At 39.5% G+C, this 60,196-nt stretch overlaps 1 protein-coding gene across 4 annotated transcripts; it reads right to left on the bottom strand.

The window, feature by feature from the left end:
- Positions 1-29,533: 29,533 nt before the first annotated feature.
- Positions 29,534-56,178, bottom strand: LOC308318941 (polycomb protein SCMH1). Of its 4 annotated transcripts, none has more exons than XM_080768675.1 (17): positions 56,105-56,178; positions 54,982-55,133; positions 53,284-53,350; positions 52,877-52,957; positions 51,472-51,542; positions 50,139-50,373; positions 47,850-47,938; positions 46,719-46,965; positions 41,137-41,381; positions 38,540-38,773; positions 38,138-38,264; positions 35,324-35,524; positions 34,795-34,965; positions 34,402-34,527; positions 32,377-32,505; positions 31,186-31,319; positions 29,534-30,529 (listed from the first exon to the last, which is right to left on the bottom strand). In XM_080768675.1, the coding sequence occupies exons 3-17, from the start codon at positions 53,306-53,308 to the stop codon at positions 30,410-30,412; spliced, it is 2,235 nt and encodes a 744-aa protein (XP_080624801.1). In that variant the 5' UTR covers positions 53,309-53,350; positions 54,982-55,133; positions 56,105-56,178; the 3' UTR covers positions 29,534-30,409. The 4 variants fall into 4 exon arrangements, with proteins under 4 accessions (XP_080624801.1, XP_080624803.1, XP_080624802.1 ...); XM_080768677.1 differs by having other exon boundaries at positions 46,719-46,962; XM_080768676.1 differs by lacking the exon at positions 56,105-56,178 and adding an exon at positions 55,651-55,963.
- Between the last annotated feature and the right edge of the window lie 4,018 nt (positions 56,179-60,196).

The following is a 60,196-nucleotide window of genomic DNA, read 5'->3' as shown; positions in this document are numbered from 1 at the left end:
TCGTACGGCATACTATAGTGAGCCGTTTTTCATCATTTTTGAGGATTTGAAAAAAATGACGAAATGACAAAAACGATGGGTTATAGCCCATGTTTTTGAAATTTTGAAAAAAAAAGTTAGCCTCGTTTCCCATCATTTTGGACCATGGGCTATAGCCCATATCGTACGGCATACTATAGCGCGCCGTTTTTCATCATTTTTGAAGATTTAAAAAAAATGACGAAATGACAAAAACGATGGGTTATAGCCCATGTTTTTTGAAATTTTGAAAAAAAAAGTTAGCCTCGTTTCTCATCATTTTGGACCATGGGCTATAGCCCATATCGTACGGCATACTATAGCGCGCCGTTTTTCATCATTTTTGAGGATTTAAAAAAAATGACGAAATGACAAAAACGATGGGTTATAGCCCATGTTTTTTAAATTTTGAAAAAAAAAGTTAGCCTCGTTTCCCATCATTTTGGACCATGGGCTATAGCCCATATCGTACGGCATACTATAGCGCGCCGTTTTTCATCATTTTTGAAGATTTGAAACAAATTACGAAATGACAAAAACGATGGGTTATAGCCCATGTTTTTTGAAAATTTGAAAAAAAAAGTTAGCCTCGTTTCTCATCATTTTGGACCATGGGCTATAGCCCATATCGTACGGCATACTATAGCGCGCCGTTTTTCATCATTTTTGAGGATTTGAAAAAAATGACGAAATGACAAAAACAATGGGTTATAGCCCATGTTTTTTGAAATTTTGAAAAACAAAGTTAGCCTCGTTTCCCATCATTTTGGACCATGGGCTATAGCCCATATCGTACGGCATACTATAGCGCGCCGTTTTTCATCATTTTTGAAGATTTGAAAAAAATTACGAAATGACAAAAACGATGGGTTATAGCCCATGTTTTTTGAAAATTAAAAAAAAAAAGTTAGCCTCGTTTCTCATCATTTTGGACCATGGGCTATAGCCCATATCGTACGGCATACTATAGCGCGCCATTTTTCATCATTTTTGAAGATTTGAAAAAAATGACGAAATGACAAAAACGATGGGTTATAGCCCATGTTTTTTGAAATTTTGAAAAAAAAAGTTAGCCTCGTTTCTCATCATTTTGGACCATGGGCTATAGCCCATATCGTACGCCATACTATAGCGTGCCGTTTTTCATCATTTTTGAGGATTTAAAAAAAATGACAAAATGACAAAAACGATGGGTTATAGCCCATGTTTTTTAAATTTTGAAAAAAAAAGTTAGCCTCGTTTCCCATCATTTTGGACCATGGGCTATAGCCCATATCGTACGGCATACTATAGCGCGCCGTTTTTCATCATTTTTGAGGATTTAAAAAAAATGACAAAATGACAAAAACGATGGGTTATAGCCCATGTTTTTTAAATTTTGAAAAAAAAAGTTAGCCTCGTTTCCCATCATTTTGGACCATGGGCTATAGCCCATATCGTACGGCATACTATAGCGCGCCGTTTTTCATCATTTTTGAAGATTTGAAAAAAATGACGAAATGACAAAAACGATGGGTTATAGCCCATGTTTTTTGAAATTTTGAAAAAAAAAGTTAGCCTCGTTTCCCATCATTTTGGACCATGGGCTATAGCCCATATCGTACGGCATACTGTAGCGCGCCGTTTTTCATCATTTTTGAAGATTTGAAAAAAATGACGAAATGACAAAAACGATGGGTTATAGCCCATGTTTTTTGAAATTTTGAAAAAAAAAGTTAGCCTCGTTTCTCATCATTTTGGACCATGGGCTATAGCCCATATCGTACGGCATACTATAGCGCGCCGTTTTTCATCATTTTTGAAGATTTGAAAAAAATGACGAAATGACAAAAACGATGGGTTATAGCCCATGTTTTTTGAAATTTTGAAAAAAAAATTAGCCTCGTTTCTCATCATTTTGGACCATGGGCTATAGCCCATATCGTACGGCATACTATAGCGCGCCGTTTTTCATCATTTTTGAGGATTTGAAAAAAATGACGAAATGACAAAAACGATGGGTTATAGCCCATGTTTTTGAAATTTTGAAAAAAAAAGTTAGCCTCGTTTCCCATCATTTTGGACCATGGGCTATAGCCCATATCGTACGGCATACTATAGCGCGCCGTTTTTCATCATTTTTGAAGATTTAAAAAAAATGACGAAATGACAAAAACGATGGGTTATAGCCCATGTTTTTTGAAATTTTGAAAAAAAAAGTTAGCCTCGTTTCTCATCATTTTGGACCATGGGCTATAGCCCATATCGTACGGCATACTATAGCGCGCCGTTTTTCATCATTTTTGAGGATTTAAAAAAAATGACGAAATGACAAAAACGATGGGTTATAGCCCATGTTTTTTAAATTTTGAAAAAAAAAGTTAGCCTCGTTTCCCATCATTTTGGACCATGGGCTATAGCCCATATCGTACGGCATACTATAGCGCGCCGTTTTTCATCATTTTTGAAGATTTGAAACAAATTACGAAATGACAAAAACGATGGGTTATAGCCCATGTTTTTTGAAAATTTGAAAAAAAAAGTTAGCCTCGTTTCTCATCATTTTGGACCATGGGCTATAGCCCATATCGTACGGCATACTATAGCGCGCCGTTTTTCATCATTTTTGAGGATTTGAAAAAAATGACGAAATGACAAAAACGATGGGTTATAGCCCATGTTTTTTGAAATTTTGAAAAACAAAGTTAGCCTCGTTTCCCATCATTTTGGACCATGGGCTATAGCCCATATCGTACGGCATACTATAGCGCGCCGTTTTTCATCATTTTTGAAGATTTGAAAAAAATTACGAAATGACAAAAACGATGGGTTATAGCCCATGTTTTTTGAAAATTAAAAAAAAAAAGTTAACCTCGTTTCTCATCATTTTGGACCATGGGCTATAGCCCATATCGTACGGCATACTATAGCGCGCCATTTTTCATCATTTTTGAAGATTTGAAAAAAATGACGAAATGACAAAAACGATGGGTTATAGCCCATGTTTTTTGAAATTTTGAAAAAAAAAGTTAGCCTCGTTTCTCATCATTTTGGACCATGGGCTATAGCCCATATCGTACGCCATACTATAGCGTGCCGTTTTTCATCATTTTTGAGGATTTAAAAAAAATGACAAAATGACAAAAACGATGGGTTATAGCCCATGTTTTTTAAATTTTGAAAAAAAAAGTTAGCCTCGTTTCCCATCATTTTGGACCATGGGCTATAGCCCATATCGTACGGCATACTATAGCGCGCCGTTTTTCATCATTTTTGAAGATTTGAAACAAATTACGAAATGACAAAAACGATGGGTTATAGCCCATGTTTTTTGAAAATTTGAAAAAAAAAGTTAGCCTCGTTTCCCATCATTTTGGACCATGGGCTATAGCCCATATCGTACGGCATACTATAGCGCGCCGTTTTTCATCATTTTTGAAGATTTGAAAAAAATGACGAAATGACAAAAACGATGGGTTATAGCCCATGTTTTTTGAAATTTTGAAAAAAAAAGTTAGCCTCGTTTCCCATCATTTTGGACCATGGGCTATAGCCCATATCGTACGGCATACTATAGCGCGCCGTTTTTCATCATTTTTGAAGATTTGAAAAAAATGACGAAATGACAAAAACGATGGGTTATAGCCCATGTTTTTTGAAATTTTGGAAAAAAAAGTTAGCCTCGTTTCTCATCATTTTGGACCATGGGCTATAGCCCATATCGTACGGCATACTATAGCGCGCCGTTTTTCATCATTTTTGAAGATTTGAAAAAAATGACGAAATGACAAAAACGATGGGTTATAGCCCATGTTTTTTGAAATTTTGAAAAAAAAAGTTAGCCTCGTTTCTCATCATTTTGGACCATGGGCTATAGCCCATATCGTACGGCATACTATAGCGCGCCGTTTTTCATCATTTTTGAAGATTTGAAAAAAATGACGAAATGACAAAAACGATGGGTTATAGCCCATGTTTTTTGAAATTTTGAAAAAAAAAGTTAGCCTCGTTTCTCATCATTTTGGACCATGGGCTATAGCCCATATCGTACGGCATACTATAGCGCGCCGTTTTTCATCATTTTTGAGGATTTGAAAAAAATGACGAAATGACAAAAACGATGGGTTATAGCCCATGTTTTTTAAATTTTGAAAAAAAAAGTTAGCCTCGTTTCCCATCATTTTGGACCATGGGCTATAGCCCATATCGTACGGCATACTATAGCGCGCCGTTTTTCATCATTTTTGAAGATTTGAAAAAAATTACGAAATGACAAAAACGATGGGTTATAGCCCATGTTTTTAGAAAATTTGAAAAAAAAAGTTAGCCTCGTTTCTCATCATTTTGGACCATGGGCTATAGCCCATATCGTACGGCATACTATAGCACGCCGTTTTTCATCATTTTTGAGGATTTGAAAAAAATGACGAAATGACAAAAACGATGGGTTATAGCCCATGTTTTTTGAAATTTTGAAAAACAAAGTTAGCCTCGTTTCCCATCATTTTGGACCATGGGCTATAGCCCATATCGTACGGCATACTATAGCGCGCCGTTTTTCATCATTTTTGAAGATTTGAAAAAAATTACGAAATGACAAAAACGATGGGTTATAGCCCATGTTTTTTGAAAATTAAAAAAAAAAAGTTAGCCTCGTTTCTCATCATTTTGGACCATGGGCTATAGCCCATATCGTACGGCATACTATAGCGCGCCATTTTTCATCATTTTTGAAGATTTGAAAAAAATGACGAAATGACAAAAACGATGGGTTATAGCCCATGTTTTTTGAAATTTTGAAAAAAAAAGTTAGCCTCGTTTCTCATCATTTTGGACCATGGGCTATAGCCCATATCGTACGCCATACTATAGCGTGCCGTTTTTCATCATTTTTGAGGATTTAAAAAAAATGACAAAATGACAAAAACGATGGGTTATAGCCCATGTTTTTTAAATTTTGAAAAAAAAAGTTAGCCTCGTTTCCCATCATTTTGGACCATGGGCTATAGCCCATATCGTACGGCATACTATAGCGCGCCGTTTTTCATCATTTTTGAAGATTTGAAACAAATTACGAAATGACAAAAACGATGGGTTATAGCCCATGTTTTTTGAAAATTTGAAAAAAAAAGTTAGCCTCGTTTCCCATCATTTTGGACCATGGGCTATAGCCCATATCGTACGGCATACTATAGCGCGCCGTTTTTCATCATTTTTGAAGATTTGAAAAAAATGACGAAATGACAAAAACGATGGGTTATAGCCCATGTTTTTTGAAATTTTGAAAAAAAAAGTTAGCCTCGTTTCCCATCATTTTGGACCATGGGCTATAGCCCATATCGTACGGCATACTATAGCGCGCCGTTTTTCATCATTTTTGAAGATTTGAAAAAAATGACGAAATGACAAAAACGATGGGTTATAGCCCATGTTTTTTGAAATTTTGAAAAAAAAAGTTAGCCTCGTTTCTCATCATTTTGGACCATGGGCTATAGCCCATATCGTACGGCATACTATAGCGCGCCGTTTTTCATCATTTTTGAAGATTTGAAAAAAATGACGAAATGACAAAAACGATGGGTTATAGCCCATGTTTTTTGAAATTTTGAAAAAAAAAGTTAGCCTCGTTTCTCATCATTTTGGACCATGGGCTATAGCCCATATCGTACGGCATACTATAGCGCGCCGTTTTTCATCATTTTTGAAGATTTGAAAAAAATGACGAAATGACAAAAACGATGGGTTATAGCCCATGTTTTTTGAAATTTTGAAAAAAAAAGTTAGCCTCGTTTCTCATCATTTTGGACCATGGGCTATAGCCCATATCGTACGGCATACTATAGCGCGCCGTTTTTCATCATTTTTGAGGATTTGAAAAAAATGACGAAATGACAAAAACGATGGGTTATAGCCCATGTTTTTTAAATTTTGAAAAAAAAAGTTAGCCTCGTTTCCCATCATTTTGGACCATGGGCTATAGCCCATATCGTACGGCATACTATAGCGCGCCGTTTTTCATCATTTTTGAAGATTTGAAACAAATTACGAAATGACAAAAACGATGGGTTATAGCCCATGTTTTTAGAAAATTTGAAAAAAAAAGTTAGCCTCGTTTCTCATCATTTTGGACCATGGGCTATAGCCCATATCGTACGGCATACTATAGCGCGCCGTTTTTCATCATTTTTGAAGATTTGAAAAAAATGACGAAATGACAAAAACGATGGGTTATAGCCCATGTTTTTTGAAATTTTGAAAAAAAAAGTTAGCCTCGTTTCCCATCATTTTGGACCATGGGCTATAGCCCATATCGTACGGCATACTATAGCGCGCCGTTTTTCATCATTTTTGAGGATTTGAAAAAAATGACGAAATGACAAAAACGATGGGTTATAGCCCATGTTTTTTGAAATTTTGAAAAAAAAAGTTAGCCTCGTTTCCCATCATTTTGGACCATGGGCTATAACCCATATCGTACGGCATACTATAGCGCGCCGTTTTTCATCATTTTTGAAGATTTAAAAAAAATGACGAAATGACAAAAACGATGGGTTATACCATGTTTTTTGAAATTTTGAAAAAAAAAGTTAGCCTCGTTTCCCATCATTTTGGACCATGGGCTATAGCCCATATCGTACGGCATACTATAGCGCGCCGTTTTTCATCATTTTTGAAGATTTAAAAAAAATGACGAAATGACAAAAACGATGGGTTATAGCCCATGTTTTTTGAAATTTTGAAAAAAAAAGTTAGCCTCGTTTCTCATCATTTTGGACCATGGGCTATAGCCCATATCGTACGGCATACTATAGCGCGCCGTTTTTCATCATTTTTGAGGATTTAAAAAAAATGACGAAATGACAAAAACGATGGGTTATAGCCCATGTTTTTTAAATTTTGAAAAAAAAAGTTAGCCTCGTTTCCCATCATTTTGGACCATGGGCTATAGCCCATATCGTACGGCATACTATAGCGCGCCGTTTTTCATCATTTTTGAAGATTTGAAACAAATTACGAAATGACAAAAACGATGGGTTATAGCCCATGTTTTTTGAAAATTTGAAAAAAAAAGTTAGCCTCGTTTCTCATCATTTTGGACCATGGGCTATAGCCCATATCGTACGGCATACTATAGCGCGCCGTTTTTCATCATTTTTGAGGATTTAAAAAAAATGACGAAATGACAAAAACGATGGGTTATAGCCCATGTTTTTTAAATTTTGAAAAAAAAAGTTAGCCTCGTTTCCCATCATTTTGGACCATGGGCTATAGCCCATATCGTACGGCATACTATAGCGCGCCGTTTTTCATCATTTTTGAAGATTTGAAACAAATTACGAAATGACAAAAACGATGGGTTATAGCCCATGTTTTTTGAAAATTTGAAAAAAAAAGTTAGCCTCGTTTCTCATCATTTTGGACCATGGGCTATAGCCCATATCGTACGGCATACTATAGCGCGCCGTTTTTCATCATTTTTGAGGATTTGAAAAAAATGACGAAATGACAAAAACGATGGGTTATAGCCCATGTTTTTTGAAATTTTGAAAAACAAAGTTAGCCTCGTTTCCCATCATTTTGGACCATGGGCTATAGCCCATATCGTACGGCATACTATAGCGCGCCGTTTTTCATCATTTTTGAAGATTTGAAAAAAATTACGAAATGACAAAAACGATGGGTTATAGCCCATGTTTTTTGAAAATTAAAAAAAAAAAGTTAGCCTCGTTTCTCATCATTTTGGACCATGGGCTATAGCCCATATCGTACGGCATACTATAGCGCGCCATTTTTCATCATTTTTGAAGATTTGAAAAAAATGACGAAATGACAAAAACGATGGGTTATAGCCCATGTTTTTTGAAATTTTGAAAAAAAAAGTTAGCCTCGTTTCTCATCATTTTGGACCATGGGCTATAGCCCATATCGTACGCCATACTATAGCGTGCCGTTTTTCATCATTTTTGAGGATTTAAAAAAAATGACAAAATGACAAAAACGATGGGTTATAGCCCATGTTTTTTAAATTTTGAAAAAAAAAGTTAGCCTCGTTTCCCATCATTTTGGACCATGGGCTATAGCCCATATCGTACGGCATACTATAGCGCGCCGTTTTTCATCATTTTTGAAGATTTGAAACAAATTACGAAATGACAAAAACGATGGGTTATAGCCCATGTTTTTTGAAAATTTGAAAAAAAAAGTTAGCCTCGTTTCCCATCATTTTGGACCATGGGCTATAGCCCATATCGTACGGCATACTATAGCGCGCCGTTTTTCATCATTTTTGAAGATTTGAAAAAAATGACGAAATGACAAAAACGATGGGTTATAGCCCATGTTTTTTGAAATTTTGAAAAAAAAAGTTAGCCTCGTTTCCCATCATTTTGGACCATGGGCTATAGCCCATATCGTACGGCATACTATAGCGCGCCGTTTTTCATCATTTTTGAAGATTTGAAAAAAATGACGAAATGACAAAAACGATGGGTTATAGCCCATGTTTTTTGAAATTTTGAAAAAAAAAGTTAGCCTCGTTTCTCATCATTTTGGACCATGGGCTATAGCCCATATCGTACGGCATACTATAGCGCGCCGTTTTTCATCATTTTTGAAGATTTGAAAAAAATGACGAAATGACAAAAACGATGGGTTATAGCCCATGTTTTTTGAAATTTTGAAAAAAAAAGTTAGCCTCGTTTCTCATCATTTTGGACCATGGGCTATAGCCCATATCGTACGGCATACTATAGCGCGCCGTTTTTCATCATTTTTGAAGATTTGAAAAAAATGACGAAATGACAAAAACGATGGGTTATAGCCCATGTTTTTTGAAATTTTGAAAAAAAAAGTTAGCCTCGTTTCTCATCATTTTGGACCATGGGCTATAGCCCATATCGTACGGCATACTATAGCGCGCCGTTTTTCATCATTTTTGAGGATTTGAAAAAAATGACGAAATGACAAAAACGATGGGTTATAGCCCATGTTTTTTAAATTTTGAAAAAAAAAGTTAGCCTCGTTTCCCATCATTTTGGACCATGGGCTATAGCCCATATCGTACGGCATACTATAGCGCGCCGTTTTTCATCATTTTTGAAGATTTGAAAAAAATTACGAAATGACAAAAACGATGGGTTATAGCCCATGTTTTTAGAAAATTTGAAAAAAAAGTTAGCCTCGTTTCTCATCATTTTGGACCATGGGCTATAGCCCATATCGTACGGCATACTATAGCGCGCCGTTTTTCATCATTTTTGAAGATTTGAAAAAAATGACGAAATGACAAAAACGATGGGTTATAGCCCATGTTTTTTGAAATTTTGAAAAAAAAAGTTAGCCTCGTTTCCCATCATTTTGGACCATGGGCTATAGCCCATATCGTACGGCATACTATAGCGCGCCGTTTTTCATCATTTTTGAAGATTTGAAAAAAATGACGAAATGACAAAAACGATGGGTTATAGCCCATGTTTTTTGAAATTTTGAAAAAAAAAGTTAGCCTCGTTTCTCATCATTTTGGACCATGGGCTATAGCCCATATCGTACGGCATACTATAGCGCGCCGTTTTTCATCATTTTTGAAGATTTGAAAAAAATGACGAAATGACAAAAACGATGGGTTATAGCCCATGTTTTTTGAAATTTTGAAAAAAAAAGTTAGCCTCGTTTCTCATCATTTTGGACCATGGGATATAGCCCATATCGTACGGCATACTATAGCGCGCCGTTTTTCATCATTTTTGAGGATTTGAAAAAAATGACGAAATGACAAAAACGATGGGTTATAGCCCATGTTTTTTAAATTTTGAAAAAAAAAGTTTGCCTCGTTTCCCATCATTTTGGACCATGGGCTATAGCCCATATCGTACGGCATACTATAGCGCGCCGTTTTTCATCATTTTTGAAGATTTGAAAAAAATGACGAAATGACAAAAACGATGGGTTATAGCCCATGTTTTTAGAAAATTTGAAAAAAAAAGTTAGCCTCGTTTCTCATCATTTTGGACCATGGGCTATAGCCCATATCGTACGGCATACTATAGCGCGCCGTTTTTCATCATTTTTGAAGATTTGAAAAAAATGACGAAATGACAAAAACGATGGGTTATAGCCCATGTTTTTTGAAATTTTGAAAAAAAAAGTTAGCCTCGTTTCCCATCATTTTGGACCATGGGCTATAGCCCATATCGTACGGCATACTATAGCGCGCCGTTTTTCATCATTTTTGAAGATTTGAAAAAAATGACGAAATGACAAAAACGATGGGTTATAGCCCATGTTTTTTGAAATTTTGAAAAAAAAAGTTAGCCTCGTTTCTCATCATTTTGGACCATGGGCTATAGCCCATATCGTACGGCATACTATAGCGCGCCGTTTTTCATCATTTTTGAGGATTTGAAAAAAATGACGAAATGACAAAAACGATGGGTTATAGCCCATGTTTTTTGAAATTTTGAAAAACAAAGTTAGCCTCGTTTCCCATCATTTTGGACCATGGGCTATAGCCCATATCGTACGGCATACTATAGCGCGCCGTTTTTCATCATTTTTGAAGATTTGAAAAAAATTACGAAATGACAAAAACGATGGGTTATAGCCCATGTTTTTTGAAAATTAAAAAAAAAAAGTTAGCCTCGTTTCTCATCATTTTGGACCATGGGCTATAGCCCATATCGTACGGCATACTATAGCGCGCCATTTTTCATCATTTTTGAAGATTTGAAAAAAATGACGAAATGACAAAAACGATGGGTTATAGCCCATGTTTTTTGAAATTTTGAAAAAAAAAGTTAGCCTCGTTTCTCATCATTTTGGACCATGGGCTATAGCCCATATCGTACGGCATACTATAGCGCGCCGTTTTTCATCATTTTTGAAGATTTGAAAAAAATGACGAAATGACAAAAACGATGGGTTATAGCCCATGTTTTTTGAAATTTTGAAAAAAAAAGTTAGCCTCGATTCTTATCATTTTGGACCATGGGCTATAGCCCATATCGTACGGCATACTATAGCGCGCCGTTTTTCATCATTTTTGAAGATTTGAAAAAAATGACGAAATGACAAAAACGATGGGTTATAGCCCATGTTTTTTGAAATTTTGAAAAAAAAAGTTAGCCTCGTTTCTCATCATTTTGGACCATGGGCTATAGCCCATATCGTACGGCATACTATAGCGCGCCGTTTTTCATCATTTTTGAGGATTTAAAAAAAATGACGAAATGACAAAAACGATGGGTTATAGCCCATGTTTTTTAAATTTTGAAAAAAAAAGTTAGCCTCGTTTCTCATCATTTTGGACCATGGGCTATAGCCCATATCGTACGGCATACTATAGCGCGCCGTTTTTCATCATTTTTGAAGATTTGAAAAAAATGACGAAATGACAAAAACGATGGGTTATAGCCCATGTTTTTTGAAATTTTGAAAAAAAAAGTTAGCCTCGTTTCCCATCATTTTGGACCATGGGCTATAGCCCATATCGTACGGCATACTATAGCGCGCCGTTTTTCATCATTTTTGAAGATTTGAAAAAAATGACGAAATGACAAAAACGATGGGTTATAGCCCATGTTTTTTGAAATTTTGAAAAAAAAAGTTAGCCTCGTTTCTCATCATTTTGGACCATGGGCTATAGCCCATATCGTACGGCATACTATAGCGCGCCGTTTTTCATCATTTTTGAGGATTTGAAAAAAATGACGAAATGACAAAAACGATGGGTTATAGCCCATGTTTTTTGAAATTTTGAAAAACAAAGTTAGCCTCGTTTCCCATCATTTTGGACCATGGGCTATAGCCCATATCGTACGGCATACTATAGCGCGCCGTTTTTCATCATTTTTGAAGATTTGAAAAAAATTACGAAATGACAAAAACGATGGGTTATAGCCCATGTTTTTTGAAAATTAAAAAAAAAAAGTTAGCCTCGTTTCTCATCATTTTGGACCATGGGCTATAGCCCATATCGTACGGCATACTATAGCGCGCCATTTTTCATCATTTTTGAAGATTTGAAAAAAATGACGAAATGACAAAAACGATGGGTTATAGCCCATGTTTTTTGAAATTTTGAAAAAAAAAAGTTAGCCTCGTTTCTCATCATTTTGGACCATGGGCTATAGCCCATATCGTACGGCATACTATAGCGCGCCGTTTTTCATCATTTTTGAAGATTTGAAAAAAATGACGAAATGACAAAAACGATGGGTTATAGCCCATGTTTTTTGAAAATTTGAAAAAAAAAGTTAGCCTCGTTTCTTATCATTTTGGACCATGGGCTATAGCCCATATCGTACGGCATACTATAGCGCGCCGTTTTTCATCATTTTTGAAGATTTGAAAAAAATGACGAAATGACAAAAACGATGGGTTATAGCCCATGTTTTTTGAAATTTTGAAAAAAAAAGTTAGCCTCGTTTCTCATCATTTTGGACCATGGGCTATAGCCCATATCGTACGGCATACTATAGCGCGCCGTTTTTCATCATTTTTGAGGATTTAAAAAAAATGACGAAATGACAAAAACGATGGGTTATAGCCCATGTTTTTTAAATTTTGAAAAAAAAAGTTAGCCTCGTTTCCCATCATTTTGGACCATGGGCTATAGCCCATATCGTACGGCATACTATAGCGCGCCGTTTTTCATCATTTTTGAAGATTTGAAACAAATTACGAAATGACAAAAACGATGGGTTATAGCCCATGTTTTTTGAAAATTTGAAAAAAAAAAGTTAGCCTCGTTTCCCATCATTTTGGACCATGGGCTATAGCCCATATCGTACGGCATACTATAGCGCGCCGTTTTTCATCATTTTTGAAGATTTGAAAAAAATGACGAAATGACAAAAACGATGGGTTATAGCCCATGTTTTTTGAAATTTTGAAAAAAAAAGTTAGCCTCGTTTCTCATCATTTTGGACCATGGGCTATAGCCCATATCGTACGGCATACTATAGCGCGCCGTTTTTCATCATTTTTGAGGATTTGAAAAAAATGACGAAATGACAAAAACGATGGGTTATAGCCCATGTTTTTTGAAATTTTGAAAAACAAAGTTAGCCTCGTTTCCCATCATTTTGGACCATGGGCTATAGCCCATATCGTACGGCATACTATAGCGCGCCGTTTTTCATCATTTTTGAAGATTTGAAAAAAATTACGAAATGACAAAAACGATGGGTTATAGCCCATGTTTTTTGAAAATTAAAAAAAAAAAGTTAGCCTCGTTTCTCATCATTTTGGACCATGGGCTATAGCCCATATCGTACGGCATACTATAGCGCGCCATTTTTCATCATTTTTGAAGATTTGAAAAAAATGACGAAATGACAAAAACGATGGGTTATAGCCCATGTTTTTTGAAATTTTGAAAAAAAAAGTTAGCCTCGTTTCTCATCATTTTGGACCATGGGCTATAGCCCATATCGTACGGCATACTATAGCGCGCCGTTTTTCATCATTTTTGAAGATTTGAAAAAAATGACGAAATGACAAAAACGATGGGTTATAGCCCATGTTTTTTGAAATTTTGAAAAAAAAAGTTAGCCTCGTTTCTCATCATTTTGGACCATGGGCTATAGCCCATATCGTACGGCATACTATAGCGCGCCGTTTTTCATCATTTTTGAGGATTTGAAAAAAATGACGAAATGACAAAAACGATGGGTTATAGCCCATGTTTTTTAAATTTTGAAAAAAAAAGTTAGCCTCGTTTCCCATCATTTTGGACCATGGGCTATAGCCCATATCGTACGGCATACTATAGCGCGCCGTTTTTCATCATTTTTGAAGATTTGAAACAAATTACGAAATGACAAAAACGATGGGTTATAGCCCATGTTTTTTGAAAATTTGAAAAAAAAAGTTAGCCTCGTTTCCCATCATTTTGGACCATGGGCTATAGCCCATATCGTACGGCATACTATAGCGCGCCGTTTTTCATCATTTTTGAAGATTTGAAAAAAATGACGAAATGACAAAAACGATGGGTTATAGCCCATGTTTTTTGAAATTTTGAAAAAAAAAGTTAGCCTCGTTTCCCATCATTTTGGACCATGGGCTATAGCCCATATCGTACGGCATACTATAGCGCGCCGTTTTTCATCATTTTTGAAGATTTAAAAAAAATGACGAAATGAAAAAAACGATGGGTTATAGCCCATGTTTTTTGAAATTTTGAAAAAAAAAGTTAGCCTCGTTTCTCATCATTTTGGACCATGGGCTATAGCCCATATCGTACGGCATACTATAGCGCGCCGTTTTTCATCATTTTTGAAGATTTGAAAAAAATGACGAAATGACAAAAACGATGGGTTATAGCCCATGTTTTTTGAAATTTTGAAAAAAAAAGTTAGCCTCGTTTCTCATCATTTTGGACCATGGGCTATAGCCCATATCGTACGGCATACTATAGCGCGCCGTTTTTCATCATTTTTGAAGATTTGAAAAAAATGACGAAATGACAAAAACGATGGGTTATAGCCCATGTTTTTTGAAATTTTGAAAAAAAAAGTTAGCCTCGTTTCTCATCATTTTGGACCATGGGCTATAGCCCATATCTTACGGCATACTATAGCGCGCCGTTTTTCATCATTTTTGAGGATTTAAAAAAAATGACGAAATGACAAAAACGATGGGTTATAGCCCATGTTTTTTAAATTTTGAAAAAAAAAGTTAGCCTCGTTTCCCATCATTTTGGACCATGGGCTATAGCCCATATCGTACGGCATACTATAGCGCGCCGTTTTTCATCATTTTTGAAGATTTGAAACAAATTACGAAATGACAAAAACGATGGGTTATAGCCCATGTTTTTTGAAAATTTGAAAAAAAAAGTTAGCCTCGTTTCCCATCATTTTGGACCATGGGCTATAGCCCATATCGTACGGCATACTATAGCGCGCCGTTTTTCATCATTTTTGAAGATTTGAAAAAAATGACGAAATGACAAAAACGATGGGTTATAGCCCATGTTTTTTGAAATTTTGAAAAAAAAAGTTAGCCTCGTTTCTCATCATTTTGGACCATGGGCTATAGCCCATATCGTACGGCATACTATAGCGCGCCGTTTTTCATCATTTTTGAAGATTTGAAAAAAATGACGAAATGACAAAAACGATGGGTTATAGCCCATGTTTTTTGAAATTTTGAAAAAAAAAGTTAGCCTCGTTTCTCATCATTTTGGACCATGGGCTATAGCCCATATCGTACGGCATACTATAGCGCGCCGTTTTTCATCATTTTTGAGGATTTGAAAAAAATGACGAAATGACAAAAACGATGGGTTATAGCCCATGTTTTTTAAATTTTGAAAAAAAAAGTTTGCCTCGTTTCCCATCATTTTGGACCATGGGCTATAGCCCATATCGTACGGCATACTATAGCGCGCAGTTTTTCATCATTTTTGAAGATTTGAAAAAAATGACAAAATGACAAAAACGATGGGTTATAGCCCATGTTTTTTGAAAATTAAAAAAAAAAGTTAGCCTCGTTTCTCATCATTTTGGACCATGGGCTATAGCCCATATCGTACGGCATACTATAGCGCGCCGTTTTTCATCATTTTTGAAGATTTGAAAAAATGACAAAATGACAAAAACGATGGGTTATAGCCCATGTTTTTTGAAATTTTGAAAAAAAAAGTTAGCCTCGTTTCTCATCATTTTGGACCATGGGCTATAGCCCATATCGTACGGCATACTATAGCGCGCCGTTTTTCATCATTTTTGAAGATTTGAAAAAAATGACGAAATGACAAAAACGATGGGTTATAGCCCATGTTTTTTGAAATTTTGAAAAAAAAAGTTTGCCTCGTTTCTCATCATTTTGGACCATGGGCTATAGCCCATATCGTACGGCATACTATAGCGCGCCGTTTTTCATCATTTTTGAGGATTTGAAAAAAATGACGAAATGACAAAAACGATGGGTTATAGCCCATGTTTTTTGAAATTTTGAAAAAAAAAGTTAGCCTCGTTTCCCATCATTTTGGACCATGGGCTATAGCCCATATCGTACGGCATACAATAGCGCGCCGTTTTTCATCATTTTTGAAGATTTGAAAAAAATGACGAAATGACAAAAACGATGGGTTATAGCCCATGTTTTTTGAAATTTTGAAAAAAAAAGTTAGCCTCGTTTCCCATCATTTTGGACCATGGGCTATAGCCCATATCGTACGGCATACAATAGCGCGCCGTTTTTCATCATTTTTGAAGATTTGAAAAAAATGACGAAATGACAAAAACGATGGGTTATAGCCCATGTTTTTTGAAATTTTGAAAAAAAAAGTTAGCATCGTTTCTCATCATTTTGGACCATGGGCTATAGCCCATATCGTACGGCATACTATAGCGCGCCGTTTTTCATCATTTTTGAGGATTTGAAAAAAATGACGAAATGACTAAAACGATGGGTTATAGCCCATGTTTTTTAAATTTTGAAAAATAAAGTTAGCCTCGTTTCCCATCATTTTGGACCATGGGCTATAGCCCATATCGTACGGCATACTATAGCGCGCCGTTTTTCATCATTTTTGAAGATTTGAAAAAAATGACGAAATGACAAAAACGATGGGTTATAGGCTATAACCCATCGTTTTTGTCATTTCGTCATTTTTTTCAAATCTTCAAAAATGATGAAAAACGGCACGCTATAGTATGCCGTACGATATGGGCTATAGCCCATGGTCCAAAATGATGAGAAACGAGGCTAACTTTTTTTTTCAAAATTTCAAAAAACATGGGCTATAACCCATCGTTTTTGTCATTTCGTCATTTTTTTCAAATCCTCAAAAATGATGAAAAACGGCGCGCTATAGTATGCCGTACGATATGGGCTATAGCCCATGATCCAAAATGATGAGAAACGAGGCTAACTTTTTTTTTCAAAATGACAAAAACGATGGGTTATAGCCCATGTTTTTTGAAAATTAAAAAAAAAAAGTTAGCCTCGTTTCTCATCATTTTGGACCATGGGCTATAGCCCATATCGTACGGCATACTATAGCGCGCCGTTTTTCATCATTTTTGAAGATTTGAAAAAAATGACGAAATGACAAAAACGATGGGTTATAGCCCATGTTTTTTGAAATTTTGAAAAAAAAAGTTAGCCTCGTTTCTCATCATTTTGGACCATGGGCTATAGCCCATATCGTACGGCATACTATAGCGTGCCGTTTTTCATCATTTTTGAAGATTTGAAAAAAATGACGAAATGACAAAAACGATGGGTTATAGCCCATGTTTTTTGAAATTTTGGAAAAAAAAGTTAGCCTCGTTTCTCATCATTTTGGACCATGGGCTATAGCCCATATCGTACGGCATACTATAGCGCGCCGTTTTTCATCATTTTTGAAGATTTGAAAAAAATGACGAAATGACAAAAACGATGGGTTATAGCCCATGTTTTTTGAAATTTTGAAAAAAAAAGTTAGCCTCGTTTCTCATCATTTTGGACCATGGGCTATAGCCCATATCGTACGGCATACTATAGCGCGCCGTTTTTCATCATTTTTGAGGATTTGAAAAAAATGACAAAATGACAAAAACGATGGGTTATAGCCCATGTTTTTTAAATTTTGAAAAAAAAAGTTTGCCTCGTTTCCCATCATTTTGGACCATGGGCTATAGCCCATATCGTACGGCATACTATAGCGCGCCGTTTTTCATCATTTTTGAAGATTTGAAACAAATTACGAAATGACAAAAACGATGGGTTATAGCCCATGTTTTTTGAAATTTTGAAAAAAAAAGTTAGCCTCGTTTCTCATCATTTTGGACCATGGGCTATAGCCCATATCGTACGGCATACTATAGCGCGCCGTTTTTCATCATTTTTGAGGATTTGAAAAAAATGACGAAATGACAAAAACGATGGGTTATAGCCCATGTTTTTTGAAATTTTGAAAAAAAAAGTTAGCCTCGTTTCCCATCATTTTGGACCATGGGCTATAGCCCATATCGTACGGCATACTATAGCGCGCCGTTTTTCATCATTTTTGAAGATTTGAAAAAAATTACGAAATGACAAAAACGATGGGTTATAGCCCATGTTTTTTGAAAATTTAAAAAAAAAAGTTAGCCTCGTTTCTCATCATTTTGGACCATGGGCTATAGCCCATATCGTACGGCATACTATAGCGCGCCGTTTTTCATCATTTTTGAAGATTTGAAAAAAATGACGAAATGACAAAAACGATGGGTTATAGCCCATGTTTTTTTTAATTTTGAAAAAAAAAGTTAGCCTCGTTTCCCATCATTTTGGACCATGGGCTATAGCCCATATCGTACGGCATACTATAGCGCGCCGTTTTTCATCATTTTTGAAGATTTGAAAAAAATGACGAAATGACAAAAACGATGGGTTATAGCCCATGTTTTTTGAAAATTTGAAAAAAAAAGTTAGCCTCGTTTCTCATCATTTTGGACCATGGGCTATAGCCCATATCGTACGGCATACTATAGCGCGCCGTTTTTCATCATTTTTGAAGATTTGAAAAAAATGACGAAATGACAAAAACGATGGGTTATAGCCCATGTTTTTTGAAATTTTGAAAAAAAAAGTTAGCCTCGTTTCTCATCATTTTGGACCATGTGCTATAGCCCATATCGTACGGCATACTATAGTGAGCCGTTTTTCATCATTTTTGAGGATTTGAAAAAAAAGACGAAATGACAAAAACGATGGGTTATAGCCCATGTTTTTTGAAATTTTGAAGAAAAAAGTTAGCCTCGTTTCCCATCATTTTGGACCATGGGCTATAGCCCATATCGTACGGCATACTATAGCGCGCCGTTTTTCATCATTTTTGAAGATTTGAAAAAAATTACGAAATGACAAAAACGATGGGTTATAGCCCATGTTTTTTGAAAATTAAAAAAAAAAGTTAGCCTCGTTTCTCATCATTTTGGACCATGGGCTATAGCCCATATCGTACGGCATACTATAGCGCGCCGTTTTTCATCATTTTTGAAGATTTGAAAAAAATGACAAAATGACAAAAACGATGGGTTATAGCCCATGTTTTTTGAAATTTTGAAAAAAAAAGTTAGCCTCGTTTCTCATCATTTTGGACCATGGGCTATAGCCCATATCGTACGGCATACTATAGCGCGCCGTTTTTCATCATTTTTGAAGATTTGAAAAAAATGACGAAATGACAAAAACGATGGGTTATAGCCCATGTTTTTTGAAATTTTGAAAAAAAAAGTTTGCCTCGTTTCTCATCATTTTGGACCATGGGCTATAGCCCATATCGTACGGCATACTATAGCGCGCCGTTTTTCATCATTTTTGAGGATTTGAAAAAAATTACGAAATGACAAAAACGATGGGTTATAGCCCATGTTTTTTAAATTTTGAAAAAAAAAGTTTGCCTCGTTTCCCATCATTTTGGACCATGGGCTATAGCCCATATCGTACGGCATACTATAGCGCGCCGTTTTTCATCATTTTTGAAGATTTGAAAAAAATTACGAAATGACAAAAACGATGGGTTATAGCCCATGTTTTTTTTGAAATTTTGAAAAAAAAAGTTAGCCTCGTTTCTCATCATTTTGGACCATGGGCTATAGCCCATATCGTACGGCATACTTTAGCGCGCCGTTTTTCATCATTTTTGAGGATTTGAAAAAAATGACGAAATGACAAAAACGATGGGTTATAGCCCATGTTTTTTTTAATTTTGAAAAAAAAAGTTAGCCTCGTTTCCCATCATTTTGGACCATGGGCTATAGCCCATATCGTACGGCATACTATAGCGCGCCGTTTTTCATCATTTTTGAAGATTTGAAAAAAAATTACGAAATGACAAAAACGATGGGTTATAGCCCATGTTTTTTGAAAATTTGAAAAAAAAAGTTAGCCTCGTTTCTCATCATTTTGGACCATGGGCTATAGCCCATATCGTACGGCATACTATAGCGCGCCGTTTTTCATCATTTTTGAAGATTTGAAAAAAATGACGAAATGACAAAAACGATGGGTTATAGCCCATGTTTTTTGAAATTTTGAAAAAAAAAGTTAGCCTCGTTTCTCATCATTTTGGACCATGGGCTATAGCCCATATCGTACGGCATACTATAGCGCGCCGTTTTTCATCATTTTTGAGGATTTGAAAAAAATTACGAAATGACAAAAACGATGGGTTATAGCCCATGTTTTTTGAAATTTTGAAAAAAAAAGTTAGCCTCGTTTCCCATCATTTTGGACCATGGGCTATAGCCCATATCGTATGGCATACTATAGCGCGCCGTTTTTCATCATTTTTGAAGATTTGAAAAAAATTACGAAATGACAAAAACGATGGGTTATAGCCCATGTTTTTTGAAATTTTGGAAAAAAAAGTTAGCCTCGTTTCCCATCATTTTGGACCATGGGCTATAGCCCATATCGTATGGCATACTATAGCGCGCCGTTTTTCATCATTTTTGAAGATTTGAAAAAAATTACGAAATGACAAAAACGATGGGTTATAGCCCATGTTTTTTGAAATTTTGAAAAAAAAAGTTAGCCTCCTTTCTCATCATTTTGGACCATGGGCTATAGCCCATATCGTACGGCATACTATAGCGCGCCGTTTTTCATCATTTTTGAAGATTTGAAAAAAATGACGAAATGACAAAAACGATGGGTTATAGCCCATGTTTTTTGAAATTTTGAAAAAAAAAGTTAGCCTCGTTTCTCATCATTTTGGACCATGGGCTATAGCCCATATCGTACGGCATACTATAGCGCGCCGTTTTTCATCATTTTTGAGGATTTGAAAAAAATGACGAAATGACAAAAACGATGGGTTATAGCCCATGTTTTTTAAATTTTGAAAAAAAAAGTTTGCCTCGTTTCCCATCATTTTGGACCATGGGCTATAGCCCATATCGTACGGCATACTATAGCGCGCCGTTTTTCATCATTTTTGAAGATTTGAAACAAATTACGAAATGACAAAAACGATGGGTTATAGCCCATGTTTTTTGAAATTTTGAAAAAAAAAGTTAGCCTCGTTTCTCATCATTTTGGACCATGGGCTATAGCCCATATCGTACGGCATACTTTAGCGCGCCGTTTTTCATCATTTTTGAGGATTTGAAAAAAATGACGAAATGACAAAAACGATGGGTTATAGCCCATGTTTTTTTTAATTTTGAAAAAAAAAGTTAGCCTCGTTTCCCATCATTTTGGACCATGGGCTATAGCCCATATCGTACGGCATACTATAGCGCGCCGTTTTTCATCATTTTTGAAGATTTGAAAAAAATGACGAAATGACAAAAACGATGGGTTATAGCCCATGTTTTTTGAAATTTTGAAAAAAAAAGTTTGCCTCGTTTCTCATCATTTTGGACCATGGGCTATAGCCCATATCGTACGGCATACTATAGCGCGCCGTTTTTCATCATTTTTGAGGATTTGAAAAAAATTACGAAATGACAAAAACGATGGGTTATAGCCCATGTTTTTTAAATTTTGAAAAAAAAAGTTTGCCTCGTTTCCCATCATTTTGGACCATGGGCTATAGCCCATATCGTACGGCATACTATAGCGCGCCGTTTTTCATCATTTTTGAAGATTTGAAAAAAATTACGAAATGACAAAAACGATGGGTTATAGCCCATGTTTTTTTTGAAATTTTGAAAAAAAATGTTAGCCTCGTTTCTCATCATTTTGGACCATGGGCTATAGCCCATATCGTACGGCATACTATAGCGCGCCGTTTTTCATCATTTTTGAAGATTTGAAAAAAATGACGAAATGACAAAAACGATGGGTTATAGCCCATGTTTTTTGAAATTTTGAAAAAAAAAGTTAGCCTCGTTTCTCATCATTTTGGACCATGGGCTATAGCCCATATCGTACGGCATACTATAGCGCGCCGTTTTTCATCATTTTTGAGGATTTGAAAAAAATTACGAAATGACAAAAACGATGGGTTATAGCCCATGTTTTTTGAAATTTTGAAAAAAAAAGTTAGCCTCGTTTCCCATCATTTTGGACCATGGGCTATAGCCCATATCGTATGGCATACTATAGCGCGCCGTTTTTCATCATTTTTGAAGATTTGAAAAAAATTACGAAATGACAAAAACGATGGGTTATAGCCCATGTTTTTTGAAATTTTGGAAAAAAAAGTTAGCCTCGTTTCCCATCATTTTGGACCATGGGCTATAGCCCATATCGTATGGCATACTATAGCGCGCCGTTTTTCATCATTTTTGAAGATTTGAAAAAAATTACGAAATGACAAAAACGATGGGTTATAGCCCATGTTTTTTGAAATTTTGAAAAAAAAAGTTAGCCTCCTTTCTCATCATTTTGGACCATGGGCTATAGCCCATATCGTACGGCATACTATAGCGCGCCGTTTTTCATCATTTTTGAAGATTTGAAAAAAATGACGAAATGACAAAAACGATGGGTTATAGCCCATGTTTTTTGAAATTTTGAAAAAAAAAGTTAGCCTCGTTTCTCATCATTTTGGACCATGGGCTATAGCCCATATCGTACGGCATACTATAGCGCGCCGTTTTTCATCATTTTTGAGGATTTGAAAAAAATGACGAAATGACAAAAACGATGGGTTATAGCCCATGTTTTTTAAATTTTGAAAAAAAAAGTTTGCCTCGTTTCCCATCATTTTGGACCATGGGCTATAGCCCATATCGTACGGCATACTATAGCGCGCCGTTTTTCATCATTTTTGAAGATTTGAAAAAAATTACGAAATGACAAAAACGATGGGTTATAGCCCATGTTTTTTGAAATTTTGGAAAAAAAAGTTAGCCTCGTTTCCCATCATTTTGGACCATGGGCTATAGCCCATATCGTATGGCATACTATAGCGCGCCGTTTTTCATCATTTTTGAAGATTTGAAAAAAATTACGAAATGACAAAAACGATGGGTTATAGCCCATGTTTTTTGAAATTTTGAAAAAAAAAGTTAGCCTCCTTTCTCATCATTTTGGACCATGGGCTATAGCCCATATCGTACGGCATACTATAGCGCGCCGTTTTTCATCATTTTTGAAGATTTGAAAAAAATGACGAAATGACAAAAACGATGGGTTATAGCCCATGTTTTTTGAAATTTTGAAAAAAAAAGTTAGCCTCGTTTCTCATCATTTTGGACCATGGGCTATAGCCCATATCGTACGGCATACTATAGCGCGCCGTTTTTCATCATTTTTGAGGATTTGAAAAAAATGACGAAATGACAAAAACGATGGGTTATAGCCCATGTTTTTTAAATTTTGAAAAAAAAAGTTTGCCTCGTTTCCCATCATTTTGGACCATGGGCTATAGCCCATATCGTACGGCATACTATAGCGCGCCGTTTTTCATCATTTTTGAAGATTTGAAACAAATTACGAAATGACAAAAACGATGGGTTATAGCCCATGTTTTTTGAAATTTTGAAAAAAAAAGTTAGCCTCGTTTCTCATCATTTTGGACCATGGGCTATAGCCCATATCGTACGGCATACTTTAGCGCGCCGTTTTTCATCATTTTTGAGGATTTGAAAAAAATGACGAAATGACAAAAACGATGGGTTATAGCCCATGTTTTTTTTAATTTTGAAAAAAAAAGTTAGCCTCGTTTCCCATCATTTTGGACCATGGGCTATAGCCCATATCGTACGGCATACTATAGCGCGCCGTTTTTCATCATTTTTGAAGATTTGAAAAAAAATGACGAAATGACAAAAACGATGGGTTATAGCCCATGTTTTTTGAAAATTTGAAAAAAAAAGTTAGCCTCGTTTCTCATCATTTTGGACCATGGGCTATAGCCCATATCGTACGGCATACTATAGCGCGCCGTTTTTCATCATTTTTGAAGATTTGAAAAAAATGACGAAATGACAAAAACGATGGGTTATAGCCCATGTTTTTTGAAATTTTGAAAAAAAAAGTTAGCCTCGTTTCTCATCATTTTGGACCATGGGCTATAGCCCATATCGTACGGCATACTATAGCGCGCCGTTTTTCATCATTTTTGAGGATTTGAAAAAAATTACGAAATGACAAAAACGATGGGTTATAGCCCATGTTTTTTGAAATTTTGAAAAAAAAAGTTAGCCTCGTTTCTCATCATTTTGGACCATGGGCTATAGCCCATATCGTACGGCATACTATAGCGCGCCGTTTTTCATCATTTTTGAAGATTTGAAAAAAATGACGAAATGACAAAAACGATGGGTTATAGCCCATGTTTTTTGAAATTTTGAAAAAAAAAGTTTGCCTCGTTTCTCATCATTTTGGACCATGGGCTATAGCCCATATCGTACGGCATACTATAGCGCGCCGTTTTTCATCATTTTTGAGGATTTGAAAAAAATGACGAAATGACAAAAACGATGGGTTATAGCCCATGTTTTTTGAAATTTTGAAAAAAAAAGTTAGCCTCGTTTCTCATCATTTTGGACCATGGGCTATAGCCCATATCGTACGGCATACTATAGCGCGCCGTTTTTCATCATTTTTGAGGATTTGAAAAAAATGACGAAATGACAAAAACGATGGGTTATAGCCCATGTTTATTGAAATTTTGAAAAAAAAAGTTAGCCTCGTTTCCCATCATTTTGGACCATGGGCTATAGCCCATATCGTACGGCATACTATAGCGCGCCGTTTTTCATCATTTTTGAAGATTTGAAAAAAATGACGAAATGACAAAAACGATGGGTTATAGCCCATGTTTTTTGAAATTTTGAAAAAAAAAGTTAGCCTCGTTTCTCATCATTTTGGACCATGAGCTATAGCCCATATCGTACGGCATACTATAGCGCGCCGTTTTTCATCATTTTTGAAGATTTGAAAAAATGACGAAATGACAAAAACGATGAGTTATAGCCCATGTTTTTTGAAATTTTGAAAAAAAAAGTTAGCCTCGTTTCTCATCATTTTGGACCATGGGCTATAGCCCATATCGTACGGCATACTATAGCGCGCCGTTTTTCATCATTTTTGAGGATTTTAAAAAAATGACGAAATGACAAAAACGATGGGTTATAGCCCATGTTTTTTGAAATTTTGAAAAAAAAAGTTAGCCTCGTTTCTCATCATTTTGGACCATGGGCTATAGCCCATATCGTACGGCATACTATAGCGCGCCGTTTTTCATCATTTTTGAGGATTTGAAAAAAATGACGAAATGACAAAAACGATGGGTTATAGCCCATGTTTTTTGAAATTTTGAAAAAAAAAGTTAGCCTCGTTTCTCATCATTTTGGACCATGGGCTATAGCCCATATTGTACGGCATACTATAGCGCGCCGTTTTTCATCATTTTTGAAGATTTGAAAAAAATGACGAAATGACAAAAACGATGGGTTATAGCCCATGTTTTTTGAAAATTAAAAAAAAAAAAGTTAGCCTCGTTTCTCATCATTTTGGACCATGGGCTATAGCCCATATCGTACGGCATACTATAGCGCGCCGTTTTTCATCATTTTTGAAGATTTGAAAAAAATGAAAAAAGGGAAAAAAAATCCGCAATTTCCGCAATTTCCATTTCCATGTTTTTTTTAATTTTGAAAAAAAAGTTAGCCTCGTTTCTCATCATTTAAAATGCATATCTTGCTACAAGTCACTAGCATCTACTATAAGCGTAGCCTCGATCCACTAAGGACAGTCAGGACAAGTCACAAGTGACACCGCACCAGCACAAGCTAGCATCAGGACACAGTCAGTGGGCATGCATTGCGATAAGATTTAGATTTTTAGGCTTTCCTCCAATAAGGTAGGAAATTAAGCTCATTCCTGAGTGCTCGGATTCCTTCGGTATTTGCACTCGATGTGTGTAAAGTGCATGCACAGCTATATTGGTAATACATCAGCCGTACGCACAATTTGAAAAATGACCCTAAGATGGAGTTAAAGATGGAATCCAAGTACATTTCTGTAATTGAGGCTCCAGGGCTCGTCAGGGATATGGGGATCTGCTGTGCAGCCGGCAGACCTGCACCACCACACACTCACTCAACCTTCTGCCCAGAGGCATGCTGGGAATTGTGAAGTGAGTGATTCAGCGGGAAAAGTGGCAGAGGACCACTTTATTGCACTGATTATTTATTCTGCCTCCCCTATGTGTCTTTCTCTCTCTGTCTCTGTGCCCACCATGCACCACACTGGTCTACACTGTGGAACATACAGCAACACTGCTGTTGGCTACTTCTAGTACGCAGGTTGTTGTGACGTTTATCATCATGAAGTAAAAAGGTTGCGCCTGTGGCACGGATTCCAAAATGCTTGAGAAACGCCTCAGATCTAGTGCTATATTGGCTATATGACAAGTCTCAATGCCACTTAACATTGGATAAAAACAAATAATAAACTTTATTATTACGTAAAAGCATAGATTAATAATAATAATAATAAATATCCTGTAGATATGTCCAGGAGGTTGGCATCATCAGACCTGAGGGAGCAGGAGGGTAGTACATAATTGGTTGTTGAGGGCCTTGTAGATGGTGAGGAGTCGTTAATGTTGATTGTTTGTTTGACTCAGAGCAGGTCTTGAAGGACTGCTGTGATGTGGCATATAAATCGTATGGGTGCTGGTCCGCTCAGCGCTGTTGGTAAATATTGAGAGCACGGGTTTCCCATGAGATGGAAAAATACTGATTTCCCTTTATGTCAGCGGGAAACTGGTGGTTATATATACACAGCTCAATAAATGGTTTCAAGAAATCCTGCTACAGGCTTTTTTCATTCAACTTAACACTCACTCGAGAGCTCAAACCCCCCAATTGGCTGGTCTCCCTCTGTGCCAGCAATGCAAGGACGGTCCCTAATGAAATCACACTGCAGTGTTTGACCTGTAGAGGTCAATAGTTTGAAACTGAAGTGTGTATAAGTGCAGCTCACTTCATGTCCCAAGCAAGCACAACATGCAACGCAAGGAGCAGTTACTGCTATAAATAGCTCAGAGTGCATGAATGACACCTTGGCCACTATTAGACATTGCAGCAAACATAGCCCTCACTCACAGGCTCTGGCCTTGTCATACATTATGTGCTTGAGCAGGTTGTAAACACACTTTGGCCAAATTGGATGTGTGTATTGGCAAGTGCACACATGCGTGCGGGCGTGCACGCACACACACGCACGCACGCACGCACGCACACACACACGCACACAGCACAACAACACTATTATGAACTCCTCTTCACATACAAATTCCTCCATAACGGCCCCTTCAGTGGCGTTTCTGGCCATTCCGGCACCCTAGGCGAGATTACCAACCGGCGTGTCATGTCGGTATCATTTTCAGTATCATGGTCGGTATAATGGTCAGTAATGTATTCATGTCATTACTATGTCCGTATCATGCCATTATTATTGTGTATTAACTACACAGTTACTGTTGTTGTCTTAGCAGAGTGCTGCCCTGCTGGAACAGAATGATTGAGCTCCTGCTTGTAACGTTTGCAGTTGAACAGTAAATACAAACTTACCGTACTATGGCCTGGTATGCACATTCTGAAAGTGTAAAAAACACATCTCATGTGTTCAATTATAATCTGCTAGAGCTTATATTATTCTTTGACTTTATTCTATTATTATAACATTTATTCAGATTTGAATGTGATCATGTATAAACAGTGTTTCTCGATAGAGGTGAGGCAGATTTCCATATTCTGTTACCTGTAGGCTATATCACATTCTTTTTTGGGAGTCAAGGAACACTTGATCAGTGTTTAATGAGATTAAAGAAATATATCAAATAACACTCACACACATGACACTCAATTAGTATCTAATAAATCATACATAGTTTCATGTTCATGAAATCCTTATCCATTGGTTTAAACACAGTGGTAATCTATGAAGGTAAAGTGGGTTCAATTATGAAATGACCTTCTGAATAATTTGAAAATATGCTGCATGCATAAATTGCCACGTGGTTTTGAAGTTTAAATTGCAAACACCCCTTGTCTGTACATGTTCTTGTGACCTTGTGAAAAGTCACCAGTCACTAGCCCAAGTAATTATCCCAATTAAAATGTTTGCATCTAGCCAAGTACAGTCCAAATGCCTGGATGTGATTGTGATCTTGATCCACTCACTTCATCGAGGATGCACTGGGATGTGACATGTGTGATCGTGGGACAGCCAAATCCTAGAATTCGATTATTATTGTAATTGTTTTGTGTACTGGTATTGTGAAACGACTATGGTTTTCCACACACATTACAAAATGAGGCAATGGCATCACATGCCAGACTGAAGCGAAACAAATGAGGCGGCAATATTGACTTTATACAATGAACTGAACCTGACCGTAGAATGGGGTTCACGTCATTCAAGTTAAAAACCATTGAATAGCAAAAATCTGAAAAAACAAGCTTGGTCCAGACTCCAGATATGTGGCCAATTTGCTGTAGATTGCTCAATAAGGTAAAAAATGAAGCAATCCAAGCACAGTGGGTGTGGCTTATGCAAGAGAATGTGACGTCATACGATTGAAAGATCATCATTTCGTCTTATCTCTAAGTGTCTTCATGCAAACACACATACTATATATTCAGAGATGTGCATGCATTCACACAGTCATATCTGTTGCAATATCAGCAGGTCAGTGATTTCACCCCTCTCATGCGTTTTCCTGTTTTCACTTGGAGGATGTGGTTACATTTTACTGTATCACACAGGCTGCGTCCTTTCTCATTCAAGCCATTTTGAAACGGCTGCTGCAAATTGTCGCCCACGAGCCTAATAGCCCACTCGCGTAGGCCACTGACTCATTAACGGAAACATCTAATGGAAATAGGTTGAGCGGTTTGAAGAATCTCACCCGTGTGGGTCCACAACATAGAATTACTACTTGATTAAGATGCATAAAAAGAACAGTCCACCTCAGATGATATGAAAAATATGATGAGATTATGTTGCTGAGGTCAACAGATGGAGAGGGGGTGGGGGGGTGGTGGTGGTACACTCATGGCAGGGCATGTGAGTGCATCCCAAGCAGGAGGCTGAGCAAGGAGACAGGCTCAAGGACAAGTTTAACGAGGCTGCACTGCCCTCTGCTGATGAACTGCTGTACATTTAAGTTAAAAGTTAAATGTAGGCCGAGGTTGTGATAATTATATCATTGTCCGAAGGAATATTCTGCAATTACACTGATGTGAGTTGTGTATGAACATGTACTTAACTGTGTTAAGGCTGACACTACTTAACAAGGCAACGCTAATTCCATGTACAATACTGAACTGAAACTACCATTACCATGGCCTGTTTCTTTTTGTTTTTTAAGAGTTAAAGTCAATAACTTTAATTTAAAACCATTCGTTTTCAGTGGCTGGCCTGTTTTGAAACAGGTTCTAAGACCCTAGGGCCTACGGGAGTGATACTGGATGTCATTAAAGCTTCTGTTCAGCAGTCACCATCATGATGCATTCACCATGTTGACACCATGCAGCTGGAACATATTGGAGAGAGAAAAGTGCATACATTTTTCCTCCTGGTTCCACAAACCAAGCCAATTTTCAGCAGGGAGTAAAATATCTAATTAGTAAATAATGCCATGTTTAGTTATCATATATTTATTGAACATTGTTGAGTATGATACCGCTCTCATTGTATTAACTCTAATAATATAGTATAAAAAATTAAAAAAGTACAAATAACAACCAAGACGGGACAAGGCATTGTAAACAACATCCAGAACAAGATAAAAGAAACAGCTTTTATCATGGCAGTATTTTCTGAATAAATGTTTTTTTTTTCTTTCATAAAACATGAATTTCTTTTTTTACTCTGTACTTTATAGTGTCATCATTGCAAAAAAAAAAAAAAAAAAGAGACGTCAGTCAGAAACGTCCCATCATCTGGGATCAACTTAGTGTTTCTCTTTTTCCTTCTTACAGTATTCCATAGCAACGCAAAATGCTGAAAAAGATCCCCCCCCCCCCCCCCCCCCCAAAAATGCAAGTCTGTATTTTCAGAGGGTACAAAACATGAAACGTACAGAGTAAAAGTAACTTACTCAAAGCCGGGGCCAGAAAATAGCCTCTTATTAGTTTATATGACCATGTCCAACTCCTCTCTTCTGAGTCTCTAAACAGAGTGGAAAAAAAGTTGAATTAAGATGAAAGAGAGGAAGATTCTGCAAAACATCCCATGATGCCTTAGGCCAGGATTGTGCCGCAAAAAAAAGAAAAAGTAAAACATTCCTCATTGGATGAGGCCAGGACAGGGGCTTCCAAGTGGCTGGGTATGTTAACCCCATAGTACCAGACATGGTCGTCTGATGGCATCTGCTACATGTGATGGTCAGCATATATGTCCAATATGCAGTGCGTTATGTTACTGGATTTGGAAATGGTATTGAGTGGGTAGGTCGGAGGAACGTGGTGGTGGTGGGCGGGGGGACAAGTCCTTCAGGAGCAGCCAGCTGACTGCATTAAGGTCGTTTGAGTTTATCGATGTGGAAGGTAAGTTTGAGGGCAGGGCCGAGTTTCAGTCCCATGTATTTCATCATCATGTCGCTCCGCAGCAACAGCAGGGCTTTGCCGTCAATCTCCTGTAACAGAAGGCAGGGAGAAGTTTAAAAGATCGTTCAGAGCATCAATCTCTGACAATATTATGGCACTTTTCCCACAGCATGGTACCAGCTGAACCTGATTTGCCTTTTTTGGTTTTCCATTAGGCCAAATCTTTTTTGGTAACAGTATCCTCCATCAAAGTTCCAAGCGAGCTGAGCAAACATGATGTGAAAACACTGCAGAATAATTGGAAAGATCATCACAATTGTGTATTTATGTCACAATGGACTGCATGGAAGCTCCTGAATACTGTTAACACACATTTAAACTTGCTGGTACCACGCAATGGATTGTGCAAAGTAAACCTGAAAATAATGAAAGGCAGTCTATTGCTGCAGATATATCTAAGTCATTTTATCTGCAGAAGTTTCTAATCAATCAAATAAATTAAAAGATTCTCCAAAACGACAGATCTAGTTTGGGAACAAAACCTTAACACATGAGTACATGAGTCCTAGCAGCCTTATTCTGGGGCCAAACATTGGAAGGCGAAGACATTTGAAGTAGAGGGAAAAAGCAGTAAGTATAGACTAGAGCCCTGGGGGATTCATGTACAGTATGTACAGTACACTACATAGGAGGTGTATAAGTGGTTAACTATAAATGTCTGTATGAGGGACTGCCTGATACGCACGTGTTTCCTGAAGAGGTCGGCATGTGGGGCCAATACTGGGTCAATGTCTCTGATGTACTGCATGACGTCCTCCACTGTCCACAGGTTTGGATCTTGACTGCTGGGTCTGGGGCTCTCCCGGAAACTGCCTGAGCCTGGCCAAATGGGGGAATGTTACTGTGGCTAAATGTCAAACACTCAGAATGCTCATTTGGTATTTTATTATTATGCTGCAAAGTGTTTCTATCACATTGCAAGAAACAAAGAAACAAAGAAACTAAGAAAGAAAGAACGAAACACTTTAGTATCCATTTATGGGTGTAGGTTTTCCTTTTGCACTATCTCATTGTTGATAAACTGTACATAGTATAATAATTTATATTTGCTCTGGCGATAGGTGTGTATTAATAAAAATATTCACCCTTACATTGATTCACTGCACAGAGATCCATTGCAGGTATCTAGGGCCAGCAGGTCACTACTTTCTTGATTTGATTACTTTTACCTGTGTGCCTCTTACAGTATGTGTTTCATTATATCACTGCTGTTCCTGCTATGACACCTGAATTTCCCTCTGGGGGTCAACAAAGGTGTATCTTATCTACGTCAGTGTCCCTAGCAGTCAGTGAGCAATAATGCAGTGGTTCCCAAGGTGGGGTCCGGGACCCCTATGCGACCCCTATGTTTTTTTGTGGCTTTCGCCTTTATTTTATGGAGGGACAGATTGACAGGAAATGGGGAGAGAGATGGGGGGAAGACATGCAGTAAGGGCCGTCAGGATCGGGAGTTGAACCCGTGGCACACTGCCAGGCTGGGTTACCAGCCAAGGTGCCTGGACCACTGAGCCATGGCCCAGGCCACCCCTATGGGTCCTTGAGAGAGTTCCAGGGGGTCCCCAACTAAATGATAATTAGGAACCAAATGGATCCTTATGGATCTGTAACTCAGGGTGTACAAATGGAACCAAATGGACCCGTTAGGGTACATTTGATTTTACAATATACATTGGGGTCCCAGAGATAGAAATGCCATTAAATGGGTGTCCGTAGCCTAATTCAGGTCAAACCCGGGGTCTTTGAAATGAAAATCGGTGAAAATCACTGCCAGAGTAATGGGGATCCGTGGGCTAATTTGTGTCAATTTGGGGACATGGGAACCACTGCAATAATGGACATGGCGAGCACTGGGCCAATAACACACTCAGCTCTTTACCTGTGGAGTTGAGATGCAGCAGCTTAGAGGGGGAGCGCAGGCCAAGGGGCTGGCCCGCGGAGCGGGGAGAGAGGGGGCTCTTCTTTAAGTGCTCTGACCCTCCCACGCCGTTCTCCACATACGACTCACCTGGAGGAAATGTGGAAGATAGAATCAGAAGACTGAGAGATCAGAGAGAGACAGTCAGAATGTCGTCCCCCACCGGTGCTGAAGTCCCTGCCATTTGTGACTGATGTTGGTTAATTCGGAATTCAGGGCTCGCCGTGTCGGTGTACGGAAATTCAGAGCGCTGCACTCTGGGAGAACTCCGACTCGCTACGAGTGAAAAGGCGGGTTTTCCGAGCGTCTGTACAATGTGTGTGTAATATGTGGTTTTAGATATTTTAGATTTTAGCAGTGTCCATGATGTCGATGCTATGGAAGAACAAACACACAGTTCAATGACAAACTAAAAAGGACACACAGACCGTGCGGTCCAGGGGAGCTAATCTTCTGATTCCCATGCGGCTGCTCTACCATTCTGAGCCACTGCCACCAACAGATGGAGATCAGGCTGGGACCTGAACTGAGTCTGGTGCCCTCCAGTGGAGGGAACAGGGGTATCCTTATGGTATGTTTGGGGACAGGAAGGCAGGAAGATATCATGACTTATGTATGGTACTTCTTTCAAAGTCGGACATTAATGTCCAATCTGAAATAAACATAAAATGTGGCCTATTTTGAAGCCAGTATCAGGCTATTGTTTAGTAGTTGTATCAATATGTTGCATCATGCATGCATTCTTATTTTCATCTTGCAATGATAACTATCTGCAAGTATTTTTCAAGATTTGTTTGAAAGATTATCATCAGTATGGTCAAAGGAAACAAAGTTAAACTGCTGTCATAGCTAATGTTACGTTTCTAACAGTGGTTTTTGCTTGTACAGTATCTTTCAGCCGGGCACCTACAGTATAAGAATTTACCCTTTTAAATGGGAGTGTTGCGGGTTGTCTGCTTCGGCAGTCTTTGTTTCTATCAGCTTGTACACTTCCTTGGCAAACTGCCTCAAATTTATTTTGGTGCGTCCACACAAAACTTTTACTTTGAAAGGATGGTAGCTATTCAGGCATATGTAACTCTAGATTGAATAGCACATCCACATGTCTTAAAACTAGGGTGTTGTCTGCTATGTTGTATCTATGAACATTTGACTGATTTATAATGACAGTGATGGTAACTGAGCTGCTGAAAGGAATAGAGATGATCAGAGATATAAATTACATTACCTACATAAACAACTTCTAGTTGTTAAAACATGGCTCCATTCTGGCACAAGGGTGTGAATACAGTATTAATCATGTCTTGCTCAAATGTACGAACCACAAGTTACAGTATCAAATCGATTTCCCATAATATAAACTTCTGAATCTTTACACAATAGAATATCTTACAACTACAGAAGAAACCATATTTAACATTCTCGAAACCTAGTACTTAAATGACAGTCTCTCTAATTAATTTGAGTCCATTCAACTGTGCGCCATCATTTGTATTTGAGTGACTATTCAAATGTTGGATATCCCATTTTGGAGCTTAGCTCTTAAAATCCAATAAACTTCATTATAATCTAAGGAAATTGACCTATGAATAAATGGTTAACCCGCACAGATACGGTTAATGACATTTTCCATCAATGGCAACAGCTCCTAATATAGTTATGCTATCTCCAAGACCCTACTAGACTTTATCAGACACTGTTATTCTGAACAGTCAATAATTAGGTGTGCTGCGGAATAAAGTGGCTCCCGTAAGCGTGGCACAGAATAGGATAAGTTAACCAATTTAGACCTGAGGCAGATTCTAAACAAAACGCCTAAAACCAAACCTAAGGTTTCTGAAAACATTTCAATTCTTATTCAAAAATATAAAACAATAATGATACATCATTGTAATAATTGAGGCAAAAGCTTGAAATAATGGTGATAGTGATTTGAAGCCACATGGCCCAGCCCTATCATCCACAGTACACACAGCAGTGTTGTACCTTCAGTGGAGTGGTGGTGGGTTTTGGGTAGTTTGTGGGGCAGGGGACTCGTGTAGGAGTCCTGCAGGAATCGTTTGGTACCTCGGCCCGGTCCTGTAGTCAGACCGTCTCCAAAGCCTCTCCTCTCTATGAGCGGCACATACAGGAGGAAAAGAACAGTCCAATTAGCACAGGCGGAGTAGAAGAATGACATAAGATTGAGTAGGATTTTCGTAGCAAGACGCAAAGAAGGGGGGGGGGGGGAACAACAACAATTAACACTTAAGCTAAATTGTATTAAACCACTAAACATAATGGTGCCAATATTTAGAATGAAGAGGTGTTATTATGTGGAGGTTGTTAGGATGCAGGAGGGTTGGCAGGTGATAGGTCATATGGCCCAGGCAACCACACCTGTTTTGTATGTGTGGCTTTCATAGTGCAGGCCCCCTCTGGCCACCGGCTGGCTGCCAAACAGAGGGTCACAGTGGAGGTTGTGACAGAGCTTCTCCAGGAAGCGGAGGACGTATGTGACGCTGCTGACCGTGGGCAGGGTCAACGTGTGCTGCTGTTGCTCAAAGAAGGCTGGAGGGGAGGGAGGGACACAAACAAATACATATTTACACTCAAATTTATATGACATTTAAGACCGTTTTAATACCTTAAAAAAAAGACCATTACTGCATCAAAAGTAATCAACAAACTATACTATAAAAATTGGTCAAACATTGGCCGATTTGTGAGACAAAAATTGTGAAAATAGCCGATCTACAAGCTCGTAGATCGGCTATTTTCAATTTTTTTACCTGCGGAGCAGTCACACAATCAAAATGTAATAATGCCTCAACTCTTACAATTCCAAGTGCTTGTCCCCACCAAGAACATGATCATGTGGGGGGCGATCTGAAAAAGACTGAGAGAACCACTGATATGTAACACTGACCTGAGATGACCTCCCCACCGTGGCCTGCCTTGAGGCAGGAGAAGACCATGGCCTGGTTGGGTGCACAGTCCACGCACGCCTGAACGCACTGCTGCAGCACCGAGGACGCCCGGCCAGGGCCAAAGTGGTCCGGGAGCTGCTGGAGCCGCCGCTGGTCCAGGTGGGGCCCCACCTTGCCATACTTGTTCAGGTACACACATACTGAGGGGGGAGAGAGCAAAACAACTGTATGTTCAGGTTAGGGCTTTAAACAACTAGTCGACTATTCGACTATTTTCTTCACAGATGTACACATTTTTTAAATGTACTGTGGGGTGTCGCTAGGCAACCAGCCGCCAGGTGAGCATAGTAGCCCAGACAGCCAGTGGGGAGGAGGCAGAACGCAGCCAAGAAGAACACGCCTACTCGGCCTCGTCATTCAACAGACGTACTACCCCGCCTACCTATTGGCTCAAGGCCAAGTGTATGCACCTTCCAGGGAAGGTTAAAAGGGAAGGACTGACTGCTTCTGCGCTCATTCCCCACTGACTACTGAGAGGGACAGTTCGGGCATGCTCGGTGGTAAGCGATATTTCACCCATCCTCTCACACCAGGCATATATCCATATTAATATGAGCGTCATATTAAAGTCTGTATTTCTCCTCCTCTATAGCTAACCCGCCGCCCCGGACGGATCTATTGTGACCACAGAGAGAGAGAGAGAGAGAGAGAGTTCCACTTCCCCGGGGGAATATTGACATACAGGGAACGAAGTACCTGTCAAACACGGGGACATTCTGACTGAGTGTGATTTATATTAGGGCGCACTAAGCCCAGTTAGGGAAAAGGCCCCTAACTGACTGCCCAATCCTGCCTGTGTGACAGACGGCAGAGAAGAGGCGGATTTCTGTTGTTTAAAGCAGTGGTTCCCAAAGTGGGGTCCGGGGACCCCCAGGGGTACCTGAGGGAGTTCCAGGGGGGACCCATCTATTTTGTTCATGTTCATAAAGTGCTAAAGTGTTTAAAGCAGTGGTTCCCAAACTTTTTCATGTCAAGGACCCCCAAATTGACACTACTTAGCCCGTGGACCCCCATTTGAAAAGATATGCCAGGGACCCCCATAAGAGAAGACGTCTACATTTAGACGTCTACAGTTAGACGTCTACATTTTGTTCATGTTCATAAAGTGCTAAAGTGTTTAAAGCTAAATGTAGACGTCTACATTTAGACGTCTACATTTAGACGTCTACATTTTGTTCATGTTCATAAAGTGCTAAAGTGTTTAAAGCTAAATGTAGACGTCTACATTTAGACGTCTACATTTAGACGTCTACATTTTGTTCATGTTCATAAAGTGCTAAAGTGTTTAAAGCTAAATGTAGACGTCTACATTTAGACGTCTACATTTTGTTCATGTTCATAAAGTGCTAAAGTGTTTAAAGCTAAAAGTAGACGTCTACATTTAGACGTCTACATTTAGACGTCTACATTTTGTTCATGTTCATAAAGTGCTAAAGTGTTTAAAGCTAAATGTAGACGTCTACATTTAGACGTATACATTTAGACGTCTACATTTAAACGTCTACATTTAGACGTCTACATTTAGACGTATACATTTAGACAGTGTCCCCCTGAGTGCCTCCCGAGTGCCTTCCCAATGCCTCCCCAGTGTGCCCCTGAGTGCCCCTGAGTGCCTCCCCAGTGCCTCCCCAGTGTTCCCCTGAGTGCCTCCCCAGTGTGCCTCCCGAGTGCCTTCCCAGTGCCTCCCCAGTGTGCCCATGAGTGCCTCCCCAGTGTCTCCCCAGTGCCTCCTCAGTGCCTGCCCAGTGTCCCCCCAGTGTCTCCAATAGCAATACAAGAGCAATAATACAAATTAATCTTAATGTATTAATCTTATTAATTAATGAATCTAATTAATTAATTAATTAATCAAAATTGCGGCCTGTGCCCAGCACCATGCCAAAGCTTTTTCCTGCAGGAAACACTGCTTGTGGTTGTAAATATATTGTTATCCGTGTTGCGAGGATGAGAGGGTACCTGGAAAAATATCTACCCCAAAAGGGGTACCTGGTCCAAAAAAGTTTGGGAACCCCTGGTTTAAAGAGACACTCTGAGTTTGCATTTAATGCCGCTCGCCTGAAGCGCACTTATCACAATAAACGGCCGTGGTGGCACAATCTGATCCTGCCTTGTGTGTTGGTGTCCGCTCAGTGCTCACAGTACAAACATGTATTTAAAGAAAATACATAAAATATATATTCTTTTACATAAACAACTAGTCGACTAGTAAACTAGGCAACTAGTCAAATAGTAAAAATGAAGTAGAAGTGAAAGCCCTAGTTCAGGTACACACATACTGGGGGGAGCTTAATGCCCTAGTACATAGAAGAACACCATTCCCGTCCTGAATGGGATTGGGATAAATTATGCTTTAGACAACTGGACCATCATTCTAAGTCTAGATTGATTACATAGATTGCTCGATTAATAATATAAATCACCAGTGGCAGCCCTATTCACTATAAGCAATATTCTTACGTTTTCCAGAGAAGTCTATAATGATGTGTATTGTACATATGGTCCTGTTGCTTTGTTGCATTTTCCTACTTATGATAGTTAATCAAATGTTAAAAGGGTAGGCAGGATAAGCTAAGGCTTCAGCCAACACCTTTTTGGTCTATGCTAAACGTAGTGTAGTGTACTCATGTACTGTGGTGTTGTAGTGTACTCTGGTGTTGTAGTGTACAGTCCCTGTGGTGTGTAGTGTACTGTGGTGTTGTAGTGTACAGTCCCTTTCGGTGTGTAGTGTACTGTGGTGTTGTAGTGTACAGTACCTGTGGGGGCCTGTAGTGCAGAGTTGGGGATGGTAGCGTTGTCCTGGGGCACAGTGCTGGTGTCAGGCTCCGGGGTGCTGCTAGTGGGGGACGTGGGCACTGGGTTAGGGACCACCCGTGGTTTTCTCTGGACACACACACACACACACACACACACACACAAACACACACACACACCCCCACACACACACACACACACACACACACACACACACACACACACACACACCCCCCCCCCCCACACACACACACACACACACACACACACACACACACACACACACACACACAGATATAACGATGTGTTCAACACGTAATCGATTCGATGCACATTTGCTGCAAACATACACTGATTACCTAAATTGTAGGTGTGTGTGTACATTAATGTGTTGTTTTCCCTACTTTGCTGCCAGGTTTGGGACCTCTTTTCTTTGGGATTTTAATGGGTTCTGTCTGGCTCTGGACCTGCTGCAGAGCAACCCTCTGGGCCCAGTTGGCAGGCACTCTGCCTCTGGGTCGCCCCGGGCCTGTCACTGGCCTCCCCGGGCCGCTCACTGGTCGCCCCGGGCCTGTCACTGGCCTCCCCGGGCCGGCCATGGCGCCCTCCAGCCAGCCAGCTCTCTTGGCCCAGCCCATCTATATGCAGAGAGCAGGGAAAGGGTTATTGTGGGGGCAATGCTCATCTATTGCTGGTGGGTTAAAATAGAAACTAAACCCTCACAAACTGTGTCAAGACTGATATCTAATGAAGATATCACATCACCTGGTAGCAAAACCAGCCAAAAGCAGAAAGCTGGTTCAGTACCTTGCTTTTCTCCATTAGATTTGGGCTCGGCAATATATCTATAACTAGAACATACTTGCTTGTTGCACAATAGTAGGCCATAAATGGCCAACTAGTGCGCAAGCAGAGCGCGCAAGTACTTTCGACCGCTGTAAACTGTCAAATCTCAGTATCTCTGTGAAGGAACGTTTGAAATGTATAATTATTAGGTGTAACTATTTGCTACCTACCTACTTTATGCATATAAACACCTAGTATTATTAAGTATGGTTCAAGTTTCTATCTATATAAGAAATACAGTTTTATCGATGTAGATATATTCTGGATCCCCTTTTAGTTTTTTAAAGAAAAATAAATCATTGATATGTGATGAAAAAAAAGGTATATAAACTGAATTAAAATATGTTATACAGTATAATTATTATGTAAACTGTGGAATCTCAATATCTCTGTGAAGGAACGTTTGAAATGTCTAATTATTAGGTGTAACTATTTGCTACCTATCTACTTTATGCATGTAAACACCTAGTATTATTAAGTATGGTTCAAGTTTCTATCTATATAAGTATATACAGTTTTATCGATGTAGATATATTCTAGATCCCTTTTTAGTTTTACAAAGAAAAATTAATCATTGATATGTGATGAAAAAAAGGTATATAAACTGAATTAAAATATATTATACAGTATAATAATTTTATTACTTATTGTAAATTGTCAATTGTTTTAAATGTATTTCATCTTGGACTATAGTGATATTAATACAAGTAAGACGCGCAAACGCGGGAAGCGAACGCAGCTATACGTCCAAATATGGACATCAATCACAAACAAATCACTCAGCTCCATATATGGGCACAAAAGGGGGACACACAGACAGACAGACATGATCTGCTAGGTCTCATAGTAAGTGCTCACTGCATTCGCAACTAAATCATGATCAGAGTAATATGTGTCTCTAACTTCAATTTCTGTAATAATACTTTCAAATTTGTTAAAATATACATGTACGTATACATATACATATAATATATAGAGTATGTAGTTGTAAGTTGATTAGCGGTATACTGTGGTTACTTTGCGCCAAAACCGTGACAGCCAACACGCCCTTTGATGCGTATGCAAGAAAAACAGCAAATCTGTGCCTGGTTTGCTGGGACCAGATTACACAAATGACCATATTTCTTACGTCATCATTGAGAGCTAGTCATACATATACACACACCACATACTCTGGTCCCAGCAGATCAGGCACAATTAGCTATTTTATTTTTACTGATTATGTATATAGTATACGTATGACTAGCTCTAAATGATGACGTAAGACATATGGTCATTTATGTAATCTGGTCCCAGCAAACCAGGCACAGATTTGCTGTATTTTTTGCATACACATCAAATGGCGGGTTGGCTGTCACGGTGAAGAGACCGGGCGAAATTATTACTTGCGCGCTCTGCTTGCGCAAGTAACTAGCACCTTAAAAATCACACCCGTGTGAAGTGAGGGGCGCTCTTATAATCGTACATCATCATGACGTAACATGTCGATTTTCTCAGACAGATATGACATAAATTCTCCATTCATTGCCAATGGGAATTGGAATTGTGTAGGACGAAAATAGCCGATTTGCTCGGACACATATGATGTAAGACGAAAATCTAAAATAAAAGCTGAATATAAATACAAATGCTGGCATGTGGGAAAAAAAAGGATGTTGCAAAGATGAATTAGCTTTGTAACTTGTATGAATTAATTCCCCCACATCCAAAGATGATTATCACATGTCAAGGATCAACGTTGTGATTCATTCGATTACCCAGGCCTAATGTTAAGCATAACACAGATTTAGGCTTGGACTCTGGAGTTTTACTTTTTAATGAAGATGGAATATTATGCAGCCAGAAAAGGGCAACATACGTAGGTCTATAAAAATGTTTCCTGGCAACAAGATGTTTACATGGAATGTCGTCAATCTGAACAGCTGGAAAACATTTCCCTGGTATTCCGTCACAACTAATCATCCGAATGCAAGAGGATACTGTAAATTCACTCATCATCACGCCGAACATATGTTGTCAATACAATGCAAATGGGACAAACATTCATGTATACAGTATCGAATAGAAGCAGTGTAACACTGGGCACTTTGGGGGTATTTTGTGCCAATGCATTATGTCACAGAAGGACCGTCCGTAACTAAAGCTCACTTCTTACCTTGCTGCCAGGCTTCGGGCCTCGTTTCTTGGGGATCTTGATGGGCTCCAGGCTCTTGCCCGGCTGTGTGCTGCTCTGCGTTCCTACCGCAGAGCCCTTCTGAGCCCAGGGCCCCGTCAACTTGGTTTTCCTTCGGCCAGGCTTGCGTCCCCTCTGGCCCGGGGGTCTCCCCACCGTGGGAGTGGGGTGCATAGTCGGGCTCTCCACAGTCCCGTCTGGCAGGGCCCCGAGGCTCTTAGGTAACACTATAGAAGCACAAAGACCATGGAGGGGACATGGTGAGAAATAGGAACACAACCAATGACAAAAAACATGTGAAATGTTGTAGTGCAACTTCCATAATAGAATAGTAATAGAACATAGGCATTAGCAACAGCATTGGCAGTCTGGCACATATATAGCTTTAATTGAAAACAGTCATGTTGAATATGAAAACTCCTGCAAAATAATATAAATGGATCATTTTAATTCAGTCAAAACCTGCAACCTGAACTGACATTTTTAGCAATGTAGAAGGCTGGCTGACACTAAACAATTATTTCTGGACACAATTGCTCAAACATTTTAATTAGATTTGCACACCCACGCCCACAGAGTTTGCACAAGCACAACAGTGACTGGTTTGGCTTGCATAACCACGCACTTAAACCACACACGCAACAGCAGCAGCAGCAACAACTATTGGTTAATTCAACCATTCATAGGTGTTGAGTATTGTAGCAGAGTATTATTATATGAGGCGTAACGCTTGCATATCGTAGGATGAGGATGAATGACATGTTGAACGTGCATCCAGACAGCCTTTGTGCTGAAGGCTGTAATGACCCAGTTTGCTTTCAGCTAGAAGGAACAAAGAGGCAGCTTGTGTTACACACGAAACAAACAAACACAGGCACAGCATTACGGTCTCATGTGTTACACACTTTCACTGCATAATAAGTTATACAATACATCAGGGAATAATTATTTAAAGACAGAGTGCTAGACAGAGACAGAAATGGGAACAAAATGCTTACACACACACACACACACACACACACACACACACACACACACACACACGCACGCACATACACACATCACATCACATCACATCTCTAGGTATACTAATATTATGCATCATTCCCTTATTGGTAAACTACCTCCTTAAACCTTGTTAAAATGTAATTCTGGAACCTACACGATTTGTTCTCATGATTCCATAGTTCTTAAAAGTCCCCCAGGCTTGCGTTGGACTTGGTAAAACGGCATTCTCCTTTGATGCCTTTTGGAATGTCCTCCAACTACAGATTAAAGTTCTTGGTTGGCTCTCTGGCAGAGTTCAGGACTGCTCTCAAGCTGTAACTGTTTTAATTGAATACATTCTTTTTTTCCCCTGCGATTGATACGTTTGTTCTTTTGCTTGTTTTAAAATGCCTGTGAACTGCCTTTTTGAGAATAAATAAAAGGTTTTAAATGAAACAAACACATATTAGTCATTTGTTTTTCATGTCTTTCTAAATTAATATGTTTAAAATAATGATGATTTTGCGGTTTACATGTGGCATCTTATGTTTTGTCAAAGTTCAGCGTGGCAGAGACAGACAGCAGTACAGAGACTTCCTCCTGCCAGTTAGTTTATTAAGACAGTCTGTCATCAGAGGCTACAGAGGCCTCTGAGACCACTGACAGTACTAACTAGCAACCAGTAAAAGTACAAAAATATTGGGATCAAAATGTTCTTAAAGTACCAGAAGTAGAAAGTACTCATTATGCAGAATGTCCCATTTCACAATATATAACACGTCTTTTGAAAATAGCAGATCTACAAGCTCACAATGCGTCACATCTAAACACATCGCAAGCTTGTAGATCGACTATTTTCAAAAGGACAAAATGTATAGGGCTGAAGTGGTTAATGTATGTTTTGTAAAAATAATCAAAATCTACAAAGTAACTAAAGTTCACTTAATTAATAATTGTAGTGGAGTAAAAGTACAATATTTGGATCCAAGATGTAGTGGAGTAGAAGTAAAAGTATTGGAAATACAAAAAGTACAAATACGCTTAAGTACAGTCAGTACTTAGGGTTAGGGTTATGTACATTAATAGCAGTATGTGATGTCTCCGCTTTTCTGGTGTTAAATTGAAGATTCAGGCTTTTGCAGTTGGCCTAACGGATGAGTGCAATAGTAAGAAGTTGGCATTGCTTTGCACATCACACCATGATGAGATGATCACAAATCTTAGGCTTTTCAAAAAGTCTAAATTCAGAAGATGGCTCAGAGTATGGTTCATTTGAACATGCTTTGCAGCGCTCTTAATTGTCCAATATGAATCGGTTCATTAAATACGGTGTAAGTAAGGGTGAACACTAAGAGAAAGCGCTCTCAGGAAACAGTCATCGCAAATCATTTTTGCTATTCTTTAATACACTATAGCATTCGTTATATCGTCCTTTGAGACAGACTCCATGAATCCGGTAGTCCAAGGAGCTGTAAACCAGATGTGTAAACCAACTGTAATATTTATTTACAAATACTATCTTGACCCATGCTTGTGTTTGTTCAGGGAAACTGGCTAAAGATTAGGGGATTTACATGCAAGTCTATAGGTTCTACGTGGAATGATGGGTTTGCTGTAGAATGATGAAAGCTAGTTGTCAGTCAATAATAACATCTGGCCTGATGGTTCAAAACAGATCAATGGTTTCAGCAGAGGATTACCTGACTGTTCAATAACAGGCCCTAGTCTTTCAGCTTCTGCCTGTCGGCTGCTTTTGACATCAAGGAGCATAAATTGAGAACCATAAACAGCCATAAAAGGGCTGAGTAACGAGAGATAGAAGTGTGGGCGGAATGTGGATAGAAATTGTGCTTCATGAAAAATCATAATAAAGTGGCGAGCAGCTGACAGCCGAGAGACGGCGCACAACATGTATCTCCCACCCATGATGCTTAAGATAACATTGAGGTGGGACAGCGTTTCCACATCAAAATCACAGATAATACCGACTGCGTGAGAGAGAAGAAACACTTTAACCACAGTAATTGTTCATAATTGAACAGTGGGCTAAAGTATGCAGTCACACGTGTTTGTCAAGCTATATTGATGTAAAACTATTTCAGCATTAATAGCCAGCATTGTAACATAATGCAACATATACAGTATACATCATGAACCTACAGTAGTACTATATACTGTAGAAGACATTACTATATATAAGGCAAGGCAGCTAGTCACTTTGCAGTTTGCACCTGCAGTGCAAACCTATGGAACATAACATACCCCCATCTCTCTGTTTCTCTCGTGCACGCTCATGCACACTCCCTCACACACAGAGTTGTGTATATAGACTAAGCTGCAGAGGTATTTGTCCTGGATCAACCCCTGGACAGATTTACGAGAGAAAGCGGTCTGCATCCATTAACACATGCCTTGGCCTGCGGGGCCGTGCGCATTTAAAATACAGTGCATTTATTGAAACAACACATGGATGCACCACGAATCGATGAATGCATAGCCTAGACTGCAAGTTATACTGCTGTTTTTGGCGAGCGGAGATTACCAAAGTCAATGGTGCAGGTTGAAAAGTACAACCTTTGCGCCTCGGCACGCAGGATAAACTGTTTAAAATGCCTAGAGAAGGTTGAAGGTTACAGCTGCAGCACACATGCTGAATCTATGGGGGAAAGTATGTAAAACACAGGCACACAAAAACAGAACTTGTTTTTGCTTTGTTGCTCTACCGGAGTGCACTGAGTTCATTGGGTTCACCCGAGGATTCACGTTACAAAGTTAGACAGCTTCTACAAAAGACGAGGTTTGAACCGACAACAGCATTCAACAAGACGCTACGCTCCTCCTGCCTCTCTCTCTCTACTCACCTCTCTTCTCCGCGTGACGACAAGGCAACGGTTGGCTTTCTGTGCACACACAGCTGTACTCTCCTTCACCCGCACAGCACCTCCACTTACTGCTCTCCCACTCTGCCTCTGGCCTCGCTCCTCCTCCTCTCTCTTTCCTTCTTTCCTCCCTCCCTCCCTCCCTCCACGCTCCAAGACAATGTAAACAATCTGCCTTGTCGCGGCATATGTCTCTCTCTCTCTCTTTCTCTTCCGCCTTTCATTCCTCGCCTATCTCCGGGGGGGTGTCTATACTAACAAGTGTTTGTCTTTTCTTTTTGTTTTTGCCAGGGTGCCAACATGGGGCCCTATAGAGGGGTACCCATGCAGGCTCACTTCAACCGCCTGACACCCCCCACCCTCCCCACTTGCCAACTGGGTGAATGCAAGCCAGGCACCTCATAAGAACGGGCAGCAGAGGACACGTCCTCCCTTTCCCCTCCTTTTGCTGTTTCCTCTACTCCTTCACATCCTGTCCCCCCCCCCCCCCCCCCCCCCCACACACACACACACACACACACACACACACGCACATGCACGCACTTTCACGAAGAGGTTCTCTCTCTCATACTTAATCAGTTGCTCTAGGTTACAATGTTTGTTTGGCTGTTCTGCCACCACAGAGTGAGGCTACACAACGTCCTTTGTTTGTTACAAACTCGAGATAATATTGCAAGCGGAACTGACAATGGATCACACATAGTGTTGCTCAGATACTTGCATAAGATCCTCAAAGAAACTCAAAAACATACTGTGAATTGAAACATACTCCTGTAAGAGATTTGGATTCAGTATGTCATGGTGGCTAACTGTGGGGAATGTTTCTTTTCCACACAGCACTCGTCTCTGACGTCAGAGCAAAGGTGACAAAAGAATACAATTGATTGTGCTCTCGTGTGGCTGAATGTAATGTGCACTGTAAAACAATTTGGATAAAGTTGTGCTATGTAAATATATATGCAGCAGTTACAATTTACCATTGAATGATGCACACTCTCGCATAGGAGAATTCCACAATAAACGCGCAAAAATGTGCACCAGTTCAGGTCGCCATGTCATAGACCATGACGTAGGCCAAACTGCCGTTCCCGACTGGCTATCTCAACAAGCGACGGCACTCCACACGCCTCCAGGCCCCACACGCCTCCACGCCCATCGCGCAACATTGATCTGTGCTCTGGCACCAAGGACCGGTAGACTGCTTTCACCACTTTCAATGTGCTTGGATTATTTTATTTACTTCATTTTCGCCAATAGTACCCCCTCTATTTCTCTTCAGAAGCGTTAATATTGGAACCTCAACACATCATTACATCAGAAATGATCCCATAGTCAGCGTTCTGCTCAATCACTGCGGATGCAGCCTAAATTCTGAGAAAAAAGTATTGGACTGCTGTGCTTCCTTCTTCCGATTGGCTACGGCCGTTCACGTGACACACTCGTCGACGCAGTGCAAGCCAGGTGCATGATGCTGCATGATTACATCAAGATTCTGACTATGCAGGTCTGGCTGAATCCAATCCAATATAACAAATTTCAAATTTCAAAGTTTTAATAATCAATTATCTGTTCTACTAAGGCTAACAAAAGGCTAACAAAAATAATGACTTTTTACAATATGACAGCCTTTACAGACACTTTACAGATAATGGAATTGTGTATAATGTAAAAAATAACAACATGGTTGTGTCTCCAGACCTTTGGTGCCCGGCGGCTGCAGATTGTCTCCAGTAAGGGCACACCAGCCCACGGGGAATATATCTCTGGAGTCGTAGCGGCAGTAGTAGTCGAAAGCGCCCCGCCAGCCGTCGAAGGTGACCTGCACCTCCACGCCTCGCAGGGCGCCCACCGTGGCCGGGCAGATGAAGTGGGGGTTCTTGCGGTCCACTGCTTCCAACTTCATGCCCACCTGGAAGGAGTTCTGCTCCGGGACGGGAGGCTCCTGCTGGGGAGCAGTGTGATGAGGGGGGGGAGGATGGCAGCATGGCAGAGGGTGAGGGGATGGCAGAGGATTGAGGATGGCAGAGGTTGGAGGGTGGGGTGGCAGAGGTAGGGATGGCAATAACGGACTGGTTAGTGGATATCATTACCTAGTTAATGAATGAATGAGTTATGACTCACATATGCTAACACACATTTAAATTGATCAGAATGTTATTAATTTATTTACAAATTGCAACATTCAACATAAAAGGTTGTGGGCATAATAATAATGTGTCAAAACTAAATATGACACTGACTTTAACTAAACTAAATCAAATTTTAACACACCATCTTGTCCCTTGCATGAACATAGACATGAGTGCAGTTTGCCTGTTTCATCTATGTATACGCATGGGAGCAGGTATTTGTTCATTCGGCATACACATACATGGGTCAAGATAAAGAGGTTGGGGTCAATGTATGAGTGTAATGTGTGAACAGTACGGCTGGAATTACCGATTATTTTCTTAGTGTTTAACTCCTAACTTTGCGTTATTTTATACTTTTAAGCGTTGTGTTGTGCAAAAATTGTGGAAAAAAAAGATTTTGACATTTTTGGAAATTTCTCGCTTAGAATGGAATGCCCAAAATAGAGGTTGATCATTAATCGATTATTTTACTAAATAATGATGAATTATTTATGATCATTTTCATAATCAATTTTATAAGCAGTTCGATTAACTGCTGTGTTGCGACTGAACATAAAATCCACATCCAATGAATCTGAACAAAACAAGCAGCTATTGAACACAATGTACTTCCTCTCTTCAATCTGGAGTGATAATGAATCTTCATGAATGTGTGAATGTTGAGGGCATGCAGAGCTCGTAAGCCTTGTACAGTTACCTTATGAAAGATGCGTGAGGGGGCCATCTCAGCCCCGTTGAGGGTCTTCAGCAGAAACATGGGCCAGGATGACGCATTGAGACGGAAGCCTGACCAGTGGACAGAAGGTTGTTCAAGGAATTAGCAGCCAGCAGTGGAATAAGTATTCTGATGTTTTGCTTAATTAAGTCAGTGGTTCTTAAATGTGTTCATGCCAAGGACCCCCACAATTATATGTATTTGGCCACGGACCACCATCGGAAAGTATTTTATGCCAGGGACCCCCAGAATTAAAGCTTTCTTGCAAAACATGATAATGTGAGAAAAATCTCACATTTCTTTCAAGATAAAAAAAATAGCAGATCTACAAGCTCACAGAGTGGTGCTGTGGCTTGTAGATGTGCTATTTTTTTAATGGCCAAAATATAAAATATGGGTAAAGTGGTTACAATTTATGAATGAGACATTATATGAACACATTTTGCTGGGGACCCCCTGATACCCCCTAAGGACCCATGGGGGTCTCCGGAGACCCGGACTCCATTTTGAGAATCAATAACTTAAATAAAAGTAACAATACCGCAGGCAGAAGTTGAGAATTCAGAATGTTACTGGAGCAAAAGTACACACGTAATTGGCATCAAAAAGTACGCTAACCCTAACTACCAAAAGTAAAAGTATATTTTTTAAGATATTTAAAAATGTGTCAACATTTTATGAAAAATAATAGCAAATCACAATTACAATATTTGCCTCTGAGATGTAGTAAGTATTGAAAATAGTTACTTTCCACCATTGTTAGCAACAATACAGACAATGACATTCTCAAAATAACTGCACATAATCATAGATATATTCATTGTAATTGCTCTGAATAAGAGCCTATCACACGTGCACGCACGCACGCACACACGCACGCACCCACCCACCCGCCTGCACACGCACACACACACACACACACACACACACACACACACGCACACACACACACACACACACACAAAGATAAGGGTTAGTGGCATTTTATGTTTTCAAAACATCCAAAACCTTGATGTTGAACCAAAAACATGGGCTACAGGAATTTCAAGAGCAACACTAAAACCACCCTTTCAAGAGAGTACATCGTGTAGCCACTTCATAATGCAACTGGTTCTGGTGCCAATCTCAACTCCAGTGTTCATTGCTGTGGGCAGTGTGACCGTGGGCAGTGTGACCTTGGACAACCTTGGCCTCTCAATGAGTGCTCTTTCTCTTAACCCATTTTGGCCTGACGTTGAAATTAAAAGAAATGTCTTCTAAATCCTGACTGAAATACCTATGTTTCTATATCAGTGGTGCTCAATATTTCATGTCAAGGAACCCAACATTTTTATGTTAGAGGCCGCTGAACCCCATCTAAAAATATGTTGTTCCAGGGGGAAGCATAGATTTGAGTTAAAAACGTTCGTTCAGGAAAAAATATATATTCCAAATTTGTGCCACAATTTCACGATTTTTCAAAAATAGCAGACCTAGCTCTGCTATCTGAGCTTGTACATCTGCTATTTTTCAATAGCTAAATTATAACACCAAAAGGGGTTCCTGCCCAGAATGGGTTAAGGGCTTCCATGCCATACCTAAAATATGCATTAGAATTAATTCTACTGATCTTTAAAAATTACGTTTTATGTTAAAAATAATTATACTGAATATATATATATATATATATATACATACTGTATATACAGTGTCTGTCCATCTCTCCTACCCTATCTCTCTCTCTCTCTCTCTCTCCCTCTCTCTCATGCACACATCCCTTAAATTGGAGCAGTGACAATGCAATCCGAGTCCCCCCCCCCCCCCCCCCCCCCCTATGTGAAGCATCTAAGTGGCATGTCTGACAAATGCAGCAGAGGAACTAGATACATGATGTAGTAAACGTCTCATTCTGGATAATTAAAACACTGACCTGACCACAGTCAAAGAACCCAGAGTATTGTGCAATACAAAATACAGTTCAATTGGGTCAGATAATGTGTCACCTGCTTATAAGTTCTGAAGGCAGCTGGTCTCACAGCATAACAAAACAAAGCCCTAAGCGTGTTTGTGGCCTGTTATATTGACCTAAAGCTGCATACTACACATTACTCCTGTTGGTTTTCAGTTATTTATGGTCACAGTTATCTGCCATAGCAGGTTAATTGACTGACATCTTGTGGTCGACATGGGAAATGCTGAAACAGCCAAGATAAACAATGTTCCCTCATGGCAATGCTTTTATTTCTACGAGAAAATGGATGTGTGTGAGCGTGCACGCTTGCAAGTTCTCACCCAGCGGCGGCTGCAGCATGCCCCCGTTCTTCTCGCAGTTGCCGATGGGCTGGATCTCGGAGGAGTCCACCAGTCGCCAGAAGTCGTTCTTGTTGTCGGAGCCGTCCAGCCGCAGGCGCAGCCGCGACCCCGTCAGGCCGACCACGGTGGCGATGCAGGTAGAGGTGGTGTTGCGCGGGTCCTGGGCCTCCAGCTTCATGCCCGCCTTGAACTCGTTCACCGGGGGCGTGGCGCTCTGCGATGGAGGGTTAGAGAAGGCCGAGACGATTAGGAGAGAACGACAACAATGGAGTATCTGAGGCCGACCACTTTGCACAGTAATGACAAAATTATAACCGAGTGTGGTCCTGACTATTAATCATCATTGTTAGACTCGATGATTCAGAGAAATTATTGGAATGTACTTCTTTCTCTCGCACAGTCGCGCTATATACTACAGCGGTGATAAAGTGATCAATGTGATTATTTATTCCATAGTGTGGTCATGCTAATTAATCATAATTGTTACTCAATGATTCAGGGAAATAATTTGAATATATTCTCTCACTATAAACTATACAGCAGATCGAAATTAAATTCAATGTGTCTCAATGGCTAATTGGTAATAGTATATTTTCTATGATTATTAATCAATTAAAATGTAAATATGTAATTATACAGTATTATGTTTTATCTACCCTTTTCACAGGTATGGCATTGCAGATTAATGACAGCTGCAGTTCATTGAAACTAATCGGTTTGATTTAGAGCAAAGAGCAGGCACTGACAATAGTTAATAGTATTGTCAATGCTTGCACATCAGAAGTGCTCTTAATCATATTACTGTAGCTGCAGCTGTTTTCACCCTATTACACATCTGTGAAAGCTTGATTGTTAAGGTACAAAAGCAATCCAAGAATGTGTGGTTCTCCATCTCCAGAACAGTGACCAGTAGATTGTGTTACTTTTTAGCGCCCGGCCGATGCCAGAATTTTGGGTCTGGTGCTGATCCCAATCCCTGATCCTAGAGACCACCGATGACGGGTGTTTAAACCGATATGTTGTCATAGTGCAAAATGTTTTAATCAATTTGAAAAACATATAGATTTGATTAAAGTTTGTATTCAGAAACATTAAAATTATAAGCTAAAACAATTTAATGAACACAAATACGTTTTTATTTAACCACTTAGCTCACAATGCATCACAACGAAACGCGTTCCTTGTACGTCATCATATTGGGACACATCGTCTGCATAATTCCTGATCTTGATGAAATGTTCAAAAAAGCCAAATAATAGCCAACGTATGGGGCCAAACCGATGCCTCGGTCTGGCTCTAGCAGTTCATTCACCTGTCTGAAGCAGGAGGCAGGTGCAGCACTGGCTCCAGTCTCCTTCAGGTATTTCTCCCAGCTGAAATGACCTGCGGGGTCAAGCGGAGGAGCACACAGATGGGCTGAAACGTGTTGGAGTCAAAAGGTGTACAACAGAACGTCGCTGTCGGATGATAACCTTGTGTGTCCAAAATCGTTACTTTTCAGGAAATGGAAAAGGGAACCTGTGTTCCTTCCAGTGGAGCTCTTGTTAATTGGTTCAACCTTTTATGTTACACACAGACACTTTCACTTTCAAAACTTTGCAAAAATAGCTAAAAATGCCATCTACAAGTTTGGATTATGAGTTTGTAGATCGGATTACTCTTTTAAGCAAACATTAATTTACCAAAAAAAAAAGGTTGAGACATGCGTTCTGTCTGACAGCAATGACATTTAAAACAATAATACTATTGTAGGGTAAAAGATGACCTTGCAGGACAGTAAAGGCTGCAGCATACTCCAACCAAACAAGAACTTTGTGCTGCTTTGGCAGGTCAATAAGAACAAAACTTGCTGACGTCCTGTTCAGCAGTTCTTTCAGCTGGTCTAAACGTTCAGAAGACAGAGCCTGTAGTAAGTCTAAAATTGTGGTGTCCTCTAAGAAGTTTAGCAAGTCTTGCTGAAGTTTGCCATCCTTTGGAGAAGGCTGCAGTGTTGTTAAGGGATTTAGTTTAGTCTTTTAGTGATTTGTAATCAAAATTAGCCATGCCGGTAACGTATTAATTTGTGCAATTTTCCCCCACAATAGGAAAGAAATTGAGACAGATAAGATAACTGAGGCGAGTTTCTCCGCCAACAACGCATGTTAGTGCTTGAGTGTAAGGGCTGCAACAATTAAACTAATAAATTCAATCAATTATGAAAGTCCATATCATGTGTTATATGAAATGTAAGCTTATTATATGAACACAATCATCGTTTCATCATTGACTGCATTCCAACCTATGTTCAAGGGCTTCTGGAAAAACGAAACTTGTCACTTCACCTTTGAAGGACAGTGTTATTAAGCATTATTTAGTGTGTGCGATTATTATTATAGCCTTGAACCCTTTTGATGATATCTACAGATAACAGTGAATAGATTGTATACAGTACACACAATACACAGACAGTAGATGTCTCTAAATACAGTAGCATAAATGGACCAAAAAGTCTAATAGGGCTGCAACAGTTAATCAAACTAATCGATTTAGCAGATTATTAAAAAGAATATTGAATGAAAACTTGAATGTTTTCATGCCGTTTTGTTGACAATAAATATATATATATTTTTTTTTACTGCTTCTCTATTATTTGATTAATCCAAAAAGAAATGGATCAAATAATCACTAGGACAACAATGGATAGTTGCAGCCCTACTTCAGTGCTTTACTTGCTGTACCTCCTTGGTACTGGGAAGGCACCCGGGAAGGGCGTCCACTACGGGCATGCTTGATCCGTCTGGCATCTTTCCACTCGATAGCTAAAGCAGAATGTGATAGAGAAGAGATGCTTTAATAAGAAGAAGAATACATTCATTATTGATGTGTCATTACAGGCACCACGTTGCATTGCGATATATTGTGAGCTTGTAGATCAGCTGTATTCAATATCTTTGCAACACACCGCTCAGCGCGGTACGCTTCCCGATTACCTGATTAATTGAAAAGCAAAAGCGATACAATAATCACTAAAAAGATAATGAATCGATAACTGTAGCAGTAGTACTACATATTTTTTAAATGTGTTTACAAGTTGCCTCACATCTTTGCTGAATTCGTTCCAAAGACAGAGAAAAAAAAGACTTACCTTTCTGTGGCACTGGCTTCCTCATGCTCCAGCGATACTGACCAAGTTCACTACAACAGTGAGCTCTCTAAAAGACAGGGGAAAACATAAAAAATAGCAGCAGCCATGTGTTTGTGGAGTGCAAAAGTTTCGTTCACAGACAATTAGATGAGCTGTAAAGACATTGGAATGAGGTACCGTATTCGTCTCTGTCTGTACGTACTATGAACTACGTAATGCCACTCTGTCCAAAATGACTCACAATTTAATCATTATAAAACTACAAAAGATCATGAAACTTCATATGAGAGATCTCTAAGTCTACATCAGACATATTTGTGTTTTGATATCGGCTGTAATGGTTGTGGTAATAGTTTGTCTGACAACCACTGTACGGCACACAATGAATTTCCCAAAGGACTAACAACTGTCTAGCTATGTGGTTGGCTAAACAGTGGTTAAAAACGTTGAGGCCACGTTGATGGTCAATTAACACATTATGGTATATAACATCTGATAGAAGGATGAGACTGATTGCACTTGAAAGCTTGTCCTGAAAGCTCATTATTATTAGGACATTATTAGTCAATGGACCATTGGTTGAGAAACAGTGGAATGTACAACACATGTATACACATGGGATGTGTTACAAAAGCACTAATCTTAGCCCATATCCCCACCCAACACAACAGTGGTCCCCAGGTTGGTTCTAAGTCAGGGTGGTGGTTCGTCGTTCACAATCAGTTAAAACCCCCTGATCAATAGCATTGGTTACAGTTACACAATGCATCACAGACAAGAAAAGACATACGAAACAATCACACCACCAATATAAGAATAATTAAGGGTGCAAAAAAATAAATTTAAAAGGGGGCTACAGACATGCTACTTCAACTTGTTGCACTGTATTATAGTGCTTCAAAGGCAGTCTTGTTAGCATGCTGGCCTGCTGTCCTGTTTAGGCAGGCAGGGGGCCGCCGTGGGAGGCAGATGGGAGGGTTACAACAAAAAGGGTACCCCAGCTGTCAGCCTGCCCTAGTCAGTCACCCAAAACACACTACACAACATCCACCAGGCTAACCGGCTGACTCGGTTAACTCAACTCCGCAGGATATTATTTACTCAACATGTGGTTGCAGCAGGCGAGTACAACTGAACAAGCGATAAGCCTAATTAAATACACAAATGCCCGAATTAACAAATGGTCATTATATCAATCAACCGGAACGATTCCACTACACCGCCGCTTGTCATTGAGTGTTGATGGTGTGTGCGGAGAGGTTCAGCTTTGAGGTTCTGTGACCCCTGTAAACTCAACCTGTGGTAGGCACTTAGACACAACACACAGGTCAACGGGTCAAATGGATGTAAACACACTCTTAGCCACAAATAGCCATGTGCACATACAGCCATACTCCTGTCTTAACGGTATAGCTATTAAATACAAAGTCTAAATAATGAATAAGCATTGGTAATAGTTAAGTAATGGGGTATGTTTACATCTGATACTATTGACTATACTACACTATACTCTGTTTTCTGTCTTCAATATGCAGCTGCCTTATGAATATAAACAAATCCATACCATCTTCATCTAAACAAAAAAGATCACAACCAACTTTCTGGCAATTGTTTTTCCATATGAACAGAACAATCCAACTACTAACACTGACTTATACAGAGCTGAATAAAACGTTGATACAGAATGAATGCACATACCTTAGAACTTCATACCAGTGTGGAAACGCTCCTCTCTCCTCTTCCCAGTTGATTTTTCCTCTCTCTTCCTTTCAATAGAAGTGCGCCTTTTTCTTGCGTCAAGGGGGGACGGCGTCCAAAATGAGAGCGCTACCTCCCTCCTTTTTCCCCGTCTGGGGAAAAGAAAAGTGACAGGATGGATGGGGAAACAAAACTCACTCACTGCATGCATGCCATGGTGGTGGCATTAATAGACAAGCTCACGACCTATAAACCTCTTTGATAAGCTAATAACAAAGTTGATACGTGTAACAAAGCGAGAAAACAAAAACAAGAAACCTCATCTGTAACCTCAAAGGTATCCCCGTGTGGCTGAGTGAGTGAGTCTGCTGACAGAGACACATGTGAGATGAGAAGGATGCAAACACGCTGCCTGTCACAGTGGTGAGACTACAAGACAACATACCTTGCGGCGTCGCGCGCGTCCGACAAAACAGCCGATCTACAAGCTTCACCGGGCGTTCCGTCGCGACGCGCGGTGAGCTTGGAGATCGGCTGTTTTTCCCCATTCAAAACACAAAAGCTAACAACAACACATGGACGCTCTCTCTCCTCCCCAACAACCAAGCCGTCCTGCTTCTCTCTGACACACGAGTTGATATCATTACTACATTATACTATTACACTTACATGAGAGCTGCTTTACAAGCTCATTTTAACGCCAGTGCTCAGTTTTGTGTGCTCCAGTTCAGACTCGGTCGTTCCAAATCAGGCTACATAAAAAAAACGTGTCCCACCCCCACGAAAAACGGCGTCGCTCGCTCGCTCGCGCGGGGACGTAACAGGCTTCATTGCCAGTGTGCTGCTTCTACTACTATACTACTGTCTACTATCCAACAGGCTATGCTATGCTAACCACACTCACACACACTCATGCCCATAGAAGCTAGCCAAACATGCTAGCCGAATAGCTCGTTGACCTGATTATAAATATTAGCATTAGCAACATATATGAGCGTGCCAGCGCATTCCCAAACCAACGTGCAAGTTAAGACTACTGTACGATCATAATGAGGGGTTATAACACTGAAGTCGTGCATATAGGGTGAGATGTTGCTTAGTTTGCACATCCGACCATGTTTACCTGGCTTTGTAATGTTTGTGTTATTATTTTTTTTCTGATGTGGATTTAGTGCCTGTCCGCCATTTTTCCCCCTTACGCGATGAGGAGGGGGTGTTTTGCCAACATTGCTGGGCAGACAGACACAAGCAGATTGGAAGGAAAAAACAGGGAAGCACTGACCCCTGGCGGCCGAAATGTGTTATTGTCCAAAATGTGGTTGATGGCGATGATGATGAATAAGAACAACCATAGATTTGGTTTGGGTAAACAACAGAGGCAACAGTAACAAATATATTGTAAGAAATTGCGAAAATAGATCTACAAGCTCACAATTATGTCGTAATGCCCTCTTTTAATTTTTTTGAAAAAGTTTGAATTTGTCTTTAAAGCAAAAGAAAAGTCATTAAAAACAGGAAGAGACAACATTTAGGCATATGCTATATTATGATATCCAAAATTCCAGATGATATCCAGTCTCAATATCACAATATCGATATAATATCTATATATTGCCCATGCCCTAATTACCGGTCAGCAGAGACAATTAATATTTTTTTCATTTTGGGTAATGAATAATGAATAATAAAAAATATATTACAGAATATTAATATTCATGGTTATTGCACCTATTTTCTACACCATTATTGTAGGAAATATATAGGTTTTATCTTCTGTAGACACACAGACAGACATGATCTGCTAGGTCTCATAGTAAGTGCTCACTGCGTTCGCAATAATGATCATCAATAGAGTAGGAAGGCACATATATCCCCTTGTGTGTATATTTGTATGTATATTGTTTTTTTGTTGTATGTATTGCAGTGTTGTAGTGCTATCTTTAGAAGTGGGGGAAGACCCATAAGACATGTGCGCGCACACATGCATGCACATTTGCATGCACATGTGCAACACGCACAGACAGACACGCACTATAAAACATGCAGACGTGTATAGCCTATTTAGAAACAGGGTTTACAATGCTTAATCATAGTCCAAAGTCCAAAAACATATTATTGGGGTGCCGTCAAGAAATTCTGTGCAGGTGATTATTTTATGTTGGCGTTTGGAAGTGCTTGTTTTCAATAACGCAACGTCCCTCTGCCTCATGCATTATGTGCAATTTTGAAACGTGGTACGCTGAACCGTTGAGTGATTTCCCACAAGCTCTTCCAAACTCCAACACTTTCTCTGCCTGCCCCTTCTTCGCTTTCCCTCCACTGTCCCCTGTAGGATGATTTTTGACAGGGATGTACAACTGTATGTCTTGTGACATAACCATACCAGCTCAGTTTGTGACGTTTTGAAAGTAGAGGCTCCTGTTCTCCAGCATGTGTGGAAAACTAACTGTCTAGCATAATCATTTGTTCTGTACCACTTGTTTTCGAAGGACTTTATCCTGTGTCCAGCTCTCACTGCCATAGCCAGTTAGGGTGGAGAGTAGTGACAGAGCAGTGACTTACAAAGTCACTGCTGATGGTGTTGCTTCTCCATATTCTGTCAGGTTTTGTCATGGCTGATGTTGCCATGTTGTCAATTTTTATTTTTATTTATTTTGTGAAACTGCCATCCTCACTTACAAAGGACCAAAAGGTATTTGAAGCCCTTCAACTTTGTCCAGTGTATACTGCTTGTTTGCCTGTTCATGGTAATGTTGGTTAGTGGTTGTTGGTTGTAGCTGTTGACCAGGATCTTACTTTTCTCTTCAATTGCTCTCGATACCACAGCAACCAATACAGATAGGTTGACGATGTCTGAATACACAAATCTGATCAGATTTCTTGGAAATAACTGTGTTGACACTTGACTTACTTTTACTTACTTAGGCCCGTCGCTCCCAGTGGAGCATAGGCCATCAACGACTCTTCTCCATCCAACACGGTTTTGGGCTTTCCTTTCCGCCTCTCCCCAGCTGATTCCCTGTCTCTTCAGCTCCGCCTCAGTGTCCCGCCTCCAGGTGTTCCTAGGCCGCCCTCTCTTCCGCTTCCCCTGGGGGTTCCAAGTCAGTGCCTGGCGCGTTGTACTAGCTGCCGGTTTCCTCAGGGTGTGGCCAATCCATCCCCACTTTCTCCTTAGGATCTGTTTCTCCACTGGTTCCTGACTCCCTTTCCTCCAGAGTTCTTCACTTCTGATCTTGTTTGGCCCTTGACAGTCAGTCCTAAAGATCAGATTTGAGAAACAAATGGTATTTGCTTGCAGTCTGAACTCAATAATAGCCTCATTGAACGTGAAGACGCTGTCACATACAAACCTGAAACAGCTTTGAAATACACCAAAATCCAATACAGTACAGTAGCTACATCGTAAAGATATTTCAGATTTAAAAGAAAGAAATCAGTGTATGCGTGAAAATGAGAAATGGTGGCCATTTGGTAATGCCATGCCAATTACGTCTTGGATAGCAACTGTAACAGTGTGATTTGGAGGAATACCGCTGAGGTTCAGTTGTGTGCAATGGTCACCTGGCAGCAACATTAATGCCCATTTGAGCCTACGGTGCAGGGCAGGCCACGGCCCAATGGCCCCCTGCACCCCAGGCAATTATGTTTGGTTTCACACGGTGAAAAGGGTTAATTGGCGGCGCCCACGCGCCTGATTGGACCTGCTTCACGCCTGTCGGCCTTCATTGCATCAAAGGAGACCCCTCAGTCATTATTCCACACAGACAACATGCACACACGCACACGCGCACACACACAGTCACACACACACACACACACACACACACACACACACAGCCTGTAGGGCTTAGACAATACCTTGTGTGTCATGTGGAGTGTGCACACACTCCCCCACTCACTCTCACACATCGTCCGTGCACTAGTGAAGTCTATGCATGAACATGCACCTGCATGTGTACACATGCACACGCACACACACGCGCACACACACACACACACACACACACACACACACACACACACACACGCAGATGCACTACTCTAGTCTAGGTACACAGGTTTAAGAGTCACAGGCAGCCTAGTTCTGAGTAAGAACACTAGGGGTCAGTGTTGTTTTATCAAATTACTATGCATCAACTCTCCATGGGTTGATTGGGTTCCCTTACTTCTGTTTAATATACATGCACTTTACTTCATTATTATAATTATTATATATTCACACATCTCTGGGAATCTAGCTAATTATCTGTACTTATCTGTATCATCTTCCGACTTCACCATACACTCCAGCGTTATTTCCTGTCTTATTTTCATATTTCAGACTTAAATTAACTGGATATTGCTGTGCAGTGTGTGCACCTTATAGTGACTTTTTTGTTGTTGCTCCTGTAAGCACCCGTAGATATTCCTTACAGTTGTACCAGTTCTACGATTGTGTTTTGATCCTTTTAACATGACAGCTGGATCAATAGCTGACACATTTGTTCATCGATTGGTCATGTTTATACCTCAGCGTTGTGTCACATCCTTCGTCATGTACTCCACTTGTGTGTGTGTTGTGCCCAGTGGTGTACTGTACAGTAACTAAGTATATGTACTTGAGTACTGTAGCCTTCTTATAATAAATGTTTTTATTTAGTATTTTGTTTAGTATTTGTAGTAGTACAATTCAAATAGAACTATTGTACTTTTGTCTCCACTAGCTACATGTATAGCAAGGAACTCTTGAGATCCAAACTTACAAAAATATATTATGAATTAACCACTTGAGCCCTATCAAAACTAGGCCTACTGAAAACAGCCGAGCTGTGAGCTTGTATCAGCTATTTTAAAATGTCTCACTATTTCCTTTTCCATTTTTGCAATGATGAAAATGTACTTTGTAAGTTGTACTCGACGTATTTAATTGAGCATAATTATGCTTTGCCCACCACTGGTGCATGCCTCCTGTGTGCCTGGCTGTGTGGGGAAAATAGGTGATCTACAAGCTATGCACCACGATGCAAAGCGCTGTGAGCTTGTAGATCAGCTATTTTCGGAGTGCCACACCGACACGCAACAGAGTATAGGCCTACAGTACAAGGCCTCAGGATCTCCATGTGGTTTTGCTTCATTATTAATAAAGCCTCTTCAACCGCTAGGCTACTGGTACTGGGAGTCTATGAAAGTCCATCAGCCATTATACAAGCCAGTTAGCCTGGCAAATAAATGAAAT

The sequence above is a fragment of the Protomyctophum bolini genome (genome assembly GCF_963924005.1).
Source record: "Protomyctophum bolini genome assembly, chromosome: 7".
NCBI lineage: Eukaryota > Metazoa > Chordata > Actinopteri > Myctophiformes > Myctophidae > Protomyctophum > Protomyctophum bolini.
The sequence above is the reverse complement of the archived record's forward strand: the minus strand, read 5'-3'. Positions and strand labels throughout refer to the sequence as shown.

Excerpts from the sequence above, each read along its gene's own strand:
- LOC308318941 (XM_080768675.1), bottom strand. The coding sequence starts at position 53,308 with ATGAGGAAGCCAGTGCCACAGAAAG. Across the intron at positions 50,374-51,471 it reads CTGCCTCCTGCTTCAGACAG|AGCGCCACGCCCCCGGTGAA; the intron begins GTGAATGAACTG and ends CCTCCATCGCAG. Across the intron at positions 32,506-34,401 it reads CCACCACCACTCCACTGAAG|GTGAGTCGTATGTGGAGAAC; the intron begins GTACAACACTGC and ends CATTTCCTCCAG.